Source organism: Orcinus orca, chromosome 2 (genome assembly GCF_937001465.1).
Source record: "Orcinus orca chromosome 2, mOrcOrc1.1, whole genome shotgun sequence".
Taxonomy (NCBI): Eukaryota; Metazoa; Chordata; class Mammalia; order Artiodactyla; family Delphinidae; genus Orcinus; species Orcinus orca.
In genome coordinates this window covers 104,772,811-104,844,899 of record NC_064560.1, presented here as the reverse complement: position 1 = coordinate 104,844,899, position 72,089 = coordinate 104,772,811, and positions in this window count along the sequence as shown.

The following is a 72,089-nucleotide window of genomic DNA, read 5'->3' as shown; positions in this document are numbered from 1 at the left end:
CTATGAGGATTCAGACTTCAGTGTTTGACAGATATTTTCTCTAAAATGAATGAAGTGGACCTGTCACATCAAGGAAGAGTATGACAAAAGGTATCCTTCACTTGGCTTTAGCAGTGTTAATAATTTACCTTATTGTGTCATGTGCAACAGAACATTTTTAATAGTATTATGGTACAAAGTGTGGTGTCATTTTGAGACCCATCTTTCAGAATTTAAAGGAAAAGGAATTGAATACTTTAAATGTAGATGTGTTAAGCTGACAGTATTTGTCACCAATGAGATAAAATTCAAGTTTTCAAGCACAGATTAGAATTTTGGAAAGTTTAGGTCTATCACCATGAGCTTGAGGACTTCCTAGTCCTTATAGACTAGTGAGAAATGTGATTATTTAAAAGTCTAGCTTATTGAGGCATAATTTACATATAGCAAAATTTATTCCTTTAGGTATGTAGTTCTTTAAGTTTTGAGAAATATATAGTCATGTATTTACTACCACAAATAGGATATAGAATATTTCCAGCAATCCAAAAAGTCTCTAGGTATTCCTTTAGAGTCAATTCTCTCCTCCCACCCCCAGCCCCTGATCTAATTTTTGTCCCTATAGTTTTTGCGTTTTCCAGAATATCATACAATACATAGCCTTTTGTGTCTGACTTTGTTTATTTAGCATAGTATTTTTGAGACAAATGTGATTTTTTGATTTTATATAATAAAATGTGTTAACATTTGATCTGCATAGATTGGTGAAGCAATATTTTCCAAATAACCAATCATGCGTAGGTAACACATCCGCTCCATGTGCAAGATAAACGTGGATTTTAATGTATTGAGTATAAAAAGTTCATTGATAAGGTTTCAGATCCCACACTGCACGGTTACTTGTTGAGTGTGAGTATACTATCAGAAAACAGTATTCCTGATTATCTGAAAATGCTATTCAAATATTGCAGTCTTCAATGACATGCATATCTGTGTGAGGCCAGATATTCTTCATATCCTTCAATCAGAATAACATAATCACCTAGATTGAATGAAGAAGCTGATATGAGAATCCAACTCTCTTCTAGTAAGCCAGACATTAATGTTTGCAATGCCACACACCTTGCTAATTTTTTTTGTTTTGGAAAATATTTATTTTTATAGACATGTCATTTATGTTGATAGGTAGTAGGGTCATCATTGTTATTTTAAATAAGTTGATAAATATTTTTATGTTTTCTTCTTCCTTTCTAATACAGTAAATATTAAAAGGTATAATCTCTATAAACAAATGATCTTTGGGTCCTTGATAATTTTCAAGAGAGTAAAAGGTCGTGAGACCAGAAAGTTTGAGAGTTGCTGACCTAGGTGGACTGACAGGTACCACTGGAGAATGAGAATAGCTGGAGAGTAGAAGTAAGGAAACAAATTTTACCTCTGATTCCCTGTCTCATTGTAAGATCTAAACATATGATTGTGGAATAAATGAAAGTTAGGTCATAAGCCAATGTAGTCAGACTAATCAATTCAAGAGAATGAAGTCTCTGAGATGAACGGATTATTTTATCAAGGACCTATCATCCTGTCTCAGAGGGACATCTGGGTTGGTCCTGCTGCTAACACAGCTGCTCTAGTAGAGACTGGGTGTGAGCTGATGGTTGTTGCTGACAATTAGGTTGAGAGTCTAAGCAAACCCTTCAGATACAATAAAATGTCAAATGCCAATGGAGGAGCAGAGCTCAGGGTCTGTGCCAGAAGTGGCCAGATTCAAGGGAGTCAACTGGAAAGGAAGGAAGGAGTTTGTGTGACGGAAGGACCAGAATGACTTGGCCAACTAGTTCGAGAATGAGCATATCTGGATTGGATCTGGGTCAAATGGAGGCTTCTTCTGATGCTGACATGGTCCTGGATCAGGTCCTACAGTGATAGAATCTCAGTGGGATCCCATGAGGAGCAGAGAGATGGCAAATAGAGGTTGGTGGTGGTTCTATTGAGGGAGAGAGTGGGCAGTGCTGGTAGGATTTTTCTCCTCATATTTCCTCTCTCACTATACCTTTGGTCTGACTCTAGAGACTTTGTTTTACTTAGTCTTTGATCTTTATCAGAGGCCAAGAGTCAGATTTGGTTGTGGTGGGCGTTGGTGGGATGGGACTGGATAGAGTTTCTCAGCAAAAATAAGCTGATCTGTGTCCCAGCCTCCTGACTTGATCTCACACACTATACACTTACTGTTCAGTTATTATCCTAGGAGACACCTGATTTATTCTGAATCAGAGAATTTAAAAATGTATGCCCAGTGCCGCTGTCAAAATCATATAGATATCTTTTTGTCTTAAAAATGCAATAAACTTTCCTCCAGGTTTGGCAAAGTCAGAGCTTTTTAATGTGCTTTGTTAAAGGGTTAGCTTTAAAAAGATTAAGCACAGGTTAACCTAGATTCTTTATTAATATTGTATTTGTGGTGACAGTGCATTACACATAATTCTATAGGAATTCTATTCTAATTTAGTAATAATTCACATCCATGTATCCAATATGACAGCATTATTAATTATGTCTCAATGAGTATGGAAAACATATATACTGTTAATGCTAAGCGTTATTAGAAGTTATGTCAAATTTTGCATGTTACATAGAATAAGTAGTAGTAGCAACACCTCATCTTTAATAAACCCAGGGAGTATCTTAACCTGACAATTTTTTTCTTACAGTGTGTGTTGATAAATATAAGACAATATTTACTATAGGAAATGCAAAGTATAGAATTTGTCCAGAAGAATTTAGCCTTCTTAGCAGGAGCATGATTATTTGGTTACCTTCTGCTCTCTGCTTCCTGCTTGCAAAGTGTGATCTTTTTCCCCCTCCTCTTCCTAATATCCTGTGAAGGTGCCAATTACCCTGCTGCTTATCAGTTGAAAACTATGCCTGGTGCAAAGGGAACATCAATTATTTGTGAGCAGAGAGCTAAGGCTGCTGGAATCATAATAAAGGAAGCTGGAGCTTCCAGCTAATAGAATATATCAAAAGGTGATGTGTAGACCAAAGAGAGCACGTTTTAGAAGTCTAGGCCTCAAAGATAAAATTAGGCCAGATTTGCAGACTTTAATGCTATGTAAGTTACGTAAGAATGTACTAATGTTAATGAAGAAAACTGGTAGGGTATTTTCCTTTAATCTACATGGTTTTTAACACACACTGTGGATTTATTAATACTCTTGACTTTTTCTTCCTGAATCTGGTGTGTATGTGTGTTTGCTTTGCTTCCAAATGGTAGCCAAACATCAGGGATGTTAAAGCCCAGCCTCCTCAGACCCCTGTCTGAGCCTTTAGAGGTGTGTTTGTTAACTTTCCGTGATTGTTATTGCCTTGTAGTTTCAGGTTGGACTTTTTAACTTTCCTTCTTTTCTTTTTTTTTTTTTTTTGCGGTATGCGGGCCTCTCACTGTTGTGGCCTCTCCCATTGCGGAGCACAGGCTCCGGACGCCCAGGCTCAGCGGCCATGGCTCACGGGCCCAGCCGCTCTGCGGCATGTGGGATCCTCCCGGACCGGGGCACGAACCCGTGTCCCCTGCATCGGCAGGCGGACTCTCAACCACTGTGCCACCAGGGAAGCCCTTAACTTTCATTTTTAAAGAGGCAGTTAAAGAGATTGGGTGGGTGTGGAAATGTCAACCATTAGTTAACCTGGTTTGGGGAATTTATTTCCAATTCTATGAATAGAGTTTCCAACTGCCTAGGAAAGCTCACACATCTCTCTCTCCTGATATTCATATAAAATAATTCAACTGGCCACTTTAACGTTCTGATTAACGTTATACGGATGCTCACACAAAATTACAAGGATTAGAATATTACTTTTAGAAATGAAGAAGACGCCTTTACAGGCAGAATGAAATCTCAAATTTGCCACTAACCCATTCTCACTAAGGTAGATGAGGATTACCCATTGATTTGTTTTTAAAATAAAGTTTTATTTTAGAATAGTTTGTGCAGAAAAGTTTCAAACATAGTACAGAGAGTCCCCGTACCCACTGCAGCCTGCTGCCCTGTTGTTAACATCTAACATTGCCATTAGAACGTTTGTCACAGCTGAGGAACCAATGCTGACACATTATTACCTATTGATTTTTAATTTCCTTTGAGTATTTATTATTTGTAGGACACTGCTTCGATATTAGAAATTTCTTCAGTGTTCACTTATTATATTAATTTTTTCCAAGTCAATTTTGTTTATACGTCAGCTTATTGCCTTCCAAATGGATTGCTTGTTTGCTCTTGATGGTACTTTACCTTTTAGATCCTGTGTGTAACCAAGTCTCTGTGCTTCTGTCAGCCCCTGAGACCTTCAAGGATGAAGGTCAGATGCACTGAGTGATGTTTTAACTTCAGTACAAGGAGACTGCTAATCAGCAAAGGCACTTTAAAAATCATCCCACTTAATTCAAATACTTCACAGAGGAGGAAACAGAGGCCTGTCTAGGCAAGGTGACTCACCCAAGGTCACACGCCACTGGTGGCAGGGTCTGGACTGAAGCCCAGCCTCTTAACTCCTCCACATTTATGACCTCTGATAAAATTTTCACAGTGACGCTTTTATTCTATTTATTATTTATACCCTGCCTACTTTAAAAAAGAATTGGAGCCAGCTGCCCTGTGATTTACTTTGCTTTGAATGCAGTATAGATCATTGGATCCTGCATGATTGAAGTGGATTTTTAAGAAGTGAATAATGCTTTTATCTGTTTAATAAACTATTTAATAAATAGTTCCTGTTACCTAATCGCCATGCTATTGATGCCTTGCACATAGTAGGCACTCAATAAATACAGATAAAATGAACAAATGAATAATGCTAACTTGGGACTGATGAACAAAAGTTCACAGCACAAGCAGGTGAATGTGGCATTAACTTCGTGGAAAGAAATATGATTTTTTATTCTTGGCTCTGGAAAAGGCAGGGCTGGGTAAAAGATACTGTGGCATGAATTATGATGATTTTGGCTTGTGATTCCCTTATGCAATTAGATGAGCTTCAAAGGTGAACACACATCCATGGGGGTTTGAATGGTGGAAAGTGTTCCAGGTCCCAAGTGTGATGTTGGGCAAGTTGCTTGGCTTCTCTGAGCCTTGGGTCCCTCACCTGTCAGAGTCTCTTGGGGCTGTTGTCACTGTTAAATGGGAGAGCGACGGGAAAGTGTTTTGTAGTCGCTAAAATCTGACATAAGTGTTACTTTTTTATCTGCAAGTTGCTTAAGCATAGTGAAAATGTTAGAAAAATGAATATTGGGAATTGAAAAGGGAAATAAATAGATGTCAGGACAAAATGGTTTTGTAACTCAACCATATGACAGAGGAAACTCAGTCAAAAATGTCAGGCACTGGGACTTAACACCTACCTGATAGGAGAAGGGAGCTGACCAGGCCAGAGTACCCTGCTGGCAATTTCTGCCCTTCTCTGCCTCAGGTTTATCACTCTGTTATTAGGGAGGGAGTGGAGAAACATTGGTACACATGGAAGTACTCTTTAGGTAAGCTGCGGTGTATATTAATAGAAACCTTTTCCAATCAAAATACTCAAAGTGACTTTGCACTTCTATGCCACGACTTCTGACTTCTGGGGGTCAGATAAAGCCAGGGCCAATTGAGACCCAACAGCAGTTGCATAAAATGGCTGCCAGAATATGATATTGCAAATTGCCCTATGAGAGATCTTCACTCTTAACTAACTGGGACTTGCTTCATTCATTGCTGAGCTGCCCCAGGCAAGACTGAGAAGTAACCTTAGTTTTGCCTTCCTGCTTGTAATTTCCCTCAATATACCCCAGTTTTAGACATCTAGGGCCTCTGCTGTACTGTCTGGGCTAGCTCAACCCTCCACATAAAAGGAGCTGTGAAGTCCATCTCTTCTTCTCTGTTCTTTCATTTGTTGTTCCCATCCTATTTAAACATGGCCTGGCTGATAACTTAGGGCCATCTCCATGTTCCAAACCGTAAACACTCAACCCATATCCATACTGAAAGGAGGTAATGGACCACCATCTTGTGTAGCAGGATGTTCAGAGAATTGATGTGGGAAAAATCAGAGTTTGGTTTTAGACATGTTGGTATATGTAGGATATCCATGTGGATCTGTTCCTTAGATATAGACTGATCATCAGGAAACAGGCTAGGATAAGTGATGTAAATTTTGCCATGATTTAGTAGAAGAGTGATTAGACTGTGTGGCTTGGTGGGTAGAAGAGAGTGTTAACTTAAGGGAACAACACATAACATAAGAGTTATGAGTTTCAGTTTTATTCAGGGTCTTACTGAGGCCTAAAGCCTGGGAGGCAGGCACTCAGTTAGCTCCAAGGAGACTTCTCTGAAGAGGTAGGGGAGAGGCCTGTATATATCTGGCATATATTCCCTAGCCAGATTTGTGTCTAGGGAATATGTGCGGTCAAGCATACATCTTGGTAAAAGATTACTGCTGATCACAAAGAACAGATATTCAGTTTAAGGATTTTAGTACTTTTCTGTGTATGGGAAGGTGCAATAATCTGGGGCCTGTTTATCCAAAGCACAGAGGGCCTCATCCTGTTTCTCATCCTGTTTGCCTCTCAAGTTGCACTTTGGGTGGGCAACTGCAATGGGCTATGACTTAACCCTTGTAGAATTGGGTAGTGAGCAACGCTTTTTGTTCCTCTTTGTTCACAAAAGTACTACGGCAATCCATGAGATCTTTGGCAGGACAAGTAACGTTCCTGCTTCCCTATTGGTCCCACAGTTTGATTGATAAAATGCGTTTAATTTTTAAAAATTGCTTTTTATTCAAAGACCTAAAAGGACATAAGTTATGAGTTTTAAAATATCTCAACATTTTCTTCTAAACTGGCTGAAAGGAAATATCCTTCTTGGCTAACCACTTCTGCTTTTGCATATTCATTCACTTTTCCATTCAACCAACAAATATTTACTGTGTGTTCACTATTTGCCAGACACTGTTCTAGGAAGTGGAGATAAAACAACAAACCAGATAAAGTCACTGATTTCATGGAACTTACAGTAATCAGAGGAGAGAATCAACGGACAGTACAATAAAAGAGTAAATGTATTTCAAAAGGTGATAAGTGCCCTGGAGAACAATAAAGTGGTATAAGAGAAATAGGTGGTCTGGGAGTGGAGGTAATAATTTACATAGGTGGTCAGGAACGAACTCTCCTAAGGTGATATTTATTAAGGTTCTGAATGAAATTAGAGTTATAACATTATAGTCTCCTATTTTCCATTAGCCAGCCCGCTGAGGGCATCTTTATCAGGGCTTATGCCGCATGAGATCTGAGATACAAAGTCTAAGAACTGGGCTCCATCCCTTGATTGGTACCTAAACTATCCTGCTGCTCAGCATTGCTCATTGTCTCCCCACTGGAGAAAGGTGGAAACTCCATTACTTTGGAGGCAACTGGAGTCAGGATGAACCTGCTCCTTCATTTTTAGGAAGAGAATAACATTTAGTAATGCTTTATTGTTCTGCTACATTTATGGAATAAGCGATTCCATAGAAGGAATATCTGTCATTGCAAAAGATTTTTCCAAATAGTTTATCCCTTTATTTCCTGGATTTAACTTAATAAAATATTTGGAATAAAATCTTCAAGACCATATTGCACATATATCAGACTGCAAAAAGTTTGTTGGGCAATTTAATTTGTTTACACTGGTACTTCTTTACCAAAGCATTTGAGTTAGCTTATGTCATATAATAAAATATCAAAATATAAATGAGAAATGTAAAATTCAGGACAAAAATAATGTAAATCTAGAATAGAAAGTCATGATCCAAGAAAAGATACTAGAATGAAAAGGTCTCTAAGGCTCTAAGGCTGAACATTTGGTTCTAAACTTCCTGGTGGTCAAAGTGACAGGGAAAAAAGGTCAGGCCCATCATTTTTATTTGCCAGAAAGGGAAAAAAATATACTACATCTCTAAGGAAAGTAAAACCTTTCCTAGTGTTTACTCTACAAGATGTTTCTCATGGAGATAAGTTGAATATAATTTAAGTCCTGTGTATTAAGTTTACTACTTTGAATGGCAGCTGCTTATTAATATTTTGAGTAACTATTAAAATGTTGTCTACTATTTTTCCTGAAATAAAAGGGACTCAGAGTGATGTATTTTTGAATTTTTATTTGTTACTTTCCTTGCCTTTTTGTCTTTTCTCTCACTTTCAACCTCTTGGCCATGGCTTTGCCCTGCTGTCAGTGCCCATGCTTCTAGGAGAACATTCTCCTACTTGACTAATTTTTGGCTTCTGATATACCACGCGTGGACAGCTTGATTATCATGCTTACAGAGTTGTATTTAGAGTAATAAATAACAATAATGATAAAACAATATCATTTACAAACACAATATATAGTGAGCAGTGTTCTAAACATTTGGCATATATGATCTTATTTAATCCTGTTTACAATCTGTGAGGGAAAAAATGACCATTTCCATTTTACAGATGGAACGTTAAGGCTCAGAAGGGTCACCCAACTTGCCTGCTGTCTCACATGTGTAGGTGGGCTGAGAACCCAGGCAGCAGACTACAGGGCTAGGCTGTTAGAAGCTCTCACAGTGGGATGACTTTATGTCACCTGTTTTTGTTCTTCAAAGCCCTTCCACTATCCGACACTTGCTTCTTGTGTTCTGGATGGTTGCAGTCCCCAACACACAGGCTCCTGATAAGTGACGTGTGTGACTGAACTGTTTAGTGCTTATGGGATAAAGGATTTCCTCTGGCAAGAGAAGATGCTGTCTGAGAGGTACTGAACTTCTAAAGCCTGGCCCTACCTCTCTGAATCACAATATCTGAATTCTAACCTCCAATCTTCTTTTTATTCACTTCTTCAAAGTAAGTATATCTATCTCTAGATCATGGTTCCTTCAGCTATAAACGTTTAAGATTGTAGAGTCTTGTGCAAGTTGAAATGAGAAAGAAATATGAAAACATTTAAAGCACCTAAAGTCCCCTCTTTTTCCATTATGAATAAGGAATTACCATATGTTCTTTGCAGAGGCTTCTATAAATGGAACCTCATAGAGTTCCAATTGACTAAATAAAGCTATTTATTTTTAAATGTTATTCTTGCCATTTCATATATTTTCTGTTACATAAAACATCTTTTGTGTATTAATATTTCTCAACCATGATTCTAGTATCCTTTCTATATTGCACCCTGTCTGCCCATGCAGAATTGACCAGCAGTTCAAGTGCATAAAAGAATCCTCCACCTAAATTTAGAAACTGGTAAATAAAACAAAGATAGGAGCCTCGAAGTCTGCAGTAGTACAGCTGATAATCTTTTTGGCTTTTAAACAAACGTAAATACTCTAAAACTTGCTCTCAGCAAGTAACTTCATAATTAGGTTAATGTAATAGCACTTTGTCCTTTTGTATCACATTTCAGCTGAAGACCTAGAAGGGATTTTAACAAATGCAAGTGCTTTTTACCTTGGTTCCTGTAGAAAAGGAGGCTTGGATGATTATGCTCATGTGATGGTCAGTCAAATCAAGACCATTAGGGCTGGTGAGCAGGCCATGAATCACCACCACAGTCCAATCTCACCTAGATAAGCACAACAAATCTTCTTGCACTTTCTGGGTCAGTCCAGACCCAGTTTTTTGTTTTTAACCTAGTGTTACATATTACCTAAAAGTAACCCATGGAATGTGCCAGTATATGGAGGTTAATCTTCATACTTCTGAAAGGCTTCTCATCCATACAGCTGGAATTTTGCAAATGCCTGTTTTGAGGATTCAGGCATGTCCATGAATATTGGATGAGCTAGTAAAAGAAATAATTCAAGCATTCAATCAGTAAAGTGATAGAGAGGAAAGGGGCTGTATGGTGAAGAAGGAAGAGGGAAATGAGAATGGGCAGGACTGCATGGGGTCTGTCTTATATTGATCTAGTCTCTGGCCTTAGGTCTCTGAGCCTTGTGACAAACAAACTATGGGAATTCAAGAAGCTATTTTCAAGGCAAGATGGTCAGAGGTAGGGGCATCAAGACATATGGACACTAATATGTATAAAATAGATAACTAATGAGAACCTGCTATATAGCACAGGGAACTCTACCTCACTTGGTGGTATAGTAGAAACTAACACAACATTGTAAAACAATTATACCCCAATAAAATAAGAATGTTCTTTGATACTGGTGATAATGTGGGACTCAGAGTGGAAAGAAGGTCAGTCTCATCACTGCTATACAACATACACCTGGCACCTCAAGTGTTGTTACCTCTGAAAGCATAGGAGCACCTTGGCACAGGTGGCAGTGACAGTGATGAAACCCACTCAAGGGACTTTCCACCATGGACATTGGTGATGGATCAGGGAAGAAAGAGATGCTGGTAGATGTTCTGACTAATTCTTAAACACCTGTGAGGCACCTCTGGGGTCTTTTAGACATAGTAGGGTGAGACTTTACAGGTGGCTGAAGTATCGCATGAGCAACTTCTAGAAGCAAGAGCTAGAGAAACTTGGCTTCCTACTATTATCTTGATCATATTATCTGAATTCATGGGTTGGTGAGGTCTAGAGAAACTCAGGCTGCATATAGTAAAATTAATAAATCAGAAAAAATATCTGGTTATGCTTGACTCAGGCTTTTGGTTATAAATATAGCAAAGCAAGCCTGCTGTTAAAAGAGAAGTGACTGGATGTGTCAGATTTACTAGAACAGAGGAGAACCAGATTTCTCTTTCTGTACTTGTGGCAGTCTGCCCAGTTCCTTGCAAGAAGCAGCTCAATAGGGGCTAGGTAAAGCAAAGAAGTAGATGGCAAATCCCCCTCTTGCTTGTTCTACATGCAGTTACTAAATGAAGACCAGTTCTCAAGGTTCTGGATTGGCAGTAGTGAGTTGGGACATTTACTCTCTAGGAAGTAGATTATAACACACCAGAGGGTTTTATAAAAGCCTGGTCCAGTGTAATCATAGCTCCTTGTGCCTCTAGGTGACTTGCTTGTCAGATTTTCCACTGACACCCAGGCAAAGGAGAGTGACAAAAGCTTCCCAGGAAAAGTCTTTCAAGTTTCTACTTTTATCTTAAAAACGCTTGTAAAATTTTTATTCTACTCCATGGTATGTTTGTTTTACTTTTGAGTAAAATAGATGTTCCAGAAAAATGTTTATTCAGTGACTTAGCAGAGCACTCAGCACATTCTCATGTACTTCTGGTGATACATTTTATATCTCTCTCTATAGATATACATAGATATACATAATTTATTTATATTTATTTTATATACCTATGTAAAGTATATGTACACATATGTTAAAAATATGTATGTGTCTATTTTTTTTAGTACAGACATTTCAGCAACAGCTCATTTTTTGATTATGGGGGGAGGTGCTGTAGGAAGCTTATGGTGGGGCTGTTGCTGAGAGCATAAGTGCTTCATTGGTGAGGAGGGGAAGATGCTTCTAGGGATCCTGGTGAAGGGCCCTGGGGATGAAGAAGGTTGATGGGAACAGTCCTAGCTTCCCCTGACAGTAGGATGTGTTGGCCCTGGCGTCTGGCCAGGCTACAGTCCACATGGGAAGATGTGAGTCAGTCACAAGTTTCTGGAAGACCAGCTGCTTGGTTAACAGCTCTTCTTATGATTGACCTTCCAGTGTGGATAGAAGTGTGCACCCAGGAAGCAGGAGCAAACAAAAGAAAACAAGCAAGATAAAGAGCAGCCAAAACTTTCTCACTTGACTAAAAAGGGAGACTCTCAGTTATTCTTTGCCTGAAAAAGAGCTAGACTCTGACAACATGAATTAGATTTTAACGTCTTTGTTTTTATTTTTGGTTTTTTTTTGGTGATGGGGGAGGTGCTGTAGGAAGTCTTGGGGGCCTTGGTGAGACAGTATATCAAAGATTATATTCTACATTAATATTTAAAGTATTTTATTTATTGCTCCAAGAACATTGAAATGGCAATAAAAGGAGAATCTACACCCATGTGATGCCTGTGTTCATTTTTCTGTTTTTTTTTCACATGTATATGATAGTTACTCTTTTTACTAGGAGCATAGTAACCATCTGGAATTCAGCTTTTCTCAGCTAGTTGTACGTCATCCATGTTTATCTCTTTATTGCTAATCCGAGTTTTTAAATGCAAAAGGTGGGACCATGTCTCCTGAGATTAGGCCACCTAGGAATAAATGCAGAGTGATGGAGGGTATGGTGAGGGGACTCTGGAAAAGGAGGACAAGCAGGTGAAAAGAGCAGAGGGGTGGGGAGAGTAGGAGAAAGACTGGGTCTGTATGTTGCTCTCCAGATGCTCCCTACATTTCATATTTTAATTTAAAATGAATAGTGATACTGATGCATTTCATGTGGCAATTTACAGTTTACTGGGTGCTTGCACATCTGTTTGATCTTCATGGGTCCTTGGGGACACTAAAGGCAGCCATTTCTTTGCAGGTAAATTAAAAGAGGATTGTATTATCTGACATCAATTAATGATTTATCCCATTAATGAGATTTTTAAAAATAAATTTCTGAATCCATTTATAACATTTATCTGCTTTAGTGACTTAGGATTAATATAGTCAAGAATGTTAATAAAACTGAATTTGTTGATCTTTATTCTCATGTGATGTGAGCTGTGAACTTCTGAACTGACTGTCAATTCCTAGGTTTCCTTTTCTTTATAAATCTTTCAGTGGATTCCTACTTGAATATCAGTGTAAAAGAGGGAAGAGTGCTATTCCTACACATTTAAAAGCACAACCATGTGTGGGTCCTCTGACTCGTAAAATCAGCTCTGTTCCCATTCTCATTCAACCTGGATTGGGTTGGAAGGGAGAAATTTACCTTGTTTTTCTCTCTGCCATTTAGTTTACAGAGGGAGAAAAAAATACCCTCAGAGCTAGATTCCAAAGCTGAAAAAGTGAAGTAGAGGAATCTTAAGTTATTATCATACCCTGTCACACCAAACAGACATACATGCACACACAACACATCATCCTTTGGCATAGGTGGACCAGGCAAATTTGGATAAGAGTCTCTGTTCTATCAATCGCTACTATTAACATGTAGTGATAGGTAGGAGTCTTCTGGTCCTGTTTTCTTATTTTTACAATTGGGAATAAATCATTAGGTTGTTGTATTCATGATGTCAAACGATGTGCCTACCACATTCTCAACTCTGGCTGTGCAACCCCACACATTTGCAGAACTTTAAAATAGCAAAAACAGCTGTCTGACCCTTCCCAGACTGTGTTACATAATTGCGGGTGGGCTGAGGTCTCAATATTTTGACAAAGCTCTCCAGAAAGTTCTGATGCTCAGCCAGGGTTGAGAGTCACTGACCTGTAGGACAGTGCCTCAGCATTGGATTTCACCCTTTTTCCACCCTCTCTGTAGACCTTCCCCAAGTTGTGACAACCAAAATTGTCTACTGATATTGCTAAATGTTCCCAGGGAGACAAAATTTCCCTTAGTTGAGAACCAGTGGTCTAAAACATTGGCATTTAAATTTGGGTGCTTTGGGCTGAACTTTGTCCCACCAAAATTCCTATGTTGAAGCTCTAACCCCCACAGTGTGACTGTATTTGGAGACAGTTCTTTTAGGAGGTAATTAAGGTGTATAAGGTCACAAGGGTGGGATCCTAATCCAATAGGATTGGTGGCCCTTTAAGAAGAAGAAAGAGAGTTCATTCTTTTTCGCTCTCTCTTTCTATGTGCAAGCATTGAGGAAAGACCATGTGAGGACACAGCCAGAGGTGGCCATCTGCAAGCCAGGAAGAGAGTTCTCACCAGAAACAAAACCCTGTCAGCACCTTGATCTTAGACTTCTTGGTTTCCAAACTGGGGAAAAAACTTTCAGTTGTTTAAGCCCCCTAGTCCATGGTATTTTATTATGACAGCTCGATCAGACTAATACACAGGGTAAGTATCAGAATCAACAGAGGAGCTAATAAGATCACAGAGTTCTAGGATCACTGAAATAGCATAGGGTCTGGGCTTTTGTATTTTTACCCAGTTCCCCAGGTGACTCTGATACTAACCAAAGCTAGAAGGCCATTGGCCCATAACAGCTCATGGAAGAATCCAAAAGAGAGATGGAGAGAGGTGGCATGAGGAGAAGGAGAGCCAGGCAACAATGCAAGAGTCTGGGGAGGCTGTGCTGAAGGTGCTGAAGGAGAGACCCCGCAGAGCAACTATCACAGTGAATGGAACTTGAGGGAGATGGGTTAAGAGCCTGAGCATTTTGTTCTGTTGGCAACAAGTATGTGTGCCTCTTTAAGAGACTTCACTAGGGTTTAAATTCCTTTTTGTTGTTTTGGGGTAATGTTGGATTTATGTTTCTTTTTAATAAGACAACAAACTGAGAGGGACCTTCAAGATGTTGGAGGAGTAAGACATGGAGATCAACTTCCTCCCCACAAATATAACAAAAATACATTTACATGTGGAACAACTCCTACAGAACACCTACTGAACGCTGGCAGAAGACCTCAGACTTCCCAAAAGGCAAGAAATTCCCCACGTACCTGGGTAGGGCAAAAGAAAAAACACAGACAAAAGAATAGGGACGGGGCCTGCACCTCTGGGAGGGAGCTGTGAAGGAGGAAAGGTTTCTACACACTGGGAAGCCCCTTCACTGGTGAAGATGCGGGGTGGCAGAGGGGAAGCTTTGGAGACACTGAGGAGAGCGCAGAAACAGGGGTGCAGAGGGCAAAGCAGAGAGATTCCTGCACAGAAGATGGGTACCAACCGGCACTCACCAGCCCGAAAAGCTTGTCTGCTCACCCGCCGGGGTGGGCGCGGCTGGGAGCTGAGGCTCGGGCTTCAGAGGTCAGATCCCAGAGAGAGGACTGGGGTTGGCTGCATGAACATAGCCTGAAGGGGTCTAGTGTGCCATAGCTAGCCGGGAGGGAGTCCGGGACAACGTCCGGACCTGCCTAAGAGGCAAGAGACCATTGTTTCGGGGTGCGCGAGGAGAGGGGATTCAGAGCACTGCCTAAACGAGCTCCAGAGACAGGCGTGAGCTGTGGCTATCAACTTGGACACCAGAGATGGGCATTAAATGCTAATGCTGCTGCTGCAGCCACCAAGAAGCCTGTGTGCAAACACAGGTCACTATCCACACCTCCCCTCCCAGGAGTCTGTGCAGCCCGCCACTGCCAGGGTCCCGAGATCAAGGGACAACTTCCCCTAGAGAACACACGGCAAGCCTCAGGCTCTTGCAATGTCATGCCGGCCTCTACTGCCGCAGGCTCACCCCACATTCCAGTTATAACTACCATACCCCTCCCTCCTCCCAGCCTGAGTGAGCCAGATCACCCTAATCAGTGCTGCTTTAACCCCACCCTGTCTGGGTGGGAACAGAAGCCTGAGGGTAACCTACACACAGAGGCGGGGCCGGATCCAAAGCTGAACGCCAGGAGCTGTGCGAACAAAGAAGAGAAAGGGAAATTTCTCCATGCAGCCTCAGGAGCAGTAGATTAAATCCCCAAAATCAACTTGAGGTACCCTGCATCTGTGGAATACCTGAATAGACAATGAATCATCCCAAAATTGAGGCAGTGGACTTTGGGAGCAACTGTAGACTTGGGGTTTGCTGTCTGGGACTGACTTGTTTTTGATTTTTATGTTTATATTAGTATAGTTTCTAGCACTTGTTTTCATTGGTGTCATTTGTTTATTGGTTTGTTTGCTCTGTTCTTTTTTTTTAATTACTTAAAAATTTTTTTATCTTAATAATTTAAATTTTATTTTCATTTTATTATTTTATTTTATTTTTTTAAATTTTTCTTTCTTTTTTTTCTCCCTTTTATTCTGAGCCATGTGGTTGACAGGGTCTTGGTGCTCTGGCCTGGTGTCAGGCCTGAGCCTCTGAGGTGGGATGAGCTGAGTTCAGGACATTGGAACACGAGAGACCTCCTGGCACTACATAATATCAATTGGTGAGAGCTCTCCCAGAGATCTCTGTCTCAATGCTAAAACCCAGCTTCACCCAATGACCAGCAAGCTCCAGTGCTGGATGCCCCATGCCAAACAACAAGCAATACAGGAGCACAAGCCCACCCATTAGCAGAGAGGTTGCCTACAATCATAATAAGGTCACAGACACCCCAAAACACACCACCGGACGCAGCCCTGCCCACCAGAAAGACAAGATCCAGACCCACCCACCAGAACATAGGCACCAGTCCCCTGCACCAGGAAGCCTACACAAGCCACTGAACCAATTTCACCAACTGGGAGCAGACACCAAAAACAACGAGAGCTACGAACCTGCAGCATGTGAAAAGAAGACCCCAAACACAGTGAGTTAAGCAAAATGAGAAGACACAGAAATATGGAGCAGATGAAGGAGCAAGGTAAAAACCCACCAGACCAAACAAATGAAGAGGAAATAGGCAACCTACCTGAAAAAGAATTCAGAGTAATGATAGTAAAGATGATCCAAAATCTTGGAAATAGAATGGAGAAAATACAAGAAACATTTAACAAGGACCTAGAAGAACTAAAGAGCAAACAAACAATGATGAACAACACAATAAATGAAATTAAAAATTATCTAGAAGGAATCAGTAGTAGAATAACTGAGGGAGAAGAATGGATAAGTGAGCTGGAAGATAAAATAGTGGAAATATCTACTGCAGAGCAGAATAAAGAAAAAAGAATGAAAAGAATTGACCACAGCCACAGAAACTTCTGGGACAACATTAAATGCATGAACATTCAAATTATAGGGGTCCCAGAAGAAGAAGAGAAAAAGAAAGTTTCTAAGAAAATATTTGAAGAGACTGTAGAGGAAAACTTCCCAAATATAGTAAATGAAATAGTCAATAAGGTCCAGGAAGCACAGAGAGTCCCATACAGGATAAATCCAAGGAAAAACACGCCAAGACACATATTAATCAAACTGTCAAAAATTAAATACAAAGAAAAAAAAATAAAAGCAGCGAGGGAAAAGCAACAAATAACATGCCAGGGAATCCCCATAAGGTTAACAGCTGATCTTTCAGCAGAAACTCTGCAAGCCAGAAGGGAGTGACAGGACATATTTAAAGTGATGAAAAGGAAAAAACTACAACCAAAATTACTTTACCAGCAAAGATCTCATTCAGATTCAATGGAGAAATTAAAACCTTTACAGACAAGCAAAAGTTAAGAGAATTTAGCACCACCATACCAACTTTAGAACAAATGCTAAGTGTCTATTGACAGTTGAATGGATAAAGAAGATGTGGCACATATATATAGTGGGATATTACTCTGCTATAATAAAGAAACAGAATTGAATTATTTGTAGTGAGGTGGATGGAGCTAGAGACTGTCATACAGAGTGAAATAAGTCAGAAAGGGAAAAACAAATAGTGTATGCTAACACATATATGGAATGTAAAAAAAAATGGTTCTGATGAATTATGGGCAGGACAGGAATAAAGACGCAGATGTAGAGAATGGACTACAGGATACAGGAGAGGGAAGGGTAAGCTGGGATGAAGTGAGAGAGTAGTATTGACATACATACATTACCAAATGTAAAATAGATAGCTATTGGGAAGTAGTTGCATAGCACAGGGAGATCAGCTCAGTGCTTTGTGACCACGTAGAGGGGTGGGATAGGGAGGGTGAGAGGGAGATGCAAGAGGTAGGCAATATGGGGATATATGTATATGTAAAGCTGATTCACTTTGTTATACAGCAGAAACTAACATAACATTGTAAAGCAATTATATTCCAATAATGATTAAAAAAATAAACAACAAACTGAGACTGCATATGAGGTGTGTTATGGACTGAATGTTTGTGTCTCCCCCAAATTCACATGTTGGAGTCCTAACCCTTCATGTGGCTGTATTTGGAGATGAGGGGTCTCTAAGGAAATTATTAAAGTTAAATGAGGTCATAAGAATGGAGCCCAGATGTGATAGGATTAATGTTCTTACAAGAAGAGACACCATAGAACTTACTTTCTCTCTTCCCCTATGCACACACATGATGAATGACTCTGTAAGGACATATATAGCCATATATAGCAATTTTGTAGCCATCTACAAACCAGGAAGAGAGTCCTCACCAGAAATAGAATTCTGGCACCTTGATCATGTACTTCTAGCTTCCAGAAATGTGAGAAAATAAATGTCTGTTGTTTTAGCCACTCAATATATGGTACCTTGTTATGGCAGCTCAGTCAGATAAATACACAGTACACAACTATTTTGGGGTTACACTAAATTTTTTCAATTTGTTCTTATTTAACCTCCTTTGTTTAGGTTTGTATCTAGCTCTCCAACGTCAGTGTTTACTGTACAGTGGTTTTTATCTTTCACTGCCCAAAGTCTGGAAGATCATTTTAGATCCCTTTGGTTCCATCCATACTCCAGGCTGCTTCCTCCCTCTATCTGCGCTCCTCACACGGTACATGTAGAACCTTGTCAAAGGCAGAGGTAACTTTATTTTTAATTTGTCTAATAACAAATTCTTGGTTGTCCAACACTCTCTCATGCCAAACTGGGTAACATTTGTCTAAGTTCCTCTGGCTCTTTAAACAGTGTGCTCCTCCAGTCTCTAGTAACTGATACACTTAAGGACTTCTCTCTTGTTCTAAATTCTTTTTGCTCTCTTGCCCTCTGTCCTTTCTTGTCAGCCATCTCTGATGAAGCCTTCATCAATCAGTTTGTAGGGTTGGCTCTGGCACCTTTAAGGGCACTTGACAAAGATAGCATGGAAAGCAACATCATGACCACAAAAAGAGATATCATATACAGACACTTTCTTTTTTGTATGTAATCGTTGGGAATGAGGTCTTATTTCAGAATTTCAGCCAGAGTAATATTTCTGTGATTCTTGGTGTCAATGCCATAAATGGGTAAAGACTGACTTCTCCAGCAGAAAACCATGTTATCATGAAGGTGAGAGAAGATTAAAAGAAAAATCAACACTACAGTCCTGCCACTCAAGTGTTTGTTGCTAGGGCCATCAAAGATTCCTGCTGCCAATTCTACTTAAGCATTCTCCACAGCTTGGCTCCCTTTCCTCCCTGAAGCAGACCTTTTCCTTTGCCATGGCTGCCTTTGATACAGGCTTGATTCCTGTCATTTGGCTGCCAGTGGGGGGAAGCACCTTCAGCTGTCTGGAGTTGCCAAGAGTTTGCTTCCTCAGAGAGATCCCCAGCCTTCCTGCCCTGGAAGTAAGGAGGCAAGGCCTACTACTGAACACATCTTAGAAATGGCACATGTAGGGCTTTGGGTCTTCATGCCAGATTGAGGGTGGGAGGACTGTGACTTAAACTATCATTGTGGCCTGGATCACAGCATTCATTGAAGGAACCTGGCCTCAAGTAACAGCTAGGTGAGTGACCATGCCATGCCATGGAGCAAAAGGCAGAATGTCTTGTCTGTCCTACAGAGGCTGTATTAACTTCGAAGACAGACCTGGGGCCTTAAAGACTGTAAAAGACCTTGTCTTCGCCTTCTCAGATGAGAGCTGCGTCTTCTATAAAAAGTCAATTCCCTTTAAGATCAGAGAGATCCCAACAACCCCGTGAGGTAAGCATCATCCCAAGTTTACTGAGAAAACAGATTTAGGCAGGTTTTTTTTACTTGCTCAAGTATCCAGAACTAGTAAATAGTGCGGCTAGCATTGGAAGTCAATTCTGTCAGACTCCCAAATCCATGCACTTGTCATTAAAAAAGATGGAACAGGTATTTTCAATAGAAATCTAAAATATTAATGTGATCGCTTCCCCTTTTCTCTGGACCACATCAGCTTTGGGATGGATATTACAGCTATAACTATAACCATAGTACAAACATTACTCTAAACCTTGACTTAGGCTCCCCCTTTAGAGTCCCCCTTACCGTCTTCTACAAATTATTTCTAGGAATCCTTAGGAAGGATTGCAAACACAGTCTTCTTGATTCCCTTTAGAATCCACTGTTTTCTATTCTCACGCTTGAGTGGTGATGAAAGAATTCCAGGTCTTTGATTGACAGATGGCCATTGTGAGGGTGTTACACATCTATCACTGACCTGGTGCATCAATACCACCAATACCTGCTGAAGATGCTGTCTTATTCAGTCCAAACAGGGCTAATCCCACTTGATGTTCAGGCTGTTGGGTCTTCTCAGATCTCCAGGGAGTTTGAAGAGACATTCCGTAGGGATGGTGCCTGGTATCCACCTACTGATAGTGCATGATGCAAGAAAAACTAGAAGGAGTCATGTGCTTCCAATATTTGATGTATATGCAAGTGCCTCTTTTAGATTTTTTTTTTTGTTCCCTTCTATCTCTAACCATCTCTTCCTAAAATTAAGTCGTGAGACCATGGATTCAGGGTCAAAGATCAAGGTTATATGGTACCTTTGGGTATTATAAAAAGATAACCTCTACTTCTGTTGGTTATAATATATTGTTCTAATAAACAGATATTGGAGGAATGAGACATTTCACTGACATATACCAGAAGATTGTTGTAAGACTTACACAAATTTATGGTTTCTATACTGTTACCAGTGTCCTGTATTTAGCTTACATGCATGCAAAATGGATTGAGTACGTTAAAAACAAAATACAACTATGGGATCAGTGACACAGTGTTGTAGCATGGAACTAGCCATAAAACAAATCTGTGTTCTAAGCCTAGCTTTGTTACGCACAAGCTGAGCACCATTGGGATAGGTCATTTAATCCCTTGGGTCCGTAATTTGATCACCTGTAAAATAGCAGTAATAGTATCCACCCTACCTTTCAGAATTTTATGTGGATCAGATGAGATGAAAGATGATTTTAAAAAGTTGGACATGTGATAAGAGCATCAAACGACAGCTAAATCAACCACAAATGCTGGACTTGGGCACAGTGTGTGATCATGAATGAAAATTATCCTTGCAATTAAAAGCTTCTAGGTTTACTCAGGCTTAGGAATATGCTGGAGAGGGAGCTCTCTGTATCCACTATATGACAGCCATGAGAATTTTCACTTCTAATTTAAGAAGGGCCAAGTTTAAATATATGTGAATGCTGGGAATGATCAGAAACCTAATATGTGAGAAGTTAAACTACGGGGAATAGATTGCAGTTTGCTTTCCCTCTAGGCCAAAACTCAGGGTATTAACTTCTCAGAATATGGATAATATCAAGCTCTCCCTTTCCAAATAATGTGTGACTTATGTTCACCAGTGATTCCCTAACTCTCTTCGTCTTGTTTTGGCTTGATTTTTAGATGCATTTTCCTCCTTTTGAAATACTCCTTGGAATATATTTTTCTTTTTTTGAATTAAGGTGAACTAACAATTCTTCGCTTTTAAAAAGCATTTTGAGATGATTCCTTGAGATAATTGAAGGTGCCTCAGGGTGACACAACCCCAGGCCTTGAAATGACTGTAGTAAAACAATGTCACTGACAATCAGCAGATGCCAGGTGGTGCTTCAAATGAAGAGAGACAAAGGGAGAATCAGGAAGAACACAGCCACAAATGCTGGTTTTCAATCCTGTCCACATCTGCTTGACCACTGGCTTCCCCAGGCTGGGTCTGCGGACTTACTGTGGAACAAATAAAAGAGTTCAGCATCACAGGACCAGGATACTGCCCTTTAGTGAAAAAGTTACAATGGCTTCTGGGTCTTGGGTGTTGGAGCAGGATATTACTGAAGCGATATTACTCTTCTCTGGCAGAAAAGGTACTCCTTACACAGGACTGTGGTTTGATGTGTTATTGTTCAGATCCAGTGTTTTGTTTTGTTAATAGCTGCTGAAGTATCCCTAAATACTTGGACACAGTTGCCTGTGCTTTAAGTGTCACACCAGGCAGTCTGGGATTCAAATCCTGGCTGAGACTCCTGAGTGACTTTAGACATATCCCAAAATTGCCATGAGTTTCATTTCCTCATCCGTTTAAAAAAAAAAAAAAAAAAGGGTTCATGCAAACCACCTTGCTGTTGTGAATTTTAAATGAGATGATCTATGCAAAGTGTCTTGCGTAGTGCTTGACTCAATAGCCATTTGAAGAATGGGAGTGATGATTAGGGGAAGAATAAAGATCTTAGAGACAGGAAATGTGGGATCTATGTCTGGTTCAACCTCTAATGAGTTTTGTGAGTTTAGGCAAGTCATTTAGCTGCTCTGTGCTTCAATTTACCCATCTATCAAATTGTCAACTGGTATTTGATGGTTTACCTATCATGCTTGAAAATGAAATTGCCTTGCAAATATTAGGAGCTTACCATATGTTTGTCAAAGGGTCAAGTAGATACAGAGTGTTTTGAAAATTTAAAATGACTATACAAATACACAATTAAGCACATTAAAAAAATAATAATGTGACTACATCCTCAAAAACTTCCAAATTCCAAAGGTAATTAAGAACATACATACATTTTACATAATTTTTTTTAATTTGGAAAATAGTCCATTTTGATTATGGTAGCATATTAAAATTGATAGATTTCTTGGGCAAAAAACACACGAAAACTTTATGGAGTTTGTGGACAGCCCCTAGTGCCTTCCACTAAGGACACTAAGATGAATGCCAAGGAGGATTTTTTTTTAAACCTTTCCTTCTTCCCCTTCCTCCACTCTGAAACAATCATCAATTACCCTTATCCACCAGCACCATCTCATCTACGTTCATTTTCAAGATGAAGTTTCCTCGTTGGATGGTGGCTGTCCAATCCTCCTTCTGTCCATCACTGACTGCCTCAGCATTGTCCCCAGATTGACAGTTTGAGAGTGAATCAATAATAATTATCTGGCTGCAGCCATGGCGAGCTGTGTAATTCTGCCACGGGACAGCATTGTGCAAACAGAGCTGCATCTCTGGCTGTAGGTTTAAATATGCAGGCTGGGGCTGTCCATTTAGATGCCCTGATCATGTGATTACCAGGAGGTTGTGCTTCTTCCCCCGCTGCATTAAAACCCTTTCAAATGATACACTCACCTTCTGGGACTGCTGAAGAGAATTGCACTATGTAAAATACTGCTTTCAGGGCCTAAATCATAAATCAGTGATTTAAAGGCACAGCCTTAGGAGAGGAGATACACTTTGCTTCAGTTCTTTACATAGACTTTAGGAAGAACCACTGATGGGGAATGTATAAGCACAAATAAAAGAATGGGATCTCAGATAAATTTGGGTCAGTATTTATTTTACCTCGTCGAAGGCAAAGAAGATAAAGATCAGAGTTAATTCAGTATTAAAATTTTGTGGATTTGAGAGGTACAGGTTCATCATTTCCTGTGTGAACAAGAAAAGGTTGGCTTTATTGAGCTGAATATAACTAATTTTCTTTAAAGCAACTTTAGCATACCTTTGTTGAAAATGTTGCTGGTTGCTGTTGTGGTTACGCTTATGAATAGGCAGCTACATTTTATTGGTCATATTTATGAGTATTTGGATATTGAAGGCAGTGGAGTTTTGTTGGTGTTATTTTCTGGGAATCTGTTTCTGTTAAGAAATTAGGAGATGGGAAGGTCTTGGGGGGCATAATCAATTCTTTAACAGAACTCAGTGAGAACTGGGCATGCAACCAAAATGGGGCAGTCATAAATTCCTGGGGGTAGGGATATCACATTTGGAACAGAAAATGATCTGTATGTCATTAGCAAATGATGTGAAACAAATAAAAACGGTGTGTCCCATAATCATATGATCTATGCTATTTTAATTCTTTTTAATATATTCATATGCATACAAATATATATCTATAGTTGGTTTTTTGTTTGTTTGTTTTGCGGTACGCGGGCCTCTCACTGCTGTGGGCTCTCCCGTTGCAGAGCACAGGCTCCAGACACGCAGGCTCAGCGGCCATGGCTCACAGGCCTAGCCGCTCCACAGCATGTGGGATCTTCCCGGACTGGGGCATGAACCCATGTCCCCTGCATCGGCAGGCGGACTCTCTACCACTGCGCCACCAGGGAAGCCCTATCTATAGTTTTTGAAGTAAAATAACAAAATATAAAAATTTGTTTTACATCTATTTGGTGGGATCTTTCAATTATTCTCTTTTTTTCTTTAATGTAAAATATTTAAAAAATAAAAACGTTCAGAAAAAAATGGAATGGGGTTCATTGGTAAGTTCCTTATCATTGGATGTGATCAAACTGAAACAGTTACTACTCAGCAAAGACTTTTTTTATGTAGGTTATTTAAACATTGACTAAAAAATTACCAGGAAATAGGTACAATTTCTCCTGACTCTAAGATTGCAGGATTATTCTCTAGGTTTGTAGGTGGCTGGAACATCTGGTGGAAGAGAAATTGTGGAAGGCATGGGTCATTGGAGGGAAAATCACAGCAAAAACTTAACATCTTAGTTGTATTGAGCTTTGTCTATTTACTGAGTTAGGCACCATTAACCATTCTTTAGCTCATCATTGCTTTATTTCTCCAGTGATTCTTGTTGGCTTCCTAGTTTCTTAGTAGTAAAAGGGTTTTAGTTTTTGAAAAAAAAAAAAAAAAAGCAGGCATAAAATTGAGCACAGGGAGCTTAGCTACAAATATATATTAGAATTGCTGAAAGGATCAATGACCAGTAGAGAATGGAGACTCAGATAAAATAGAAAAATTCCCTTCTTTTCTTCCTTCTTTCCTCCCTCCCTCCCTCCCCTCCTTCCTTTCTTCCTTCCTTTTTTCCTTCCTTCTTGCATTTAATCAGCTAACCAATCAACCAGATAGTCTACCAAACCACCTACCTTTATTAACTACCTGCTACTTGCAGGGCACATACGTGAACCAGATCAGAATCTTGTCTTCGGAGAATATGCAGACTAGTAAGGGAGATAAGACATGGGGATACTAATTATAACCCTATAATGCAGGGGGAAATTACTGATTGCCAAACAAAAGTACAGAGAAAGTGGCAAAGGGTGTCAGAACCTGGACATAAGATTTCCAGCTGGGGCTCATATTTGTAGCTAAACCATCCTGTGATCAAAGTGTATACCTGCTATTTTGCAATGACTTAATTACCTGTTAAGACACCAGGGGACCAATTAAAAGACAGGAAAAATAAAGCAGTGATGAGTTGAAAAATACATAGAATTATAAATATTGAGCATAGTGAGAACAATTTTAAATGATCTGGAAAAAGACTATAAAAATAGAAATCACAATAAAATCTGGGTTTTGGAAGGCAATAAAGAAAATGATGTAATTCCTTACAGATAAATAATCTTTGAGATTTGCAGGCTGTCTACTATTGACTTGAATGACAGATCTATTATTCTATTTAATTTGTGCAAATAAGACTTTTTTTTTTTTTTTTTGCGGTACGCGGGCCTCTCACCGCTGCGGCCCCTCCCGTCGCGGAGCACAGGCTCCGGACGCACAGGCTCCAGACGCACAGGCTCAGCGGCCATCGCTCACGGGCCCAGCCGCCCCGTGGTATGTGGGATCCTCCCGGACCGGGGCTCAAACCCGCGTCCCCTGCATCGGCAGGCGGACTCCCAGCCACTGCACCACCAGGGAAGCCTGCAGATTAGACTTTTAATTCTCATCTCGTCCATGAAGACTTTCAGATTTCTTAATCTCACGGTGCAGGCTTCCTCAGAGCTCTTTTAGCCTCTACTGTTTTTACCGTTCATTTGGCTACTATCACTTGCTGCCTTACATGACACAGAAGGTCCTTTCAGGTGAGAAAGATGCATTGCTTTACATCTGGAGAAGCATGAAAACAGACATGCCTGCTAGAACCAACCTCCTCAGGAAGATTAATGTATATTTAGAATTCACCTTGGTTTATATACTTCCAAAGAAAATTGAGAAAGCCTTTAACTGAGGTGGACTGCTTTGTGGAATCCATAGCATCTTGGCCAATTATCAGGAAATTTCATGCAAAATAACTTATACTGTGGTAAAAAAGTACCAAAGTCTGTTGTGACCACTAGAGTAGTGATAGTAAGATTTAACTTGTCTGTGGCTCTTGCTGCTAGCTTCGCCTGACCCCCACCCCCACTTCTCCTGGGTGAGGGGAAGAGAGGGGCAAGGGGCCTGCAAGTGGGCACAGGAACAGCTACTGGAGTTAGCTACTGAGTGCTTGAAACTACCAGCCAAGGTGACCTATTCAATTCACTGTGAAGAGGAGAAAGGAATACGGAAAACAGTTAATTGGAGAAGTTGGGACATGGGCTCACTAGGAGGCAGAAGGAGCAGGTGCAGCCTGTAGGAACCACTGAGGTAGGCAGCTGGCCCAGGAAGTGGGGCACCTGGAGGGTGGTCAAAGTATTTGACATAGATGCAGAACCAGCATTGGTACAGAGCACAGAAATTGACCCGATACCAGCGCTAGCCTTATGTGCATGTGACCCAAGCAATAAGGGCCCCTTGCTTGATTTAATGAGCTGCTGTCTTAGAATTCTTAGTGATTTGTAAACAAGGGCCAACAGTTTCATTTTGTATTGGACCCTGAAAATTATGTAGCCAGTCCTACTTGATATGAAAGGTAAGACTGGCAGTCTAGACCAACAATATTTGAAACCCATGTCCTCTGGGTTTAATCTCTCTTACAGCATTAAATACTTTAAAGAGCAGAGCCAGCTCCTGAATTATTGCCGTAATTTCCACAGTATGCATCCTGATGCCTGATGCAAAGTGGAGTGAATATGTTGATTATTGATCAAAGAACCAAATGGAAATTGGTTTATTAATATTATATTGCCATTAGAATTATAGAGCATTGCTATTCTTTATCTGGTTTTGTGAATATATGATAAACTCAATGAGATTTACATGCTTTAAATATTTTGCATGAGAGAAAGGAATGAATGCAAGAAAAGCACAAGGAAAACCACATTAAAAGGTGGCAATGCAGAGAAATAATTTTTTACTGTCAACTTCCAACAGAGTTTACCCAAAATGTTCCATATCCTCTTAGCATCTTTAGATGACAGAAATTTATACACGCACATCCAAAGTGAGTTAATCTTCACATCTTGATGTTTACATATATCAGAGGATCACTCTGAGCTTTCGGGGCAAAACTTTGGGATCTTGTGTTCCTGAGAGGACAATGGAATAGACTCCTGGGGCCAATGGGCAGTCTCTGTGGCCCATTTGGTGGCTAAAAGTGTTCACCTTGATGTCTGATAACCTGGTTTGAAGCCCAGCCAGGCTGTTAACACACTGTATAAACTTGAGTATATTATTAACCTCTCTATGTCATAGAGTCCTCATCTGTAGATTGGGAATAATCATTGTAACTATCTCACAGAGCTGCTGTAAAGATTAATAAGATGATGCATGTTTTTAAGCTTAGTAGAGTGCCCAAGACATCAAAATTACTCAATAAATATTCATAATGTTGACAATTCTCAGGGAACATAAGGGGAACAAAGGGTTTTCTAGCTACTGAATCATTTCCCCAGGTGGATAGGCAGTTCATGTGAGGAAAGAGTGGAGATGTTTGGAATTAACCTCAAGGCACTGCTCAGGGTCAGGGGGATTCTTTCTCAAATGTCCTCTAGTTCTTGTCCCGTGTTCCTCGAAGGAGGGTCCCATAAAACTGAGAAGAGCAATTTTGCTTTTTGGAGGCCAAAAGGTGAACCTGGGCTTTGACAACCCTGTGGCAGCATCATCAGGAGCCATGGTGATGGTGGCTGAATTAGTGGTAGCAGCAGGGAGCTGGCGGTGACTAGCTGCAGTAGGAATGGCATGCACAATGTGACTAGACATGGGACCTCGGGAAACTTAATCCAACTTTTTATGCATAACTTTTCTTATCTGTAAAATAGAAATAATAACAGTGCCTACCTAATAGAAGTGTTGGGACGATTAACTAAGTTGGGATGATTAAATGAGATTGTATATGTCAAGCAGTGAGCACAGTGCCTTGGGTTCAGTGAACAGCAGCTGTTACTGTCCTTAGCATTTCTGTAGACAGTAGTAGGACCAGTGGTGTGGAGAGCTTGGGAGAGTAACAATGGCAGCATTAACCCCAAAACACTGGCCATCTGTTTGACCCTGCTTGGAGTCTTAGGGTCCATGACCAAGTTCTGGCCCAGAATTCTGGTTTGATAACACCTTCTACAATCTGAGCAACCATTTTATCATGAGGTTAAAAAAACCCCAAATCCTGAAGTATAGCTAAGTCTTCTGTTCACGGGAGGAGCAAGAGTCAGAATTCAGAGAAAATCTTCGATCAGTCACTGTGTCACTGTAAGCAACTTATTGAACATCTGTGAATTGTGTTTATTTTCTTTGATATATAAAATGAAGGTCAAAGGTACCTACAGTACAGGGTTGTCATGAAGATTAAAGGAGGGAATGTAAAGCAAAGGCTCTTTCTAAGTTCCAAGTAATATAAACATTTTTCTACAGTTCATGCTAATTACCATTTTGGAGATTATTGGACAGGTATTGTTTCCCATAATTTATAAACGAGGAACTGAGGCTGGAGGCATTAAGTAATTTGCTCAAAATCAATGACTAGTGAAGGACATAGTGAGGACTTGGAATCCTTTTTTCTGAGACCAAACCTCTATTCTCTTCTTATTTTTAAAGCTGTGAAACCCTTTCTCCGTATTAAATTGTCACCCAAATCCAACACATAAAACATATCAGGAAGAAGCTATTTCCCTGCCTCCCCCCAACCCTGTCATTAGCCCTCCCAGGTCTGAGGAGCACAATTTGCAAATCTTTGCCTTCTGCAGGGAGACTTCCTAGGAAGCTGAATACTCCACTCTGCTACCCTCACTCATCCCAGCCCCTGAGGTCAGATATCAACTGTGTCTGGCAGGAGGTTGAACAAGGAGACTCTAAGGGCCTCTGATTCTGGTCCCTTGCTTCTGAGATCAAGACAACACACACACATGTCACATTGGGACTATGGAAATACATGGCTGAGATCTCAGCCCACACAGGTGATGCTATCTGTGGCTCTGGAAAGCCTCTGATACTACTTTGCATTGGTACCACTTGTGCCTCTTGACTTTCTGGTGGGTTGTGATTCTTTGTTTCTAGGGCAAATGAAGAACCTGGAGAATTATTGTCTGGTAAGCAATCAGAAAAGAAACCATGTTCAGAAATAGCTTAGTGCTTCCAAGGATGGTGGAAAAAAATATCCCAGCCGGCAAATAGCTCAAGGTCAGGATGTGGGCATCTAGCATTTCTTGCTGCAGGTTGGAGGCCTGTAGAATCAGGAAGGTTTTGCATGCTCAGTGGTGGCTTTAGTGATGGCAATGGTGTGAAAGCTCAGACCTTGACTATAGGTTTATAAAACAGATAAAGATCTGTTATATAGTCAATCTGTTTATAAAGCAGATTTCTTGGCTTCTGAAACCACATCTGCTTGTGGAAACTAATTAGGCATAGGCAAAAGCATTGCTAAGATCAGCAACCTTCTTCCAGAACACAATGCAGAGAGAGTTCTGGGCAGAGCCTGAGATATGTCCCCTAAAGTTTGCTGGTTTTCTCCTAGAGCCCAGTGCAGAGCATTGGGAAGGTGAGAGGCTCACTTGAGGAGTCCACTTCAGCAAGTCAGAAAGAGACTGTTTTTTAGGGAGCTTGTTAAGAAAAAGGGGGCCACCTATGCCCCATTAGGTTCTTTGTAGCCCTTGGTGGGGACACAGAGAATGCAATGGTTCCTGAGGCTCCACATGCAGAAAGATGGAGTTGGAGGCAGGAGTCAAAGGGTTGCCCAGGTGACGGGACACCCAGCCAGGGTGTATAATTGAAACATGGGGATCCAGATGAACAGCTGCTCCTCCAGAGGTCCTCAGGAAAGACAGTGCCCCAGGGAAAGCCAGACTCTGCCTGTAGACAGTCATGTGCACCTCATAAATGGAGACCAGCATAGAGCAGAGGCCGTAGCCTCAGATGGCAACAGGCTAAGCAGGGTTGGGATTAGGGTGAGGCAAGGGAGGTGCCTAGGGTACAAGTTTAACGAGGCCCTCCATCTCAAGGTTGGGCAAGTGCAGGGTGGTGCCTCCCTTGCCTCATCTGAGTCCAGACCCTGTGAGCCAGAGTAGACAGGAGACAGAGATTTCTGTCTCTCCTACTCTGGCCTCGTCCAATGCAGGGCTGGAGCCTCAGGGAGGGAAAATGGGCCTTGAAAACAAACGCACTTCCCTACTCCTGGAGTCGTAGTTCTAAACTATTAGGCTAAGAGGTATCAAAGAAGCCACTGTCAAATAAAGAATGTGTGATATCACACAACTGAAATGTTGACATTAAAGAAAGAAACTTTTTATAACAAGTTACTGACACTCTTCAAGAGAGTGCTTGCATAAGCCAGTGCCTCTGAAGAGGAAGGAAAGGGAAGGCAGAATGGAAAAGAGGTTGAGGAGGGAGACTCGAAATCATCCACTCTAAAGTTAGTGGTCCTGCGGAGGGATTGGATGACCAACAGGCCTAGGTGTGAATCTTGGCTCCATCATCTATAGCTGTGGGGTTTGGGCAAAGCACTCAAGTTTTCGTTTCATGACCTGTGAACGGGAATAAGAATACCGGTTCTTACTCCACAGTACTGTCATGGGGATAAAGTGACAGGGTACATAAAGCACCTGGAATTATGCTTAGCGCTTAGAAGGATCAATAAGTGTTAGCTGTTTCCCTTGGCCTTGCCTCTGTTTCACTGAAGGATGAAACTTTCACAGGTACACATACGAGTGTTTGTGTGTGCTGGAGAGCAAACTGACTGAGAGGTAATTCTGGAAAATGCAGGACTGGGTGAGGAGGAACTTTAAAGATATAAACAACATCGGTATGCTGCCAGTCTGTATAGAAATATAATCTAAGTTTATAAAGTCAAGAAGCATTTGAACTGAGTGCTGAAATATAAGTGTTGCTGAAACTGTGGCAGACTTGTGAAACCTTAAGAGGTTATGTTGGGCACATAAAAGGATGTGTTACTCACTTTGGTGGTAGTAAATCTGTAGATCTAAAGATGATACATAGACAAAACGAATAAGTAGTTTAAGATGATTGGACATAACTATGGAGGTTAGAAATGGAACTAGTTCTTATGGAAATATCTGATGCACAGAGCAGGAATCATACCTTTGTAAGCTGCTCTTATGAAAATCAACCTTATTCTCCTATCAGGTTGCTGTCAGGGAGACTGTCAAGGGCAAATTCCTGGGCCTAGTGTCCTTCAGGAATGGCTCCTTATGGTATTTTCAAAATGTTCATGTGTCTAACAAGATTCTAGATTTTCTGTGTGCTTTTCCAGATTTCTGGAAGAAAATATCTCCTGCATTTAAACAATTGTGTTTGCTTTTTGTACATAAAGGGAAAAAATTAAAAGAAACTAGCCAGAGGCATTGTAATGCTACTGAGAATGTTAGAAGGAGGAATGACCACATATACAGAGGTGAATGATATATAAAATGAAACACATTTTTACTTGACATACGTTACAAAAGACAAATTATTTTGTTTACATTAATAAAGAAATTAATTTCTTTTTCTGAAGTTTAGATTTGGAATTATCCCATATTTTTCTCTCCGAACATTTTTTTTGGCGGGGGGTGCGGAAGATAGTTACTATATTCGTCTTTTTTGGAAATCTAATACTTTTCTCATTATCATAAAAATGGCATTTATGCTGTGGTCTCAGTAGCTGTTTTTTTCCAGTGGAGATTTCATTTTAAAGCTCTTTGTTCAGACATTTTAAATCCAGCCATAAATATTTCTTTGAAACGGGGCATGGGAGGTTTGAATTTTAGTCCTTTGGAAAAAAAAAAGTTTTGAAGTTCTCTACAGTCATATTGGAACACTGAAATGAGAGTTTATTAAAATGTATTTGAAGAAAAAAGTTAATATTCACATCAAGTAAGGTTTGTTGGTAATTTTTTTAAGTAAGGAAATGTAAGATAGACACATTGCTTCAGATTTAGCTGGAAAGTGGATCATGCCTGTTTTATCCAGTGTACGATTCCCCTATTTCATTGAAATTAATGATTTTATGGTTTAATCTATCTAGTATTTTCTAAATTACCAACAATTGCATTATAATGAGAGAAGCTGTGCCTGTTTTATGTAGGTATAGTATATGTACAGTGAATTAACACCAAACTCAAAATCAAATGAGAGAAACAGAGGATCTAATGAATGCATGAGTGACATTGAAAGCTCTCTGTATACTATTTCTTTCCTCAAATATGATTGGCAGTGGGACATCGTGGCTTAGTACACAAACAGAAGAGATGTGGAGGAGAAGTACTGGCATTTTACACAGTTTATCTTCCATTATTGTATTTAATTTTTAAAAGGACATCAGAATCCTTTGGGAATTCTATCACAGCCTGAAGTTCTGCTACCAATTTCACATTTTTTTGCAAGTTGATATAGTGATAAAGTTTAACATGCCTTAAAATAAAATAGTATTGAAAACTTACAAGGACAGACATTCCTTGATAAACGGAAGAGATACATTCCAGAAAGAGAATGTCTATATGTTTAACTCTTTAAAAACACCATTATTTTAGTAACTAGATGTAATTTCTGTGACACATTTCCACAGACCAGGGATAGAGGGCAGCTTATAGGGTTCGTAGGCTTATGCATGGGGGAGAGGTCATGGTTGTTGGGTTGGGGGAAGGAAACTGGTATAGGTGGGGATTGAGGGGGGAGAAGAGACTCTTCTAGTAGGTGCCTCAGTCTTAATAGTTTGGAGCCATTGTGGTCTTCCACATTCCTCCTGCTCAGCAAACATCTTCCTCCAATTCATATGTTAATTTCACGCCTTGTGGCTCCAATGTTGTGTACTCCTGGGAAAAAGAGTAACATGGAAAGAAACCTTTGCAAACATTTATTCATTTACATAGCTCGGTCTAGTTAAGGGGGGAGAATACCTCAGGCACCAACTGCCAATGAAAACTTAATCCCAGAGAAGACCAAAACACCGCAGTGTTTCTGACTTGGATTGCTCAGTTGTTCTTTGTTTTTTGTTTTTAATCCACTTCTTAGAAACTTTCTCCCTAAGGTCCAAATGCATTTCTTTTCCTTTTTTTAAGGTTGAGCTGAAAAGTTTCCTGCTTTCTCTTCAAACTCTAATTCCTTGTTTTTCAAATCCCGACACTATCAGTTGTCAGAAAACTGATGGGCATAAACATATAGGTTGATGCTAGTGTTTAAACAACACACTTGCAAATGAGAAGAGGCCTTTTTGTATGCCATGTCTTAAAATAGGCACTGACATCTTGACTCTGGCTTTTGTACTTCTAGATTTTGGTTTGACAAAATTTATCAAATAAATAAATTTTAAATAAATAATATTAAATAAATAATAAATTATTAAAACATCGGCTAGATCAACTAGAAAGTATATAGATGAACTATAGAAGACAACACTCAAGAATTTATGACATTTCAGTCCTATTACAACTTTCTTGTTACTTCAAGCACTTGGTTGTGAGATGCTCTGGGCTGTTATAATCAATGAATGAAGGCAGGCAGGTTAGCAGTCTTAGCTGCTTGTGGCATAATCATCAAAGATATTGTAGAAGCTCTACTGGCCTACAGAAGGCCTATTTCCCACATCCCACATCTCTTGGTATAAATGTCTCATATTTTGCAGACTGTAGTCTTATGGCCAGAACTCATTCAATGAGTCTTTCAAGCTGAATATACTTCAGGGGAAGGACTTCTTCCTAACAGGGTAATTTAAAACTTATTCAACTACTGGGCTCCGATCTCTTTTGAGATGCTCATGGCAATGAAATCTTCAGGAACCAAATACCCTGGGTCATATGAAGGTGTGTTTTACCTATATAAGGAAAAATTTGTCTTCCACTCACTCTTAACAGAAGGCATATTAATTTGCTGGACATTTCTATCAAAACTTCATGCTAACTCTCCTTTCAATGCATTAAAATTACTATTTGTTCCTTTTTATCTTGTGGACAAGCTACACAAAATTGTCACTTTGGTAGATTTTGCATTGGGCACTAACTTCAGAATGAGCTGTGTAAACTCTAACAGATGCCTAGCTATCGATGATCATACAGATTCATGCTTTGAAACCTCTATCAGAATCAGTGCCTGCAGGAATGACCTTTTGAAAGACTATTAATAATCCGAAGTTCTGTAAAGCGTAGTTGCATTTTAGCTGCTATCCTTTTAAATCTATATTTAATGATGATTTACTTCTCACCTTAATAAACAGAATTTACAATTCACGTTAGCATAGTACAGGCTCTTAAAAGTCCTGCAGTAAAGAAACCTATTAAATTCTATTTATCCGAGCACTTCCCAATGTTATAGACTATGGAAGACTTTCAGTTCTTTTGACTCATATTTATATTTATATTCCAGGGAGATGGTTGTCTCACAAAACGCAATGAGGAAAATACCAATGCAAAGTGATAATTAATTTTTTAAAATTGAACATGTCTGTTTTCCATCTGAATGACATGATACCACTTTTAGCTGAAGTTGACATCTTAATGAATAGTATAGGATATTTGTACTAAAAATCCTCAAAAGAATATTCTAACTCTTTGAAATTTGCTTCCTATAAAAAAACACAGAAGAAATTATTTTTAGGTAAGACATATCTCTAAGTATTCTGGTTTATATTAGATTGGGTACTTACATCATTGTGCTATATTTATTTTATAAATGCATAGATAGTTATGAACCAAGCAAATCTAATCACTCTATAAGTATCAATTACTTAATCCTCATAACAACACTTTGAGGTAGCTATTATCCCATTTCAGAGATGAGCAATCAAAACACAGAGAGGTTAAGTAACTTACCCAAGAAAACACAGTAGTTGATAAAGCTGGGTTTTGACCACATGCAGCTAACAAATAGTCAGTGTTCCTCCCCAGTAAACGGGTGCTGGTGCTCTTGGTCTTTCCCGCAGATTAATAAAGTTTCCACACAGCTTTTTCTCTTTCCCACATCTACATTAATCTGGGTCTCTGAGATTGGGAGGAGCGAGTCATCTGTCTTCTAGCATAACAAGAAGGAAGCCAGTGAGTGGAACTCAGCACAGGCTTCACATCTCTCACCTTGATGGAGCTTTTTTTTTTTCCTTTTTTTTTTTTTTTTTTGCGGTACGCGGGCCTCTCACTGTTGTGGCCTCTCCCGTTGCGGAGCACAGGCTCCAGACGCACAGCTCAGCGGCCATGGCTCACGGGCCCAGCCGCTCTGCGGCATGTGGGATCTTCCCGGACCGGGGCACGAACCCGTGTCCCCTTCATCGGCAGGCGGACTCTCGACCACTGCGCCACCAGGGAAGCCCGAGCTTTTCTTTCTTATCCTATTTTTCCCCTTGGAGCTTAAATATGGATTATGTTCAGCCTCTTGATATTCAATTAGCCAGAGAGGCAGGGAGGCTGAGTGTTTGGGAATAAGACTCACTTATTCCCAAATAAGATCTGCCACTAAGAAGTGGATGACCTAAGACAAGCCACTTTTCCTCCCTGAAGCTCAGTTCACTCATCTTTAAAATAAGAGAATTGAGCTAAGAGACTTCCAAGTCCCTGCCCAATCCTATTATTTTATGCATTGAATTTAGTTTTGAATTGCTTTTTTCATTAAAGATGGTGAGAACTAGGAGACTGGAGTCACTGAACCATGCGTCTTGTCCTATGTGTTTATACTTATTTTCCTTGGAGTGGATTGAAGAAGTCCATGATTAAGGAAATGCCCTGAATGGAGACACTGTGATGAGATGACTCTGAAGGTCCTTGCTCCCTGATTTCTTACACATAAGCTTCTCCACAGCTTTGTATCTATTCAAGATTAGTACAAATCTGGAATCATTCAAGATAAATCCTAGTCTAGGGTCTCCTGCAAGTTGTGAGCCCATGAACAAAGGGCTGTTTTATTCATCAGTATATGGCCTATTAATAGTACTTTGCACAGAGTGCTGCATACAGTAGGAATATAACAATAATGGTCAAATTAAATTAAAATCAACTTGGGAGGTTTGCTTGATTAAGCATTTGTTCATTTGGGAATATTTATTGGAAATCTAACAGCATGGGTAGTGAGAGGTGATGTAAAAGAGAGGGTCCTGACTGCTAACATCGGTAGAGTTTGGTGGTCAATTTAGTGAAGAGGGTATATATGTCTGGTGCAATATCTCCTGAACATGTGGTTTGTTCTCATCCTCATAAAAAAATCCACCAAAAAAGAAATAAAAATCTTAGTAAGATTTGTTGGGCTAAAGGAAAGACTATATATCCAAATATGAGATTAGAGTGTCAGGGTGGAGTAACTAAATGTACCCATGTGATAGAGGTCTCAGGACTCTCAGTGTATGACAGAGTGACAGGATCAAGTCCCAGAATATTCCTACTTTTCAAGACAAACAACCCCAAATGGTGTACTTCCTCCACCATCATATATTAATGAGATGGACAGGAATATGACCTCTTAGTAGGCTCTCATGGTAATTGATGAAAAAAACTGGACACCATTCATGGAGGAACAAAATTTTCACATCTTGGGCATAGTTCAACAGAAAATTTAGCTTAGTTAAAACCTCTGTAAATAGAAAATGAGATTAGACAATTTTGAAAATGGTGCAAGTATCTCTTTCAAATGAATTTACAGGATTACTGTAAATCTATATTTTCTTGGTGAAAATTAGAGTTTATTAGTAAAATTCATCCAATTAGGAAGCAAAGTTGACTAGGGTTATTTGATTGAGACTGCATTGATTAAGGACTTGGAAAAAGCTATAAATCTAACCAAGAAAAACATCCCTCCACATGGGAAAAGTACTGGGTTGACATTTAGAAGACAGTTCCTTTTTGTAGCAACTCTTATTTAATATCCAGAATTATGAAGATTTACTAATCTTTGACTTAGCATTACTCTTGGGAAATATATAACAAAGTATGAATAAAGGTGCTAGTAGTTTCCTAGGAAAACAGAAATAGCAAGATCTGCCTCCTTTTAGGTAAAGAACAATAATCTTGGACACTTGCTCCAGTTAGGCATTTAACTGAACAATTCAGGCAAGAATCATCCCACTGTGATCTCAATAATGCTTTGGTTCTTCCTACTTTAAGCACCTCCCCATGTGCACAGGGCTTGGATAAGTATTTAAATTTCTTTCTTCATTTCTATGTGTGCAGATATAGGCTTTATGGATGAACAACGATGAAGCATTTGTTTTTAGAAAATACAATGCTGGCCTTTCACTCAAAACATTTTCCCCTGGAGAGCTTCTACAGATCAAACATATTCTTTTTCACAATTGAACCAATCCTTGCAAAAGCTGTGAGCACAGTTTTTGATTTATTTTGGCCTGTGATGAAAGGCAAGCGCTTTCAAAACAGTCCCACCAATGGTTCTCACTAGGGAGAGCACCCCAGGTGGAAATGCAGAAAACATTTTGAAGGATGGAAAGGTGCAAATAAGTTCTGTGTTAAAATGCACTTTTTGTTAAGATTCTACCATTTGAAAATATTTGCCAATCTCTTGCAGGATTTTAAAATATTTACAGCCATTATGTACCTAGCCATATTATATAGTCAGTTACTTTCCAGAGCTTTGAAATCTGCTTAGAGTTATATCTTCTGATTCAGGCTGGAAATTTTTCTCACTAAGGGAGAGACTCCTCCTGACCAATACCCATATAGCTATCATGGGCCGTCAGTAGTGCTGTCTAAATATATTCTGTATGACTAGTTCTGCTTCTACCTTAGCCCAAGATAATATCATCTCAGCATGAACAACTGCAAAGGGTCTCCCTACTTTTACACTAACCTTCCTATAAAGTTTAACCTTCCCGTGGCAGCCAGCTTTTAAAATTTAAATAATTTCTCATTATCCTCCAGTGGTTTCCCATCTCACTTGGAATAAAATTTGAAGTCCTTATAAATCCTACATGATCTTGCCTCTGCCTATTCTGCTTTAGTTTAGTTCAAAGCGCATACCACTACTTGACATATAATATATTCATTTGTTTTATTGTTTATCTTCTAAACTAGGATAATAGCCCCTTGAGGGCAGGGACTTTATCTGTTTTGTTCATTACTACGTTCACTTCACATTGTAGGGTCTGAAAAAATGTTTTCAATAAATGAATTAATAAATCTAACTCTATAACTTCCTCAAAGCCTGTATTAGTTTGCTAGTGCTGCCATAACAAAATATCACAAACTGGGTGGCTTAAACAAGAGAAATATATTATCTCACAGTTCTGAAAGCTAGAAGTCCAAGATCAAAGTGTCAGCAGGGTTGGTTCTGTGGGCTATGAGGATAAATCTGTTCCATGAACCTTCCCTAGCTTCTGGTGGTTTATTGGCAATCTTTAGCATTCCTTGGCTTGTAGAAGCATCACCCTGATTTCTCCCTTCATCTTCATGTTGCGTTCTCCCTGTGCACATGACCAATCTCTCCATTTTATAAGGACACCAGTCAGATTAGAGCCCACCCTCCTCCAGTAGGACCTCATCTTAACTTTACTAATTACATCTGCAGTAGCCATATTTCCAAATAAGGCCACATTTTGAGGTACCAGGGCTTAGAACTTCAGCATATGAATTTGGGGAGGCCACAATTTAACCCCTAGCAATGCCCCTCCCTAGTACTGTGGTCTGACCTGCTAATCTAACCATCTGATAATTAACATTTGCTTTGAAAATAAACTTTGAAGGTAAAAGTTGTGAGTGAGTTAGGGATTGTGCTTGTACTTCAGGTTCTTTAGCACTTCAGCTATCAGAGAAGAGGACTGGTTCCTCTTCTGACAACAGTTGTTTACCATCCATGGGATTTGGGCCTCTCCCAGTGGATTTTGGCTATGCTCTGTATGAGAAAATGTTCTGGGTAGGATGACAGAACTTGTGCATTCTTGCAGTGTAAGCTTATCCCTTCCTGCACACTCACACCACTGAGGGTACTCTTTTTGGTTTCTTACACAACCTCCAATCTTGTGAGTACTCAGTGGAGGAGAGAAGAGCCTTTGAACATAAATCCCCTTTTGCTCTGGGGCTCCCAAGAGTTCTACATTGTCACGTTATCCCACACTTGACCTTTAGAACTTGCTAAAATTTTAGCTGGTTTCTTCTTACTTGCTTTTATGAAGATCTTTTTCTCATGCTGAGCTAGTCTGTGTGGCCCGTCTCTTCTTGAGGAATCTATCTCATGGTTGTGTCATGACATCAGAACTCACAGTGGTTCAAAAAAACTTATGATGTTATAGTCTATCTGGCATTTCTTTGTTGTTAGAGTTGTTAGCAACACCCCTTCTAGCTGTCTATATCCGAAGCAGAAACAGAACTCTTCTAGATTCTTAATTTTATAGAAGCATAGCACAATCATGGAGCTCAGTCAATGTTACCATTCATAAATGACAAAACAAAAACTAGAACCCACGTCTTCCTCCACGGTAAGAACTCCTGCAATTATTCCAATGTGCCTGGGGCCTTTGCCTCCCTCCCCTTTGAGATCTCTTTTTCTGATTTACATCCCGCCTTTCAAAATCAAATTTCCTCCAAGGTCATACCCTTGGCCTTCTGTTTTTCTGCCTTTTCTCCCTGGGTCAGTTTAGTCATTCTTAAGACCTCAGCTGTCATCTCTATGCTTGTTGCTTAAAACGTCCATTTTAATTTTTATTTCTAATCCAGATACCATCTTTTTATCTGCTAATTAAATTGCTCTAGGTGAATGTAACTTCATCCTCTCAAATTTATCAAGGGTTGGACCACATATTAAACCTAATTTCCTTGCCCTTTCTCCCACTCCTCCCTATTTTCTAAATCAGTGCTCTTTGCTGTCTCCCATTTTCCTGTTGGTGGTAAATTCCTTTTCCTTGTTCTCTCGTATCACAATTTAGGATTAATTTTCTATAACCATCAATTTATCTATACCTGCCAGTCTTCACACAATCGCGTTTTCCCTCTGATCTGCCTTTCTTATCCTTTCTCTCCATTTTGTGGTTTAGGTCATGTCTTAATCTGTTTGGGCTGTCATACCACCATAGACTGGGTGGTATATAAACAACAGAAATTTATTTCTCATGGTTCTGGAGGCTGAGGAATCTAAGATCAAGGTGCCAGCAGATTTGCTGTCTGATAAGGGCTTGCTTCCTGATTCACAGACGACTGTCTTCTCGCTGTGTTCTCACATGGTGGAAAGGTAAATGAGCTCTTTAAGGTTGCTTTTATAAGGGCAGTAATCCCATTCATGAGGGCACAACCCTCATCACCTAACCACGCCCCAAAGCTCCCACTCCTAATATCATCATATTGGGAATTAGGTTTCAACATATGAATTTTCGGGGGGACACAAGCATTCAGTCTATAGCAGGCCCTTTTTGCCTTATTGTGGATTATTGCTATAATTATCATCCTAAGCATGTTCTTGGCCTCCATTCTCTTTTCCATCCAACTCCTGTACCCTTATCCTTCCCTCTCTCCACCCAGTTGCCAAGCACCCACAATAGATCCAAATCTTCCTGAATTATAGTTTTGATTTCATCACTTTTCAGCTTAAGAATCTACAATAATTCAATGTCACTTTGTGGTTAAAATCCAAATAACTCTTATTCTAGAATTCAGGGCCTTCTATCAATTCAGTGTCACTTCTGTCAACCCAGTGTCACTTTTTACTATGCTGAATAGAGTCACTTTAAAGTCTACTTCTGTGAGCTCTCTTCTTCACCCAATGCCCCATCTCAAACACACACATTATATGTGGGCACACAAGGGCTTAAAGAACATCATTAACTTAATTACTGAAAACAAACATCTTCAATTATCCAAGTTACATGTATGTGGAGACATAGGTTTAATGAAGTTTTCTATTGTTGGACTGGCACAGTGCTGACAATATGATTCTTTGTTATATAAAAAGAGTAGTTAGAATTTAAAAAATAGATGCCATTAAAAAAAAACTTCTTGCCTTTAAATAAGGAGTAATAAGCTTGGTGATTAGATTTAGATTTTGATTCCTACATGTATTTGATGGCTGATTTAGGAAACCCTCTTTTAAACACAGCAATGTGCTGTTTAAATAAAAAATAGATGAAGGAAATGATTCCCAAATGGAAGAGTCTCTTTAAATTTTTATTTTTGGTCATTTGAATGAAGATTGTGCACCAAGAAGCTGATGTCAAAGATTATTTGGAACCTGTCAAAAAAAATTACTGGCTGTTTGAGACTTTCGTTTCCTGGATGACTTAGAGAGAGGGCATAAGACCTGGTGGTAAATCTTGGCTTGTTTGATAACTTGATTCTTTATATATTATTCCAGATGTCTACTCATCTGAATTATTTTATATGGGGGGGGATGGAGAGAAAAAGCAGTGATGAAACTAGATGGAATTGTTTAGATAGAAAGAATTCCATTTAAGTGTAATTCCCCTGATAGCATTAATTTGGTAAAAAACCCTGTACATGACCTGCTCCTAACCTTATATTGATCAGTCAAAGATAGCTTTTTAAAAAGAGCATTGTCAATTCTGAGCTGCAATAGCTGTAGTTTGCCACTAACAATGGTACCCCGTATCCTGTGTGCAAAGTAACTAATAAGGGCCTGACTGAAGTTTTGACTTCTATTACTCCAGTCATGGTGGAGTCCCTTGAGGATGAGTAGGAAATGTCACTAGACCCTAGATGGTCTGTGCCTGATTCCTGAATTCCGAGCCATTCCACCCTTAGAGAGGCTATTGCTGCTCGGATTCTAATAATGTTTGTGTATGTCAGTGCTTGTCTTCAATAATTCTCAGGCATTACCCAGAAATGGCATGTGGAAGTTCCCATTAATCATTGCAGGACTGTGCTAGCAAATACTGGTAATTCATTTATTTTCTTCTCCTTTAATTTCCTCCCTCCCTCCCTCCCTCCCTCCCTCCCTCCCTCCCTCCCTCCCTTCCTTCCTTCCTTTTTCTTATCCTTTCACCTATTTAAAGAGGAGATATTTAAAAAAGGTACCTCCTGCCTTAAATCAGCTATTCCACCTATGATTAAAAGTAGGTTATTTTCCCTCTTTCTGTCTTTATTCTTTCCTCTTTTAAAGCTTCTTTGAAAGAGAGTATAGGATGGTCAGATGAAGAAGAAATGGGAAAACAGAGGAAGAACGAATTGAGGGAATGCAGATGGTAACACAAATGTTAATCGACAGGAGTAACAGCCAAATACAAGAAGGGAAAAGTTAATTAAGGTTGTAAAGAAAGAAATAGAAATGATAAATGAGTGAAACAGTTCATCCAGTGATTTATGGTAAGACCTCTTAATATCCTGAGATTTCAGTTTGGTTTTCTATAAAATGGGAATGCTATTCCTTCTTGGTAAAATACTCTTTGAAATCTTTGTATTATAGTTAATCTTTACCAGCAAATCATTAAGCTTTCTTTAGAAAAACAGATTTCTAGTGAATGCCAGTATCAGTTATTTTTCTCTGTTTTAAAGCTGTAGCATATATTGGAAAATATTGATTACTCAAAAATCACCTTGGGCCTTTCTGGCCAATTCTAGATAATACATTTCCCTCTTTTACCTCTTAGGATATAAATTTAATAAGTAGACAGTTCTTAACAATTGTGCCCTTTGCCGTTTAACTTTAGGATGCATGTATATGCTCCAACGGTATATAAAAAACATTTTAGAATTTATTTGACTTCTAGAAAATCATTATGATATTGTTAAAAATCAGTCATTTTATTTCCCTTTATAAGCCAACCTGAAAGACAATGTTTGGCCCATCTACCTGTAGGTCAGCCTTCTGATCTTGTAAATGGATTTCTTCATTGTGTCTTTCCAGCTGTAGCCCAATCCTGTCTCACTAAATTTGCTAAGAAGATAATTTTTAAAAGTTCTGTAAAGAACTCATTTCGTGGCCCAGCTCTAGAATTTTGCTTCTCCTTCTTATTGTCTTATATTAGGTATAGAAAGATTCTGAAAGAGGAATGAATTATTCTTGTAAAGCTGCTTCGCTGTTAATATATTCCATAGTCAACCTCTTGGCCTATACATTACTGCATTTTACATTATTTCATTACTGTACATTGTGTTATTGATTTTGATTAAATCCATTTGGAAGTCAATATTCACAACAGTAAACACAGAGGGTATGTTCAACTATTATATATAGTACATTTATCCTCCTCTATCATACACTTGAATGTGCATTAAAGATCTGGGCGTCTCTTCTGCCTCTTTGGTAAATTTCATCATGAGGTGCTTCCAAAGCAAGAAATCATATCTAGCTCATTACTTATGGGGACATTCCAAGTATGTAGAGCTGGAAGATATTCAGTGCTTACAAAGTTCTAGCAACCTCCCCTGCCCGTAAACCATCCCTGTCACCAGTCCTGTCACCAGCCAATCCTGTCACCACTGGCTGAGTTTCAGTTTATTATTTACCATATGCTGGAAGTGCTCTGTGTTTATGATTAAAGCCTTTTACTGGCCTTGCTGTTCGTTAGGCAGAGGGAGGCATCAGTAGTCACAGGGAAAGCAACACCTTTGCTATTAACATCGGCTTCCGGAGGGAAGAGGTACAGGGCCAAAAGATGCAGCCAGCTGAGATCAGTCAGCTGTGATAAAGACAGAGTAACTCACCAATAGTGAAAATAGCCAGTCAGCTGGAAACGGGCTTCCAAAGCTTTCAAAACACCATCAGTTGCCAGCTGAGCATTGACCACTCACCATCTATTGTTGCTGAAGAGAACAAAGATCAAGTGCTTGCAAGTGTTCTTAAAACGCTGCAAATGATAACTGTCCTCCCCCACCCCCCGCCCCGACTTCCTGTTTCTGGTGCTACCTCTGGCCATTCTATCTATAATAGATAACTGTGTGAGTAATAATTTCTCGAATGTGGAGAACAAATATCCCTTCTAAAGGTAAAATACTGTCTTTATTTAAAAATTGGGTATCTGGTTCATCTTGGAATTTTGCCCTAATTTTAATTTTATTTTTTTTATAGATCTTTATTGGAGTATAATTGCTTCACAATACTGTGTTAGTTTCTGTTGTACAACAAAGCGAATCAGCCATATGCATACATGTGTCCCCATATCCCTGCCCTCTTGAGCCTCCCTCCCACCCTCCCTATCCCACCCCTCTAGGTCATCGCAAAGCACTGAGCTGATCTCCCTGAGCTATGCTGCTGCTTCCCACCAGCCAACTATTTTACATTCGGTAGTGTATATATGTCGATGCTACTCTCACTTTGCCCCAGCTTCGCCCTCCCACCCCATGTCCTCAAGTCCATTTTCTAGGTCTACCTCTTTATTCCTGCCCTGCAACTAGGTTCATTAGTACCTTTTTTTTTAGATTCCATATGTATGAGTTAGCATATGGTATTTGTTTTTCTCTTTCTGACTAACTTCACTCTGTATGACAGACTCTATGTCCATCCACCTCACTACAAATAACTCAATTTCATTTCTTTTTTTTTTTTTAACTTTTATTGAAGTATAGTTGATTTACAATGTTGTGTTAGTTTCAGGTGCACAGCAAAGGGAAACAATTATACATATATCTATTTTTTTTCAGATTCTTTTCCCATATAGGTTATTACAGAATATTGAGTAGATATCCCTGTGCTATACAGTAGGTCCTTATTATCTGTTTAAAAAATTTTTATTTTATATTGGAGCATAGTTGATTAACAATGTTGTGTTGGTTTCAGGTGTACAGCAAAATGATTCAGTTATACATGTATCTATTCTTTTTCAAATGCTTTTCTCATTTAGGTTATTACAGAATATTGAGCAGCATTCCCTGTGCTATATAGTAGGTCCTTGTTGGTTATCTATTTTATTTTATTATTATTATTTTTTAACATCTTTATTGGAGTATAATTGCTTTACAATGGTGTGTTAGTTTCTGCTGTATAACAAAGTGAATCAGCTATACGTATACATATATCCCCATATCTCCTCCCTCTTGCATCTCCCTCCCACCCTCCCTATCCCACCCCCTAGGTGGTCACAAAGCACCCAGCTGATCTCCCTCTGCTATGCAGCTGCTTCCCACTACCTATTTTACATTTGGTAGTGTATATCTGTCAATGCCCTCTCTCACTTTGTCCCAGCTTACCCTTCCCCCTCCCCATGTCCTCAAGTCCATTCTCTACATCTGCGTCTTTATTTCTGCTCTTTCACTAGGTTCTTCAGAACCTTTTTTTTTTTAGATTCCATATATATGTGTTAGCATACAGTATTTGTTTTTCTCTTTCTGACTTACTTCACTCTGTATGACAGTCTCTAGCTCCATCCATCTCACTACAAATAATTCAATTTCGTTTCTTTTTATGGCTGAGTGATATTCCATTGTATATATGTGCCACATCTTCTTTATCCATTCATCTGTCAATGGACACTTCAGTTGGCTTCCATGTCCTGGCTACTGTAAATAGTGCTGCAGTGAATATTGTGGTACATGTCTCTTTTTGAATTATGGTTTTCTCAGGGTATATGCCCAGTAGTGGGATTGCTGGGTCATATGGTAGTTCTATTTTTAGTTTTTTAAGGAACTTCTGTACTGCTTTCCATAGTGGTTGTATCAATTTACATTCCCACCAATAGTGCAGGAGGGTTCCCTTTTCACTACACCCTTTCCAGCATTTATTGTTTCTAGATTTTTTTGATAATGGCCATTCTGACCGGTGTGAGGTGATACTTCATTGTAGTTTTGATTTGCATTTCTCTAATAATTAGTGTTGTTGAACATCTTTTCATGTGCCTCTTGTCCATCTGTATGTCTTCCTTCGTGAAATGTCTATTTAGGTCTTCTGCCCATTTTTTAACTGGATTGTTTGTTTTTCTGATATTGAGCTCCATGAGTTGTTTGTATATTTTGGAGATTAATCCTTTGTCTGTTGTTTCATTTGCAAATATTTTCTCCCATTCTGAGGGTTGTCTTTTTGTCTCCTTTATGGTTTCCTTTGCTGTGCAAAGCTTTTAAGTTTAATTATGTCCCATTTGTTTATTTTTGTTTTTATTTCCATTACTCTAGGAGGCGGGTCAAAAAGGATCTTGCTGTGGTTTATGTCAAAGCATGTTTTTCCTGTGTTTTCCTCTAAGAGTTTTATAGTATCTGGTCTTACATTTAGGTCTTTAATCCATTTGGAGTTTATTTTTGTGTATGGTGTCAGGAAGTGTTCTAATTTCATTCTTTTACATGTAGCTGTCCGGTTTTCCCAGCACCACTTATTGAAGAGGCTGTCTTTTCTCCATTGTATGTTCTTGCCTCCTTTGTTGTAAATTAGGTGCCCATATGTGCGTGGGTTTATCTCTAGGCATTCTATCTTGTACCATTGGTCTATATTTCTGTTTTTGTGCCAGTACTATACTGTCTTGATTACTGTAGCTTTGTGGTATAATTTGAAGTCAGGGAACCTGATTCCTCCAACTCTGTTTTTCTCTCTCAAGATTGCTTTCGCTATTCAGGGTCTTTTGTGTTTCCATATGAATTGTAAAATTTTTTGTTCTAATTCTGTGAAGAATGACATTGGTAGTTTGATACGGATTACACTGAATCTATAGATTGCTTTGGGTAGTACAGTCATTCTCACAATAGTTGATTCTTCCAATCCAAGAACATGGTATATTTCTCCATCTGTTTATGTCATCTTTGATTTCTTTTATCAGTGTTTTATAGTTTTCTGAGTACAAGTCTTTCACCTCCTTAGTCAGGTTTATTCCTAGGTATTTTATTCTTTTTGTTGCAATAGTAAATAGGAGTGTTTCCTTAATTTCTCTTTCTGAATTTTTCATTGTTGGTGTACAGGAATGCCAGAGATTTCTGTGCACTAATTTTGTATCCTGCAGCCTTACCAAATTCATTGATTAGTTCTAGTAGTTGTCTGGTGGCATCTTTAGGATTCTCTCTGTATAGTATCATGTCATTGGCAAACAGTGACAGTTTTACTTCTTCTTTTCCAATTTGTATTCCTTTTCTTTCTTTTTCTTCTCTGATTGCTGTGGCTAGGGCTTCCAAAACTATGTTGAATAAGAGTGGCAAGAGTGGACATCCTTGTTTTGTTCCTGATCTTAGTGGAAACACTTTCAGTTTTTTACCATTGAGTATGATGCTTGCTGTGGGTTTGTCATATATGGCCTTTATTATGTTGAAGTAGGTTCCCTCTATGCCCATTTTCTGGAGAGTTTTTATCATAAATGGGTGTTGAATTTTGTCAAAAACTTTTTCTGCATCTATTTAGATGATCCTATGGTTTTTATTCCTTAATTTGTTAATGTGGTGTATCACATTGATTGATTTGCATATATTAAAGAATCCTTGCATCCCTAGGCTAAATCCCACTTGACCATGGTGTATGATCCTTTTAATGTGCTGTTGGATTCTGCTTGCTAGTATTTCGTTCAGGAATTTTGCATCTATGTTCATCAGTGATATTGGTCTATAATTTTTTTGTGTGTGATATCTTTTTCTGGTTTTGGTATAAGAAATGAATTTGGCTTTGTAGAATGAATTTGGGAGTGTTTCTCCATCTGCAGTTTTTTGGAAGAGTTTGAGAAGGATCGGTATTAGCTCTTCTCTAAATGTTTGGTAGAATTCGCCTGTGAAGCCATCTGGTTCTGGACTTTTGTTTGTTGGAAGATTTTTAATTACAGTTTCAATTTCATTACTTGTGATAGGTCTGTTTATATTTTCTGATTCTTCCTGGTTCGGTCTTGGAAAATTGTACCTTTCCAAGAATTTAATCATTTCTTCATCATTGTCCATTTTACTGGCATATAGTCATTTGTAGTAGTCTCTTATAATCCTTTGTATTTCTGCACTGTCACTTGTGATTTCTCCTTTTTCATTTCTAATTTTATTGATTTGCATCCTCTCCCTTTTTTTCTTGATGAGTCTGGCTAAGGGTTTGTCAATTTTGTTTATCTTCTCAAAGAACTAGCTTTTAGTTTTACTGTTCTTTGCTTTGCTTTGATTGCTTTATTGATTGTTTTCTTCATTTCTATTTCATTTATTTCTGCTCTAATCTTTATGATTTCTTTCCTTCTACTGATTTTGGGTTTTCTTTGTTCTTCTTTCTCTAGTTGCTTTAAGTGTAGGGTTAAATTGTTTATTTGAGATTTTTCTTGTTTCTTGAGGTAGGATTGTATTGCTATAAACTTCCCTCTTTGAACTGCTTTTGCTGCATCCCATAGGTTTTGGGTTGTCATGTTTTCGTTGTCATATGTTTCTATGTATTTTTTTATTTCTTCTTTGATTTCTTCAGTGATCTCTTGGTTATTTAGTAGTGCACTGTTTAGCCTCCATGCATTTGTGTTTTCCACAGTTTTTTTTCCTGCAGTTGATTTCCAATCTCATAGAGTTTTGGTCAGAAAAGATGCTTGATATGGTTTCAATTTTCTTAAATTTTCCAAGGCTTGATTTGTGATGCAAGATGTGATCTATCCTGGAGAATGTTCCATGTGCACTTGATAAGAAAGTTTATTCTGCCAGATTTGGGTGGCATGTTCTATAAATATAAATTAGATCTATCTGGTCTATTGTGTCATTTAAAGCTTGTGTTTCCTTATTTATTTTCTGTTTGGATGATCTGTCCATTGGTGTAAGTGGGGTGTTAAAGTCCCCTACTATTATTGTGTTACTGTCAGTTTCTCCTTTCATGGTTATTAGCATTTGCCTTATGTATTGAGGTGCTCCTATGTTTGGTGCATAAACATTTACAATTGTTATATCTTCTTCTTGGATTGATCCGTTGATCATTATGTAGTGTCCTTCTTTGTCTCTTGTAATAGTCTTTATTTTAAAGTCTATTTTGTCTGATAGGAGAATTGCTACTCCAGCTTTCTTTTGATTTCCATTTGCTTGGAATATCTTTTTCCACCCCATCACTTTCAGTCTGTATGTGTCCCTAGGTCTGAAGTGGGTCTCTTGTAGACAGCATATATATAGGGCTTGTTTTTGCATCCATTCAGCCAGTCTGTGTCTTTTGGTTGGGTGATTTAATCCAGCTACATTCAAGGTTATTATCAATATGTATTTTCCTATTACCATTTTCTTAATTGTTTTGGGTTTGCTTTTGTGGGTCTTCTTCTTCTCTTCTGTTTCCCGCTTAGAGAAGTTTCTTTAGCATTTGTTGTAAAGCTGGTTTGGTGGTGCTGGATTCTCTTAGCTTTTGCTTGTCTGAAAAGCTTTTGACTTCTCCATCGAATCTGAATGATATCCTTGATGGTTAGAGTAATCTTGGTTGTAGTTTTTTCTCTTTCATCACTTTAAGTATATCCTGCTACTCCCTTCTGGCCTGCAGAGTTTCTGCTGAAAAATCAGTTGATAACCTTATGGGGATTCCCTTTTATGTTATTTTTTGTTTTTCCCTTGTTGCTTTTAATATTTTATCTTTGATTTTAATTTTTGTTAGTTTGATTAATATGTGTCTTGGTGTGTTTTTCTTAGGGTTTATCCTGTATGGGACTCTCTGTGCTTTCTGGGCTTGGGTGACTATTTCCATTCCCATGTTAGGGAAGTTTTCAACTATAATCTCTTCAAATATTTTCTCAGACCCTTTCTTTTTCTCTTCTGCTGGGACCTCTATAATTAGAATGTTGTTGCATTTAGTGTTGTCCCAGAGGTCTCTGAGGTTGTCTTCCATTCTTTTCAGTCTTTTTTCTTTATTCTGTTCCTCGGCAGTTATTTCCACCATTTTGTCTTCCAGCTCACTCATTCATTCTTCTGCCTCAGTTATCTGTTATTGATTCCTTCTAGTGTATTTTTCATTACAGTTATTATGCTGTTCATCTCTCTTTGTTTGTTCTTTAGTTCTTCTGGATCTTTGTTAAACATTTCTTGTATTTTCTCAATCTGTGCCTCCATTCTATTTCCAAGATTCTGGATCGTCTTTACTATCATTACTCTGAATTCTTTTTCAGGTAGAGTGCCTATTTCCTCTTCATTTATTTGGTCTTGTAGGTTTTTACCTTGCTCCTTCATCTGTGAGATATTTTTTTGCTGTATCATTTTTTGTTGTTGTTGTTAATGAGTGGGATTATGTTCCTTTCTTACTGGTTGTTTGGCCTGAGGCTTCCAACACTGGGGTTTGTAGGCTATTGGGTAGAGCTGGGTCTTGGTGCTGAGATGAGAAACTCCGGGAGACCTCACTCCAATGAATATTCCTTGGGGTCTGAGGTTCTCTGTTAGTCCAGTAGTTTGGACTTGGAGCTCCCACCGCAGGAGCTTTGGCCTGACGCCGGGTTCATGAACCAACATCCCACAAGCCACCTGGGGCAGAAAAAAAAAAAAGAAGAAACAATAACAAGGTAAAAAATAAAATTAGACTAGGAAATTAACAGATCTGTTAGGAAGAATATAAAAAAATATATATAGATGAATCAACAACCTGAAGGTACATCAGTACCACAATAGTAAAAAAGAGGAGGAGGGAAAAGAAAAAAAAAAAGCAAAAGGGGGAAAAGGCCTTGGGTATGGAGAGTGGGGCCTAAGTACAGGCGAGGTTTGGGTGGTGGGTGGAGCCAGTGCTCAGGACCCACAGGGCTAGAAAAGGCCCTGGGGGCTGTGGGGGGTGGGGATTAGGCTCAAGGAACAGAAGGGGCCCAGGTGTGCCCCCCATCCCTGGTCTCAGAGGGCAGGGTCCCTCCTGGGAGCCCAGCAGGCTTCCTGGGCTCAAGTGGGCGGGGAAAATGCCCTGTGCTCCTCTCTTGCTCCTCCAGTCTGGGAGGGCCCCTCCCACCTGCCTCTCCTGATCTCCTTGGCCTCCCTCCTATGCCCCCAAGGACCTACACAGCCTGGAAGGGGCTCTGGAGGGTAGAGGACTGGCCTGGGAGCTCAGGAGGCTCCCCGGACCCGAGTGGGCAGGGCAATTGCCCTTTGCTCCTCTCCTGCTCCTCCTGGAGGGCCCCTCCCAACTGCCTCTCCTGGAAGTTGGCTAGGCTGAGTAAGTGGGAGTCAATCAACATGCATTTTGCTTGACTACACGTGGGAGGAAGAATGGTGATTGCTGTCTTCATTCAGAGCCAAGCCTGGCTTTCTCTACAGCGTACGCTGGGTTTGGAGAAAGGTTAGCCCAGTTTACAGAGGGCAGAACTGGGTGGAAGAAAGAACATCGGAGTTTCAGTTTTCAGACAAGAAGAGAGGCTTTGAGCCCTCAAAGATGAGAGATCATGAAATAGAGCAAATGAAGGAGAGGTAGAGGAGAACAAAGGTCATCACTATGGGAAGTAGCTGCATAATAATAATTATAACACTCAATAAATACCTTATACTTGCAGAACACTATTGACACTTTATCATTAAAAAATGATTTCACACTTGAGGGTCAATTTCACAGATGCTGAACCTGATTTTGATCTGATAGCTGGAATGGAAAGAGAAAGGAGATTGAGCAGGCAATTGGTGGAGGGCTTTCTTTGAGAAGACAAAAGAAGCCTGATGATTAATGATGAAAGCATGGAGTTGAGGAGGTGCCCCAAATTACTAAAATTAAACTGGGGCCATGTAATTTATTGAGTTGTTCCTTTATTTCATTAAGGAAAGACCTGGGTAGGTCAGGGGACACTAATCCTAGAGCCAAGAAATTTTAGCATCAGAAAAAACCTTTGATCATCTCTTCCAAACTCCTTTCCTAGGCCTATAGCACATTATGTCTCTTTCTACGGTTATGTTTCAGTGCATATTCATAGCAAATATAAGCATTGCATTTGCCTTTTAATTCCTTGGAGTGTTTTAAAAACCTGGGTGATGCAGTCCTGCTTAAAATCGACAGTTATAGATGGTTTCATCTTTAGTCCACGTCTTACATGACCTCAATTACTGCATTAAAATATTGTTAGCAAATTAAGATTCAAATAGCATTTATTATACAAGGTCAAGTTCACTTTACAAGTAATTTACATATTGTCACAATGACTCTGTGCCAGTTGCGTACAATTTTGACATTGTTTGTGGGAGAGCGGCCAGCCCTAATGCACAGGATTGAGATGTAATTTATTATGAGACTCTCTTTCTCTGCTATGGGATATTTAGGGAAATAGTGCAACATAACAGAAGTCAGTGCACATAATCAGTGGGGCTCTTTGGGTGATCCTATTTAGGATATGTCAATGCAGTAATGGTTCTACCTGTTTGAATTCTGGAGCAGAAAGAGTCCAGTACCAAGATGAACTCAGGGGCACAAGAAATAAGATAAGTGGATTTCCAGTTGGTAATCTGAACCATTCTCATAAATCATCCATCTGTCTTTTATCTCCATCCATCTTTCTTAATTTTGTCTCCCTATGCAATGCTCCTGATAGTATAGTCTTTAAGAAGAAATGTGTTGAGCAGGATTTCCTGGGTTCAATTCCTGACTGCTACATTTTAGCTGTGTGACCTTGGGTAACTCATTTAACCATTCTGTGCCTCGATTTCCTCATATATCAAATGAGACTAGTCATACTACTTACCTCATAGATAGTTGTGAGGATTAAACAAGTTAATGGAACAGTGCCTTACTTACAGTAAGCACCACAAATGCATTGGCTATTTATCAGTAATCTTTCTGTTATGTGTTTCTCTACCTTTTTCTTTCTATTATAGCACTAATGTTAGATCACTTTTTTTCTTGACATTCCTGCCAACTTCCTTAATTTTAAGTTCCTCTAGGAAAGAAATTGCACTTGCTTCTCTTTGTTTCAAACCCAGCATATATGTTGCTTATATTGTTGCACAATATTGGGGATGAGTGCACATTCAGTGCATGTAATTTCCAAAGTGGTTCATTCTTTTTCAAATAGAATAAGAACTCAGGTGGTTGGGGGTCTTGAGAATTCCTACCTTGTCACTGCTTCTCAGCCCATCTGGTAGCTGCTCAGTGTTTCTCCATTGGTAACCACTGGCAAATCTGAAATGATTTCATTCTTTCCCCATGTAGGGATGGCAAGTGAGAGTACTCCATTCCTATATATCCAAGCCCCAGGAAGCCCTAGGAGATAGCCACACTCAAGAACCCATAAATATCCCTTTTCTTCCTGCCATCATTCTCAGTATAGCAGAAGCAATTACTCAAAAGCAGTGGTTTTCTAAGTGTGGCTGGGGGACCAGCAGCAGCAGCAGCATCTGGGAACTTGTTAGAAATGCACATTCTCGGCCCCACACCAGACCTAATGAATCAGATGCTCTGGTGGTGGATACCAGCGATCTGTGTTTTAACAAGCCCTCTAGGGTATTCTGTTATATGCTAAAGTTTGAGAAACACTGCAAAAAGGGGGCATGTTTCTCTAGCGGTACTGTATCATTAATAGCAACAGCCACCCCAGAAAGAGGGAAGAAGGACTTAGGCAGCCATCAAGGCCAATTGAGAGCAATCAAAATAAACCATCATGGAGTAGTTAGTGTCGGCCAGCCATGGTGGTGCTTTCAGATGTATTAGGATATTTAATTGTGATAACAGTCTGTTAAAAAATGATGTTACCCTGTGTTGCCAGGTGGGAAACCGAGGCACAAATCTTTACCCAAGGTCACTGAGCAGGTAAGTTATAGAGCCAGAAATCAAACTCTGGTCTGGGTGATCTCCCAACTCATGATTCTTCCGCTATTCCACTTGGCTGCTCAAACCTTTAAAATGCACATCTTCATTCTTTGTGCTAAGTTTAAATGATTCCTATTTCAGGGAAATATTCTTTCTCAGTTTTTCAGAATGCCATGTATTTGTGTGTATCTGTATGTGAGTATTGTATTGATAGCTAAATTCTGTACCTCTATAATGTAGGTTAGCTTTTTCATTTCAGCAAACATCTGTTGAGGAACTACTGTGTGCCAAGTATTATAAAAGTATATACAGAAGTGCTCATGCTGGCATCTGATCTCCAAATGATCACTAAAATAATTGACTGGGATTTAAAATTATATGGAAAAAAATAGGTTAAAATATCCCAGATATTTAATATAGATAGATCTTAAATATATACGATTTATGATACTAAGATAATAACAAACTTCTCAATAAGTAATCATAGCAGTCAATGTTGACATTCATCAACATTGCTGATTACTTTTTATTTTAGCTAGCATAAGTCTTGGTCTGGGGCAAGGAACAATCAGGAGTAAGTTTAGAACATAGAGTTTCATCCACACGTTTATAACACTATCCATTCTCTCCACAGCATTTACTGAGGGTTTGCTTTGTGTCCTGCACTTTACAAGGTGCTGCATGTGTTAAGAAAGAACTAGAAAATAGTCTCTGCTCTCAAGGAGCTAGCAAGGGACTTTGTCCTTTGACTTGCCTTGCTGTTATCAAGATCAATCCCTTGTTTTAAAATAAAATGTTCTACTCTGCTTAAGGCTATTAACATTCATCCTCATATAAAAATGATTTGATTTCTCACCAGCATCTTTGAATTTCATTTAATATCCAAGGGTCCCAGCTCAGCTAACCTTTTTTTCTTTTCAAATCGAATTTGTAGTCAAAGCATAAAGTCTTCACTAACGCAAAAATGCTTGACTTTTACTCATTCGGCAAATTGATGAGTGCTATGGGATACAAAGATGAAAAAGAAAGTCTCTGCACTCAGCAGAGTCATAGGCATGCAAACAAGTTATTACAATGAAAACAGATGCATACTACCACAGGTGTGTGCAAATAATTGATGGTCATCAAGAACAGAGGAATAAATCTTTGTGGTGAACTGCTTCACAGAGGCAGTGATAACTGAGTCATGAGTTATGATTAGACATTCTCTGGGCAGACATAAGGGAAAGGAATTTTTAGCGTAAGGAACAACATTTACAAAGGTGTGAGTACATGAACCACCATGACATATTGAGGAAACCATGGTTAGAGTCTGGATATATTTAAGGGGAAGAGAATTGAATTTAGGCGAAAGAAAAGTTTTGAATGCCATGTTCAGGAACTTGGAGCTCATTTGATGAGCAATGAGGACCCACTGCAGGATGTTAAACAAGGCCAGATGATCCTTTAAGCAAGAGAATGAGAAGTTCAGCTCTTTGCATTAAGTTCTTTATGGCTACAATGTGAAGAATGATTAGAATTATTATGGAGATAGAGTGGATATTGAGGAGTAGACAAAGAAAGACTTGGGAGTACAATTGACAGGACTTAAGTAACTGGATTTGTAAGGTAAAGAGTATTTAGCCCTGAATGTACAAATTTGCTCCACTTTTTTCATATTTGTTAGTCTGTGTTTGACTGTTATCTGTTAGAAAATGATAGTATTTGCACTAAAAGTGAGTGTGACCACAAAGACCAATGGGTGGCCTGTCCTTTCAAAGAAAGAACTTGGAAAGACTTTCCCTTATTTTGTAGGCCCACTTTTCCACAAGAGTTTTGAAGAGTATGATTACAACTTAGACTTTGAGGCTCAGTCTATAATATTGCCCAGAGCCACCAGTTCCACGTTGATCATGAAGCAAGAAGTCAAGCACCAAATGATTAATCTAATTCTGCAGGCTTGTTGCTCATACACACTAAATGTTCAGCTATTGCTAGGGTGGAGGCGGAAACAACTGATATACACCCAGATCATACACACCCATCTAGATGTGGCCTTGGACCCAAATCATCCCTGATTCCCACCTTACCCTACCCCCCATTATAAGTCTTCTCCTCCTTTAATCTCCTGAAATTCTCTGCTGCTAAATCTCTTGTCATTTCTACCACAATTTGTGTATATGCCTAGACTGTAAACTCCAGGAAGGCATGATCTTTGTCATAATCATCTTTCTGCTAACCTCATTGTTCTACATAGGATGTGGAACATACTTATGATGGCTCAAATTTTTATTACCACAGTTTTGCAGTCTTTCTTATCATAGATAAGATACTTACTGCCACCCCAACAACCTTATCCCTACCACAGTGACCAGAACATGTAACCTAGGAGCTCTGGCGATGCCCACAAACTGACTGGTTCAGTGATGGGTCAGCTGGGGCCAGGTCAATGCAATCAGCAGAGATAAGGCTGGTTTATTCTTTTTTTCTTTTTTTTAAAGAAAAAGATTTTTATAATGTAATCATAAAACACATCATGTTTAAAAATTGGTTAGAACAAAATCCTGAATTTTCAAAAGATTTCAAAAATGTGTTTATATAATTCCCCAACCCTTGTTGTTTAATAGCTATTTCAATCTCCCATTTACTTGAGCCTTTGAAAAGGAGTCAAAGGGAATAGAAGGCTCTTGCAGCATCTTCCACGGTGACCAAGGTGTGAATAACTGTAAAAGAAGGGTGTACAATTGAAGGAAGAGAGCAGACAGTCTGGTCAAACATAAGGAGCAAATGAGAAGTACCCTTTTGGGGAACTGCTGCATTAAAAGCCCAGACTGGGGCTTCCCTGGTGGTGCAGTGGTTGAGAGTCCACATGTGATGCAGGGGACACGCGTTCGTGCCCCGGTCTGGGAAGATCCCACATGCTGCAGAGCGGCTGGGCCCGTGAGCCATGGCCACTGAGCCTGCGCGTCCGGAGCCTGTGCTCTGCAACAGGAGGGGCCACAACAGTGAGAGGCCCGCGTACCGCAAAAAAACCAAAACCAAAACCAAACAAACAAACAAAAAGCCCAGACTTCTTGCCTGAGATGTTTAGTCTAGACTGGGGTTGTCTTGTCCCCTCCCATCAGTTGCTTAAGCCTGTCTTTTAATTGTCCATTAGAACACTCAACCACACTTGCAGCTTGGGGCTGATATAGAGCATGGATATTGCATAGTATGCCTCATGATTGGGTCCACCAATATGTAGCTTGGGCCACGAATTCAGGCTGTTATCTGATGCAATATGCTCAGGAAATCTGAACAGGAGACCAATGTGGTCTCATAGGGCCTGGATAGTGTGGTCTGAGTCAATGGAACACTTGGAGATAGAAAGGCCAAACCTGGTGAAATTATCAACTGCAGAAAAACCATCTGGATGGGATGAGAGGCCCAATATGATCTACCTACCAAGAAAGTCCTGGTCTGTTGGGCTGGGAATCTATCCTGGGGTGGTATTTCAAGCTTTGGCCAGGCTCTGGCAAACAGGATAGCTATTCATGCTGCTTTGGCAACTTCTTTTTTTTTTTTTTTTATGTTAGTCCATTTTCTATTTTTTTTAACATTTTTATTGGAGTATAATTGCTTTACAATGGTGTGTTAGTTTCTGCTTTATAACAAAGTGAATTAGTTATACATATACACATGTTCCCATATCTCTTCCCTCTTGCGTCTCCCTCCTTCCCACCCTCCCTATCCCACCCTCTAGGTGGTCACAAAGCACCAAGCTGATCTCCCTGTGCTTTGCGGCTGCTTCCCACTAGCTATCTATTTTACATTTGGTAGTGTATATATGTCCATGCCACTGTCTCACCTTGTCCCAGCTTACCCTTCCCCCGCCCCATATCCTCAAGTCCATTCTCTAGTAGGTCTGTGTCTTTATTCCATTCTTACCCCTAGGTTCTTCATGACATTTTTTTTTTCTTAGATTCCATATATATGTGTTAGCATATGGTATTTGTCTTTCTCTTTCTGACTTACTTCACTCTGTATGACAGACTCTAGCTCTATCCACCTCACTACAAATAACTCAATTTCGTTTCTTTGTATGGCTGAGTAATATTCCATTGTATATATGTGCCACATCTTCTTTATCCATTCATCCGATTATGGACACTTAGGTTGCTTCCATCTCCGGGCTATTGTAAATAGAGCTGCAATGAGCATTTTGGTACATGACTCTTTTTGAATTATGGTTTTCTCAGGGTATATGCCCAGTAGTGGGATTGCTGGGTCATATGGTAGTTCTACTTGTAGTTTTTTTTTTTTTTTTTTTTGCGGTATGCGGGCCTCTCACTGTTGTGGCCTCTCCCGTTGCGGAGCACAGGCTCCGGACGCACAGGCTCAGCAGCCATGGCTCACGGGCCCAGCTGCTCCGCAGCATGTGGGATCTTCCCGCACCGGGGCACAAACCCGTGTCCCCTGCATAGGCAGGCGGACTCTCAACCACTGCGCCACCAGGGAAGCCCTACTTGTAGTTTTTTAAGGAACCTCCATATTGTTCTCCATAGTGGCTGTACCAATTCACATTCCCACCAGCAGTGCAAGAGTGTTCCCTTTTCTCCACACCCTCTCCACCATTTATTGTTTGTAGATTTTTTGATGATGGCCATTCTGACTGGTGTGAGGTGATATCTCATTGTGGTTTTGATTTGCATTTCTCTAATGATTAATGATGTTGAGCATTCTTTCATGTGCTGGTTTATTCTTTTTTTTTTTTTTTCTTTTTTTTGTGGTACAAAGGCCTCTCACTGTTGTGGCCTCTCTTGTTGCGGAGCACAGGCTCCGGACGCGCAGGCTCAGCGGCATGGCTCACGAGCCTAGCTGCTCCAGGGCATGTGGGATCTTCCCGGACCGGGGCACGAACCTGTGTCCCCTGCATAGGCAGGTGGACTCTCAACCACTGCGCCACCAAGGAAGCCCGGTTTATTCTTAAGATAGAAAATCTACCAGAGGTAATGAAATTTTGTGCCTCCAGAACTTGTTTTAAGTAAATGCACCATTTTTTTCCAAAATATAATTATGGTGTAGTGGAATACAAAGTAAGATATTTTAAGCACAATAAAGGGACAGTTAATACCTTCAGGAAGAGTACTGATTGGCATATCATCAGAGAGAGGTTGGGGCAAAGCTATACATGTCCTACAGAGGACTTTGACCTAACATGGTGGAATTTTCAGCTCCTTCTGAAACATATTAGAAAATAATTTTCCATAAGCACTACAGAATATAAATTACTTATATGTTATCAAAGCAAGAGAAGTATTGAAACAGGAGTTTGGAAGCCTTTGTCACATCCCATTCCTACACTAATTAGCTGGCTCTCCTTGTGCAAACGATTTCCTTTTGCTGGGCCTCAGTTTCTTTGTTGATTGGGTTGGATCAGAAGATCCTAACACTTTCCAGCTCGTACTCAATGACTCTACGATGCTGTGAAAAATTGTCTATATATCTCCTATGGAGCACTGTCCCTGGTTAGATAGTTTTAAAAAATCTTGAAAAAAATCATTTTAATGATTTCTTAAATCATAAATTTTATAATTTTGAATGAGTGATAAGTCTATGAATTTTATTAACTAACATGACTAAACAGAAAAAAAAATGACTGAAGAAGATACCTACTAACATTTCGAGACAACATTTTTGTTCACCCCAGTTGTACCACACTGGGTTATGTTTCTCTTTAGGAAAGTGATATGAGATATATATCCCAGGACTGGTCTTGCATTTGGAAAGGAGACAGTTTTCTGAGTCAGTTTAAGGTTTGAAAGAAAGGCAGAAAAATCAGTTATTTATAGAGGGATGTGATTGGAAGGGGTGATCCTCAGCTTCTGAGAGTTCTTCCAGTTTGGGAAGCAGACATAAATCCATGCTGGTTTGATGTTCTTGCTATCAAAAAAAAGTGTTTCTTGTACATTTTTATTTTATTCTAAATGAAAAACCCATTAGAAGTTGGATGTTGGTAAATAACACGGTAAAAACATGGCTTAGGTCCTCAGATCATTCATAATCTAGATAAGATAAAATAGACTAAGAAACAACCAAGGTAGTAAACATGTCCAAATTACAGATACTTCAAGGTTTAAATATATTTAAAGTCAACACCATAAAACAATAACATACTACAAAGTAAGAAAAAGAACCACCACTGACGATGAAATGCTTTCCTTTTCTTACTCACATGATTGGCTCTGATTTTGGATTCCATAGTTAGAACTCCGTGAATGGAAGATCAAGAAGTCCAAAAGAGATATTAGGGGAGTAGAATGGGAAAAGCCCAGGGCCAGGAAATAAGAGACCCCGGTGCTAATTCTAGTTCTACCACTAACTGAGTGGCCTTTAGAAAGTCATGTCCCTTGTTTGGATCTCAGTTTCCTCATCCCTAAGGTGAGTAAATTGGGCTTGACCAGTGTTTCTCCATCTTGAGAATTTATAGACCTCTGTGAACATTTCCGTGGACCCCATTTTGAGGAATACTGCCTTAAAGTTAAACTTGATTTCTTTGCACAGTGCTTATACATACAAGCCCAAATGCTGGTGCTGAAACCCTGAGACTGCTCTCCATTATATGGTGGTTATACAGTTGACTCAAAATTTGCTTATCTTAATTATTCCACTGAATAAATAAGTACTTACTTTGTGCTGGAAGTGTTCTAGGCATTTGGAATATATCTAAGAAGATAACAGACAAGATCATTGCCTCCATGGAGCTCACATTCTAGGAGGGAGAAACAGATTATAAACAATAGAGATCATAAATAAGAAAATTAACTTTGAATAAAAAGTTAAAAACATGTTCATAGGTAATTCAAGGATCCCTGCAGGTATATCCATAGACTGTAGTTTGAGAAGCATGTGACTGGAGGAGCCCTTGGTGTCTGTGGTTCAGTGATTTGTGGTCACCCCTTTCAGATCCAGCAGCAATCAGAGAGCTTCTCCACCAAGCAGTCTAACCAAACAGAAATGGCTTTAGTAGAAGTCTCACCAGATTCTAGAAGCAGCAAAGGATTTTCCTTGCTATTAGTCTGGTTTTTTCCCTGTTCTGAAACATGGAGGTGTTTCTAGGCACAGGGCCAAAACTTCATTGAGGGACTCAGAGAGAGCACAACTCTCGAGAAAAATCATTAAATTAGGCAAAGATCCAATAAACTTAAATTTTTTTGTTTTTGATTACTTGCTGTGAGGAACACTATGACTTGATTTAAAATGATGACTTAATGTAGCAAGAGGAGAGGGACTCTAAAAACCAAATAGTGCAGTCATACAGTTCTAATAAAATTAGTCTATTATGTGCAGATTGATTGCTGCTGCCTCGATTTACATGATGTTTATGATATCAGAATATCTGCCAAAAATTGATGTCAATATTTATGCCTCTATAAATTACTCACACAGCACTATTATGATGGCTTCTAATTAAAATGGAACCAAACTAATTGACCTTTAAATCCAAAGGACTTTGTAACCCAGAACTCATACACACTGGGATGGCAGGCTGCACTAGCATGGGAAGAAAGAGGGCTTTTGGGGTGATACTATGTCTTGCTATGAAAAAATAATTATGTATTCTGCAAGAGCTCATTCCACTAAAAGATGGATTTTAGATTTGATTTAACCTGCATTAAACTGCTGCTGTGTAGGTTCATGACAATCTATGTCTTACACGTAGGGTGATTGAAAGATTTTTCCCTTTTTTTCTGCTGATAAATATAACTGCTGTCTTCTTTTGAGTAGGTCAAATGAGACAATTGATCCAATCAAAGATTCTTTTTGTTTTTTTTTAACATTTTATTTTGGAATCATTTTATATTTGTAGAAAAGTTAGAGAGTAAATTTTGTGCTCCTTGAGGGATTATATTTTATTCATTTTTTAAAATCCCCTTTAACACCTAACACAGGGCCTCACAAAAAGCAGGAGTGCAATAGGATTTGATTTGTTTTTAGGAAGAAGTCAAAAAGAATGAAAACAAGCAAAGCCTCTGGTATTTTATTAACATAAAATGTGCCATCATTATTCCTGACAAAACTTGGTCTTGGCTTTCCTTCTCCTCCTTCTAATAGATAGCCAATTATGTTTTGATTAATTAATTTATTTAAAATAAATCCAAATATTATTCTTTGCATACATATTAGTAGAAACACACAAAAAATAATACAAATAATTCATTTGGGGAGTTAAGTAATCATAGGTTAAGAAACCTGGTTGTTAGTCTGGAGTCAAAATATCTGGATTCTTATTTTATTTCTAATACAAACTTGCTTTGTCTTGAGCAGCTAACTCTTGTTGAGCATCTTGCTTCCTCAACTGTAAAATGAGGAAGGTGAATTCTGTTCTTTCGGGTCCTTTGCAGCTTGAAAATTCTATTGCTTCTGATACAAGTCTGGGACTGTGTATTTCCACTGGGCTGCACTTTCTTTTACTCTCTCCGCCCTCATTTCACAATGCAAGTGTGAAGAGGCAAAATGATGAAATGCAGTTTTTACACTACTGTGTTTTTTGACTAATGTATTTAACTAAATATTGTTGCATGTTTAAAGTTCATCAGTCATGGTTTTCACTCGTGTGTGTTGCCAGTGTTCTATTACAAATCCTTCTTGTCTTTGTGCTGAAAAGACTTCTATCTGCATTTCAGAGACAGCTTTTCAGTTTTGTTATAAAGCCTCATTACTTTTTTATTACAGACTTAGTGGAGCCTTCTCTGTTGAATTGAATCATATGATTCAGTAGTAGCTGGACATTTAATACTATATCGTCTTTATATTGTTCAGTATTCTTCTCAGTTCTTTTTTTTTCTTACATCTTTATTGGGGTATAATCTTCTCAGTTCTTTTACTTGTACTTTGGAAATGTCTCAGGAGAAAAAAATTGAAAGATAATATTTCTTTGAAATAATTCACCCCTGTCCTAGGAAGGCAGTATTTTAAAGATAATTATTCAAACAAAATATACTACATTTTCTGATTCTTACTAATTTAAGCTCCCTACAATAGAGAATAGGGATCCAGAAAGTAATGTATTTTTTCACAAAATAAAACTATTTTCTTCAAAAAGAAAATCCTTCAAGATCATCAGCTCATGTCACATATTTTGTGAAATTTTTCTAAATTCCCTAGGTGTTCACCTCATTGCATTATTAAGGTCTCTTCTACAGTCCCCTAAGGACAGGGCATTCTTCTCAGTCAGCTATTAGGCACCCATGTTTGTTGACTGAAGTAAAAGACCCCCAGTACATTTATACAGTTATCTAACAAAACTGCTTGGGAGGTAGATGTGACATGGCTAAACATTATTTTTAGGTTTAATTTGCTTTTAGAAATGTATGCCTTATCTACTTCAGAGTTTCTGTGTTTTAGTAGCTACTTCACAATTTAGATGGCCTGGTTTCCTATTGCTGGGTAATACACTACCCCTAAACTTAGTAGCTGAAAGCAACAATCATTTTATTTTGCTCATGGTTTTCTGAATAAGGAATTTGGGAAGGGCTCAACCCAATAGTTTATCATCACTGATCTAGTGACATCAGCTGGGACAGTGGCTGGAGGACCCACTTTCAAAATGGTTCTATCACTTACATGTCTGGTGCCTTGGTACTTTTTGGCTTCTCTCTCTCAATTTCTCTACAGATGGTGCCTCTTCTTCCAGGATCTTTCCACGTGAGTTGGGCTTCTTACAGCGTGGCAGTCTTAGGGTGATCAGACTTCTTACACAGTAGCTTTCTTCTCCCAGAGTGATCATTTCAGGAGGCTGAGAGAAATTGCAAGGCTTCTTATGACCTAGCTGCAGTAGTCCCAGAATTGCTTTCATCTCACTCTATTGGCCAAGCAAACCACTCAGGCTGGCCCAAGAGGAGGTTCAAGCAGAGGGGAGAAATAGATTCTACCTTTCAATGGGGGAATGACATGGGCAGACAAGGAGGGAAGAAATTGGTGGTGGCCAACTTAGAGACAAGCTACCACAGTAGGAAAAATATTCTATTTGAAAAAGCCATGAGACAATATAATTCAGCGCCCTTTTTCTGTGGTCAGATAATAGTCATCTAACATTTATTGTTCATTTTGACTTCTCCATTTGTCTATTGAAAACCTTTGGCTGGGGTTGAGTGTCTTTAGTGGCAATAATAAATAGGCCCATCATTCAGAATAACATGCTGCCATCTTTGCTAGAAGCCCCCACACGTTCACCAAAACTATCAGAAATATGGACTTGAAGACTTCTTACATTTGAAGGTTTCTCCCTTGTGGCAAAATCCACTAGGGCACAATCCATCCATGAGCCAAAGTTGATTCTAGAAAACATCAAGTTTCTTTACAGTGACCTTAACCATGTTAGCAGAAGAACCAAGAAATTCTCCACCTCCAAGATTCAGAAGATCTCATTCATTTCCCAAATGAAGACTATTTTCTTTTTTTTTTTTAAACATCTCTATTGGAGTATGATTGCTTGACAGTGCTGTGTTAGTTTCTGCTGTATAACAAAGTGAATCAGCTATATGCATACGTATATCCCCATATACCCTCCCTCTTGACTCTCCCTCCAACCCTCCTTATCCCAACCCTCTAGGTGGTCACAAAGAACAGAGCTGATCTCCCTGTGCTATGCGGCTGCTTCTCACTACCTATCTGTGTTACATTTGGTAGTGTATATATGTCAATGCTACTCACTTACTTTGTCCCAGCTTACCCTTCCCCCTCCATGTTTCCTCAAGTCCATTCTCTATGTCTGTGTCCTTATTCCTGTCCTGCCCCTAGATTTTTCAGAACCTTTTTTTTTTTTTTAGATTCCATATATATGTGTTAGCATACGGTATTTGTTTTTCTCTTTCCGACTTACTTCACTCTGTATGACAGGCTCTAGCTCCATCCACCTCACTGCAGATAACTCAGTTTTGTTTCTTTTTATGGCTGAGTAATATTCCATTGTATATATGTGCCGCATCTTCTTTATCCATTCATCTGTCGATGGACACTTCGGTTGCTTCCATGTCCTGGCTACTGTAAATAGTGCTGCAATGAACATTGTGGTACCTGACCCTTTTTGAATTATGGACTTCTTAGGGTATATGCCCAGTAGTGGGATTGCTGGGTCATATGGTAGTTCTACTTTTAGTTTTTTAAGGAAGCTCCATACTGTTCTCCATAATGGTTGTATCAATTTACATTCCCACCAACAGTGCAAGAGGGTTCCCTTTTCTCCACAGCCTCTCCAGCATTTATTGTTTGTAGATTTTTTGATTATGGCCATTCTGAATGGTGTGAGGTGATACCTCCTTGTAGTTTTGATTTGCATTTCTCTAATGATTAATGGTGTTGAACATTCTTTCATGTGTTTGTTGGCAATCTGTATATCTTCTTTGGAGAAATGTCTATTTAGGTCTTCTGCCCATTTTTCGATTGGGTTGTTTGTTTTTTTGATATAGAGCTGCGTGAGCTGCTTGTATATTTTGGAGCTTAATCCTTTGCCAGTTGCTTTGTTTGCAAATATTTTCTCCCATTCTGAGGGTTGTCTTTCATCTTGTTTATGGTTTCCTTTGCTGTGCAAAAGCTTTTAAGTTTCATTAGGTCCCATTTGTTTATTTTTGTTTTTATTTACATTTCTCTAGGAGGTGGGTCAGAAAGGATCTTGCTGTGATTTATGTCAAAGAGTGTTCTTCCTATGTTTTCCTCTAAGAGTTTTATAGTGTCTGGTCTTACATTTAGGCGTTTAATCCATTTTAAGTTTATTTTTATGTATCGTGTTAGGAAGTGTTCTAATTTCATTCTTTTACATTTAGCTGTCCAGTTTTCCCAGCAAAACTTATTGAAGAGGCTGTCTTTTCTCCATTGTATTCTCTTGCCTCCTTTATCAAAGGTAAAGTGACCATATGTGTGTGGGTTTATCTCTGGGCTTTCTATCCTGTTACACAGATGTATATTTCTGTTTTTGTGCCAGTACTATACTGTCTTGATTACTGTAGCTTGGTAGTATAGTCTGAAGTTCGGGTGCCTGATTCCTCCAGCTGTGTGTTTCTTTCTCAAGATTGTTTTGGCTATTCGGTGTCTTTTGTGTTTCCATACAAATTGTGCAATTTTTTGTTCTAGTTCTGTGAAAAATGCCATTGGTAGTTAAATAGGGATTGCATTGAATCTGTAGATTGCTTTGGGTAGTATAGTCATTTCCACAGTGTTGATTCTTCCAATCCAAGAACATGGTATATCTCTCCATCTGTTTGTATCATCTTTAATTTCTTTCATCAGTGTCTTATAGTTTTTTGAATACAGTTCTTTTGTCTCCTTAGGTAGATTTATTCCTAGGTATTTTATTCTTTTTGTTGCAGTGGTAAATGGGAGTGTTTCCTTAATTTTTCTTTCAGATTTTTCATCATTAGTGTATAGGAATGCAAGAGATTTCAGTGCATTAATTTTGTATCCTGCTACTCTACCAAATTCATTGATTAGCTCTAGTGGTTTTCTGGTAGCATCTTTAGGATTCTTTATGTATAGTATCATGTCATCTGCAAACAGCGACAGTTTTACTTCTTCTTTTCTTATTTGGAATCCTTTTATTTCTTTTACTTCTCTGACAGCTGTGGCTAAAACTTCCAGAACTATGTTAAATAATAGTGGTGAGAGTGGGCAAACTTGTCTTGTTCCTGATCTTAGAGGAAATGGTTTCAGTTTTTCACCATTGAGATTGATGTTGGCTGTGGGTTTTTCATATATAGCTTTTATTATGTTGAGGTAAGTTCCCTCTATACCTACTTTCTGGAGAGTTTTTATCATAATGGGTGTTCAATTTTGTCAAAAGTGTTTTCTTCTTCTATTGAGATTATCATATGGTTTTATTCTTCAATTTGTTAATATGGTCTATCACATTGATGGGTTTGTGTATATTGAAGAATCCTTGCATTGCTGGGTTAAACCCTACGTGATCATAGTGTATGATCCTTTTAATGTGCCATTGGATATTGTTTGCTAGTATTTTGTTGAGGATTTTTGTATCTATGTTCATCAGAGATATTGACCTGTAGTTTTCTTTTTTGTGTGACATCTTTGTGTGGTTTTGGTATCAGGGTGTTGGTGGCTTTGTAGAATGAGTTTGGGAGTGTTCCTTCCTCTGCTATATTTTGGAAGAGTTTGAGAAGGATAGGTCTTAGCTCTTCTCTAAATGTTTGATAGAATTTGCCTGTCAAGCCATCTGGTCCTGAGCTTTTGTTTGTTGGAAGATTTTTAATACAGTTTCAATTTCAGTGCTTGTGATTGGTCAGCTTATATTTTCTATTTCTTCTTGGTTCAGTCTTGGAAAATTGTACCTTTCCAATTATTTAATCATTTCTTCGTGGTTGTCCATTTTATTGGCATATAGGTGCTTGTACTAATCTCTCATGATCCTTTGTATTTTTGCAGTGTCAGCTGTTAATTTTCCTTTTTCATTTCTAACTGTGTTGATTTGAGTCTTCTCACTTTTTTTCTTGATGAGACTGGCTAATGGTTTATCAATTTTGTTTATCTTCTCAATGAACCAGCTTTTAGATTTATTGGTCATTGCTATTGTTTCTCTCATCACTTTTTCATTTATTTCTGATCTGATCGTTCTGATTTCTTTCCTTCTGCTAACTTTGGGGGTTTTTTTGTTCTTCTTTATCTAATTGCGTTAGGTGTAAGTTTAGGTTGTTTGTTTGAGATTTTTATTGTTTCTTGAGGTAGGATTATATGGCTATAAAATTCCCTCTTAGAACTGCTTTTACTGCACCCCATAGGTTTTGGGTCATCGTGTTTTCTTTGTCATTTGTTTCTTGGTATTTTTTGATTTCCTCTTTGATTTCATCAGTGATCTTTTGGTTATTTACTAGCATATTGTTTAGCCTCCACGGGTTTGTATTTTTTACAGTTTTTTTCCTGTAATCGATATCTAGTCTCAAAGTATTGTGGTTGGAAACATACTTGATATGATTTTAATTTTCTTAAATTTACCAAGGCTTGATTTGTGACCCAAGATATGATCTATCCTGGAGAATGTTCAATGAGCAGTTGAGAAGAAAGTGTATTGTGTTGTTTTGGGATGGAATGTCCTATAAATATCAATTAAGTCCATCTTTTTAAAAGTGTCATTTAAAGCTTGTGTTTTCTTATTTATTTTCATTTTGGATTATCTGTCCATTGATGAAAGTGGGGTGTTAAAGTCCCCTACTATTTTTGTGTTACTGTTGATTTCCCCTTCTATGGCTATTAGCATTTTCCTTACATGTTGAGGTGCTCCTACTTTAGGTGTATAAATATTTACAATTGTTATATCTTCTTCTTGGATTGATCCATTTATCATTATGTAGTATCCTTCTTTGTCTCTTATAATAGTCTTTATTTTAAAGTCTGTTTTTTCTGATATGAAAATTGCTACTCCAGCTTTCTTTTTTTTTCCATTTGCATAGAATATCTTTTTACACCCCTTCACTTTCAGTCTGTATGTGTCCCTAGGTCTGATGTGGGTCTCTTGTAGACAGCATGTTTATGGGTCTTGTTTTTGTATCCATTCAGCCAGGCTATGTCTTTTGGTTGGAGCATTTAATTCATTTAGATTTAAGGCAGTTATTGATATGTATGTTCCTATTCCCATTTTCTTAATTGTTTTGGGTGTGCTTTTGTAGGTCTTTTCCTTCTTTTGTGTTTCCTACCTAGAGAAGTTCCTTTAGCATTTGTTTTAAAGCTGGTTTGGTGGTGCTGAATTCTCTTAACTTTTGCTTCTCTGTAAAGGTTTAATTTCTCTGTCAAATCTAAATGAGATCCTTGCTGGGTAGAGTAATCTTGGTTGTGGTTTTTCCCTTTCATCACTTTAAATATGTCTTCCCACTCCCTTCTGGCTTGCAGAGTTTCTGCTGAAAAATTAGCTGTTAACCTTATGGGGATTCCCCTGTATGATTTTTTTGCTTTTCCCTTGCTTTTAATATTTTTTTTTGAATTTAATTTTTGAATATTTGATTAATATGTGTCTTGGCATGTTTCTCTTTGGGTTTATCCTTTACGGTATACTCTGTGCTTCCTGAACTTGATTATTTCCTTTCCCATGTTAGGGAAGTTTTTGACTATAATCTCTTCAAATATTTTCTCAGACACTTTCTTTTTCTCTTCTTCTTCTGGGACCCCTATGATTCAAATGTTGTTGCATTTAATGTTGCCCCAGAGGTCTGTGAGACTGTCCTCAATTCTTTTCATTCTTTTTTCTTTATTCTGCTCCCTGGCAGTTATTTCCACCATTTTATCTTCCAGCTCACTTATCCGTTCTTCTGCCTTAGTTATTTTGATTCCTTCTAGAGTGTTTTTAATTTCAGTAATTGTGTTGTTCATCACTGTTTTTTTGTTCTTTAGTTCTTAGAACCTTGTTAAATATTTCTTGTATTTTCTTCATTCTGTTTCTGAGATTTTGGATCATGTTTACTGTCATTACTCTGAATTCTTTTTCAGGTAGGTTGCCTACTTCCTGTTCATTTATTTGGTCTTGTAGGTTTTTACCTTGCTCCTTCATCTGTAACAAATGTTTTTTCATTTCATTTTTTATTTTTTTGATGGGTGGTGCTGTATTCCTGTCTTACTGGTTGTTTGGTCTGAGACATCCAGCACTGGAGTTTGGAGACAGTTGAATAGAGCTGGGACTTGGTGCTGAGATTAGGACCTCTGGGAGACCTCACTTCAAGTGATATTCCCTGGGGTCTGAGGTTCTTTGTTATTCCAGTAGTTTGGAGTCACTGCTCCCACCATAGAAGCTTGGCCCTGACCTCCAACCTTGGAACCAAGATACCACAAGCTTTGTGGAATGGTTAAAAAAAAAAAGGAAAAACGGAAGAAAGAAAGAAAAAAAGGAGTAGTACAATATCAAAGAATAAAAACTAAATAAAATTAGAAAGATAAAAAATATTAGGAAAAATAAAGCTATATTCGAAACAACTGCAACAAGGTAAAATAAAACCACCACAGAAAAAAGGAAAAGTAAATAAATAAAAAACAAAAGGTAGGGGGAACAAGCCAAAAGGAGAGATCACTAACAAAGTATAAAGAATAAAATAAAATTAGAAAATAAAAGATTTATTAGGAAAATTAAAAATATAAAAGAATTAATAACAATGAATCAACAAGGTAAAACAGGACCCCAATCTAAAAGAGGAAAAAAGAAGGAAAAGAAAAGCCTTTGCTATGGGGGCGGAGTGTATATGGGGTGGAACTTAGGCAGGGGTGGGGTTTTGAGTGGGGCGGGGCCTAGGCAGGTGGGGGTGGTGACGTTTGAGCTTGGGGTGGGGCCTAGGCCGGGCAACATTTAAGCGTGGGGAGGGGTGTCCACCCAGGACCAGCGCAGAAGGGGAGAGGCAGCACGTGGAAAGGAGGGCCTCCAGAGTGTGGAGTTCCAGAGCCCGGAGGTAGGCGCCTCCAAACTCCGGAACTCCAGACTCCAGAGGCCTCCTTCCCGACCCCCACCACCACCCAGCACCACCCCTCCCCCTCTCTTCAGGCCCCAAGCAAAGGCCCCAGCTCCAATATCACCCCCTGAAGACTATTTTCTTAAGATCTTATACTTTGTATATTGCACAAACACATCCTGAGCTCTTCCCCAAACTTCCCCAAACTAAGCTACTTAGCCTAATTGTAGTTTACTTAATTTGCATGTGACTTTTCTCATTAGAATATGATTAAGATGAAAAAAAAGAACTGTACCTAATGAAGCTAGGAATATGTCATTTGCCTTCAGTCTTGGCTCAAGCTTCTGTTGCGTTGAATTTCTAAGCTGTGATCTTGGTTCTCACATTACGAGAATTTAAGCAATCTGCCATCATTTCCTCTTCATTTTGTCCACTTATTCCAATATCAGGGACTTGGTTCTTACCGAACTTCATAAGACTAGAGACTTATTTTTTTATTTTTTTTTATTTTTTTGCGGTACGCGGGCCTCTCACTGTTGTGGCCTCTCCCGTTGCGGAGCACAGGCTCCGGACGCTCAGGCTTAGTGGCCATGGCTCACGCGTCATGTGGGATCCTCCCGGACCGGGGCACGAACCTGTGTCCCTTGCATCGGCAGGCGGACTCTCAACCACTGCGCCACCAGGGAAGCCCTAGAGACTTATTTTTATGTATGTCCCTGCTCAAATGCCAGCTCATCAGAGAAGGTTGACCTGACCATCCCATCTAATATTACATCCCTACCATTCTCTATAATAAACTTCTGTCCTCTTTAGCAATCTCTATTTGAAATTACTTTTTGCATTTGTTTACTGGTTTATCATCTCTAATTTCCACTTTTGTGTGTCCAGGTTCAAATATTTGGTACTAAGTATCTGGGTAGGTGCTTAGCAACTATTTGTTGAATAAAGTAAATAACTACATGAATAACTGAAAACATATTTGCCATTAACTGATTGGTACTGTAGTGACAGAGTCAAAGTGTTTTTTATTTGTCAAAATAACACAAATAACATTAAAGTAAAACCAACTTCTTCAGGGAAGAAAAGACTTTCTATTGTAGAACTAAAATAACCAAACTGCATGTTTATAATCTACAGTACAGTATAGAGTTGCAGGAGGACACTCACAAGTAAGAACTGAAACATTTAATAGCATTTTGAGGTGGTAATATTTCAAATTGAATAGGCCTTCTCAATCACCATTGGTGATAGTATACATTTGGGAAAGCACTTTACTAATACGTATCAAGAACATTAAAAAGAGTCCCTTTTTATACGCAATAATTCTATTTCTGAGATTCCTCATAAGGAAAATATGTAATGGAGAAAAATAGTATGCATAATGATGTTCACTGAAGTATTGGATATACAACTCTGTGTCTAACAATTGTGGAACGATTCTGTAAAATATGACATACCTATGTAATAAGAAATTAACTTCTCTATAAATTCACATTTACCAAGGGTGACTTAACATCTTATACAGTTTCCAAGTGTAAAAAGGCAGGGTACAAAATTTTATGTATAGTTTCATTTCAACTATGCCAAAAGTAACTGTAGAGAAAAAAATCTGAAATGAAATATACCAGGAAGTTTTTATTAGCTATCAGTGGATTGTGAAACAGAGGTTAAGTTCTTTTTTCCTTCTTTATATTTTTTATGTATTTTTCAAATCTCTTACAATGAGCATTTATTATTTTTATAAGCAGAAAAGTAAACTATCTAAAATTTAAAAGGTTTATAATAGATCAGTGCAATATTATTAAGCAGGACTCTTTCAGTAATAGTGTGACTTTTTAGGTAATTTCATTATCTAAAAGACCTAAATTAGCTTAGACTATAAGACATAACAAATGAATGAGGGGAAATAATACTAGTGGCTGATGTTTCAGCCTATGAAGATCATTCTTTTTTTGTTTGTTCTTTTTGTGCGTGCGTGTGTGTGTGTGTGTGTGTGTGTGTGTGTGTTCAAGGCAGTTAGTAATCCTTTATTTCATTTAAATATGTTCTGTACAGTTGAAGAAAACAATGAATTCTTTTCATTCGTTTTTTCAATAGATAATAGGTAGAACGTATGAAATTGCCAAAATTTTGGCTTTTCTGATGTACAAAAAAATGGCATTTTTATGCATTTGACTTACTTTCTGTACCAAATATTGAGGTAATAACAATGCCTAGTGATTTTTGTAATGCCATATACTGGCACCTCTCTTTTTGCAACTAATGTTCACACAGGTCTTCAAATAAATGGCTGTTCACATCCAGACTCATTTGGCAGAATCAGTAAGTTTTCATGCCAATTCAGAGAGGGAAGAGGGGTTCAGGAAGACAAAAGGGTTGAGAGA